Source organism: Lepidochelys olivacea (assembly GCF_965140295.1).
Source record: "Lepidochelys olivacea isolate rLepOli2 genome assembly, chromosome: 6".
NCBI lineage: Eukaryota > Metazoa > Chordata > Testudines > Cheloniidae > Lepidochelys > Lepidochelys olivacea.
In genome coordinates, this window is record NC_140416.1 from 44,950,577 (window position 1) to 45,022,665 (window position 72,089).

The following is a 72,089-nucleotide window of genomic DNA, read 5'->3' on the forward strand; positions in this document are numbered from 1 at the left end:
AGAGGCCCACAGTGGCTTTACTCTTAAAATATGCTGTTTCTAGGTGGTGTGTGGTTTAAAAAGAAATGGAATTTCTCACCCTTAGGAAATTCCACTGTTTTGGCATTTGTTTTCATCTTAAATTGGGAAAAAACTCAGGGGAAAATGATTTGGAAATTTAGAAATGTTTCATTTGGACATTTTTGGTTAAAATAAAACATTTGACTTTCCCATATCAAAACATACCCTTTTAGTTTGTTGACCCATGCTGGGGCTCCATGATGCACTGAGGCAGCTCAACCACTGGGATAATCCCTGGCGCATCAAAGTCAATATTGTGTACTTGAGGACTAAGGCCCATAGGGTACAATGGGGGAATCAGGGAGTCAGAGGCATCAGGGAGCCCATGAGGCCCTGCAGTGACTCAGGTGGACACAGATATTAACATTGACCTGAAACTAAATATTTAATTTCAGATAATCAGACCAAAACATTTAGTTTTGGGTTGACTGGAAATACAACTGAGTTTTCCTGGTGGAAATGCCACCAAAATTTGCCTTTTCTTCTGGAAAATTTTGATTTTGATGGAAACCTATTTTCTGATAGGAAAATGTTCCAATCAAAATTTTTGACCAGTCCTAGTTTTTTCCTTTTAGTTTGGTTCATTATAATATAAGAACCCTTGGAAACCTTAAACAAAACCAAATACTTTACTTCTTGACTCCTTTTCCCATTTACATGAGATGCCCACGATTCTTTGCCACTCCTTCATGTTCATGGCATGGGTTCGTAGGTCTTGGTGTTCCAGTCCTTTTCTCTTCAAACTTCTGTTGATGGAGTCTTTACATCTTATCCTTGGTCTTGTCCTTTCCATGTCCTTTCTTGCTGCCCTCTTCATCCCATGCTTTCTTTGCTGTTGTTCTTTTCCTATTCTTATCACATGTCCACCACACCCCAAAGTGCGCTCTCCGGCCTATCTGTCACCGAGAGTCCCAAGTTCATCTTGCCCCTTATTTCTTCCACTTGAACTCTGTCTGTCCTCTGCTTGCCTGTCATTTTTCGCAGTATATTATTTTCTACTACTTGTACCTTTTTTGTCTTTCATCTTTGTGAAACCCACTGTTTCCAAACCATAGAGCAGGAACACAACCATATGCTTATTCTTTCAGTTTGTTCCTTAGTCGATGGTCCCACAGTAGTCTTGCCACCTACTTCACGACTGCTCATGCACAGTAGGCTCTTCTTTCCAGTTCTCCAGGTCTCTCTCCAATGGCGCTAAGTGCTCCTCCCGAGTACACAAGTTCGTTCTTCTGATTCAGCTTCTCTCCTGGAACATCAATCAACAGCTCTTTTATCCACCGTCCCTACTTGCATAACTTCAGTTTTCTTTGTGTTTACCTTCAAACCATGGTCTTCCAACACAGATGCCCACTCTGATACCGTGTTTACCAATTCCTCTAGGCTGTCAACCAAAAGGGCCAAATTGTTTGCATACATTAGTCTTCTCTGAGTCTGCACAGAGGCTTGGTTCTCCTGCTAATTAACTCTATAACAAAGATGAAGAGAAGCTGATTTAGCATACTCCCTAGTCTCAATCAAACCATCACCACAAAACTCTCTGAAATTCTATGTATTGTTACCACTTTAGGTCTTGACCTTTCATACAGTTCCTCTATCATCTCCACTTCTTGAAATTCCCCTCTCATCCATCTCAGTATTCCAAATAGCAGTTCCTATGGAACCACATCACATGCTTTCTCAAAATCAATAACTGCTACACAGCAGTTACTTCCTCCATTTATCATTCTTTCAAACATCTGTCTCATTGTAAAAACTGCATCTATAGTACTCCTTCCCTTCCAAAAGCCATGTTATTCCTGTCCTATGTCCCCACCCCCACTTGCATCTCAACCTTGCCTCCAGAACTTTCTAAGGACTTTAAGAGGCTGACTTAACAAGGTGATGCCCTGGTAGGTGTTTTAATTATTTGCATCACCTTTATCCTTACAAAGAAGCACAATCAATCCCTAGGTTAAAAAATTTTGAGCGTGGACCCCACACTGGGGCTCCAACATCCTCATACAGTACACAGGCCCGAGTCCAACCAACCATATCCCAGACTTCTTAGCGCTGTCCTGAAATTAGTAGCGCATTCGTTTTGTTTGTGGTGCAGTTTGGGAAAACTTGACTGTCCACCCCTCACATCACAGGAAGGTGTCACAGCCTGCAAACACATCTTGCCAAGCCATCATTTTGGTGTGCATGCTGCCCACAACCAAAGCCAGCAACATGGAGGATTCACCATTTCAAGAACTTCTCTTACTTGGGCTTTCATTCCTGTTACAGGAAACAGACAGAGCTTCCATGAGGTTCTGGTGGACATTTCAGCAGCATTTTCTGACCCACCCCAGGCACCAGATGGAGCTAATGATGGCACAGGAGGAGGATGAGGAGGAGGATGATACAGACATGCAAGACACAAACTGGCTGATGCTGCACATCACTCTCAGTATGGCCAGTGTTGCCCCCTATTCAGACAGCTGCTTTTGGAGCAGGACCACAAGCACAGATTTGTGGATTCACATCATCATGGAGACCTGGCATGACCAGTTGTGGGTCCAGAACGTTCTTACGAAAAAAGCTACATTTCTGGATCTTTATGAGCAGCTTGCCGCAACCCACCAGAGTCATGAGACATATATGAGGGTGGTCATATCAGTCTGGAATTGGGTTGCTGTAAATGTCTGGAATCTGGTTACCCCACACTGCTACTGGTGTGTTGCTAACCAGATGGGTGTTGGGAAGTCAACTCTGGGTACAGTGGCCAGGTCCAGATTAATGCAGGAACTTTAGGGGCTGCAGCCCAGGGCTTCGGGATAAGGGGGACCCCGCATGTGAGATGCGGCCCACTGCTCCTTTTCATCTGACCCACGGCAAGTCTCCACGCCATGGGCTGGACACCGGTCCCTGAGCCTCAGTGCCTCCCCACAAGCACCTGCTCCCCAATGTGCCCCTGCAGCCCCTAGGTGAGAGGCGTTTAGGGAATCTCTGTGCGCTGCCCCTGCCTCCAGTGCCAGCTCGGCAGCGCCCATTGGCGGGGTAACATACAGAGCAGTCTGGCACCTCTGCCTAGGGGCCGGACATGCCACCTCGGGGAGGGGAGCAGCGCAGAGCCAGGGCAGGCAGAGATCCTACTTTAGCCCTGCTGTGCTACTGACCAGGAGCTGCCTGAGGTAAGCACCTCCCAGCCGGAGCCTGTACCCCGCACCTCCTCCTGCACCTCAACCCCCTGTCCCAGCCCTGAGCCCCCCTTCTGCACCTCAACCTCCTGTCCCAGCCCTGAGCCCCCTCCTGCACCCAAACTCCCTCCCAGAGCCCGCACCCCAAGCCCATCACCTCCCACCCAGAGCCCACACTCCTGCTGCAACCCAACCCCCATCCCTGTCCCATCCCTGGCCCCACCCCAGAGCCCACCCCCCGACCCCAGCTGGAGCTGTACCCACTCCCGCATCCCAATCCCCTGCCCCTGAGCCCACTCCCCCCACTCCAAACACCCAGAAGCCTCACAAAATCTAATAGCACCGGGCCCACAGGAGAGTTAATCCGGCCCTGACAGTGGCGGTGGAGGTTTCTGGTGAGATCAGGCATGTGATTTACCCAAAGGTGGTGGGCATAAACAATATTCCTGAAGTAATTACTGGTTTTGGGAGAATGGGGTTTCCAAACTGTGCTGGGACCATTGATGGGCCTTATGCCCATAGTTTGCCCTCCTCCCTTAGTAAATGAGCCCATAAACCCCAAAGGTTACTACTCCATTATTATACAGGCTGATGACAGAAGCTGACTTGTGGATGCCAATGTGGACTGCACTGGAAAGGTTCATGATGCCAGAGTTTTCTGCCTATTGGGAATCTGCCTTCATGGACAGGCTGACTCTAGTCCCACCAAATGACTTTGTCATAAATGGAATTATTGTCCCCACTGTTATACTGGGGGACCTTGTGTACCCCCTTTTGCCTTGGCTTATTGTCTCAGAGGTCCTGGAAAAAGGAGGTTTAATTACAGGTGTAGGATGGTAGTTAAATATGTGCTTGGCCGATTGAAATCCTGTGGGTGCTCTCTACAGACATGTTTGGATTCCCGTGTCATCAGTGCTGTCTGCTTTATTGTGGCTTGCTGTGCGCTTCACAGTCTTTGGGAAGGCAAAGGTGAGCCATTTGTCCTGGTTGGAGCTATGACAATAATGGACTGCTGAACTAGTAAACTCAGCCAGAAAGTGCAGCCATCCAGCTGGAGCAGAATGCAACAGGCAACAGAAATCAGGGATGCACTGTGCTCCCAAATTATGGACTGACATGAGCCGGTGGAACGGGAGAGTAGTACAGTTATGAATCTGTCTGTACAATAATGTTTATAGTAAATGAGGTATTGTCACATCATGTGATGAAATGGGGGGGGGCGCGGTGCTGCCAATGTGTGCAGTGAAGGGAGGTTGAACGATTATTCGGCATTTATATTATTGATGACATGACTTAATGTCCGGGGGAGAATTGTGCATTTGCATTATGGATTGGTGTACACAATTTTATTGAGAAATTGTGTTTGGATACTACTTGCCTGTTGTGCCTTACCATGTGTTTATTTGTAGTAGCTGAAATACATATTATAAGTAGTGATAGCAATAAACTTTCTTCATAAAATAAAAGCTTTTATTTCTATTACATAAATAACAATGCTAAAGCCTTGCCTGGCAGGCCAGCTGCCAATTGAACACTGCTAAAACGGTAAGAAAAGCACCACCACAACCGGTAGTAAGACAAAGTGCCTACACCAAACACTGAACAGTACAAACAGAGCTATCAAAAAAATCCCCAAGTGTTGCATGTCCCCTGCATGTTCTCCTTGCCCTTTTTGGTGCATTTAGTGCTCACGTGCCGCTGCCACTTGGGTAGGGAAGCCTGCAGGAATTGGTGGACTGCAAGGGGCAGGGGATCTGCACAGGGGTGGATGCTTTCAGTGGGGAGGGAGTCAGCATGGAGGTGGAAGTATTCTGGAAGGACACTTGCCCTGTTCAGATGCTAAGTCCCAGTTGTCTTGGCCACCCAACCATGGAATTGTCTAAGTTGTTCCTGATATGCATGGTATCCATGGTACCATGGAGGGGACTCAGGCCATGGTGTAGGTATAGAAGGAGCCTGGACACTTGTGACCATTAGTGAAAGCAGCCGCTCAAACAGGTCTTTCTGCTCTGCGAAGTCTTCCTCCCTTAAAAGACATTCCTATTCTGAGAACCGTGATGCAACCGTCTGCTCCTGTGCCTCAATTCTGTCTTAAAGCTTTGCAGCCTGCCTGTGCCTTTCGGCTTGCCTCTTGACTTGCCTTTCCACTTGCTGTGAATCCTTCTCTCTTTGGTATTGCATCTGATTGTTGGCCCTGTCCCCAAAGCCAACCATAAAGTTCACAAGGAAGTGCTTCCTCTTGGACCAGTTCGTGATGGTATGGAGATTCCGGCTTCTTCTGGAGTGTGCATTAGCTGTTGAGGTACAATGGCCAGTTGAGGTAGAGGTGTCTGCAAGCAGATATAAAATAGAAAATTATTGTCTCAGTGATTCGCAAACGGTTCAGTGCATGAGCTCAGGAAAAATCCTTGTGGAATGTCAAGGACAAAAAATGATACTTTTAAAAACAATGTATAGTGAGAGGAATGCTTCAGATTCCAGCGGCTCCATGGACACAACCAGATTAACCACAGTGAAAAGAGTTCACAGAGAATGGTAAGTTAAAAATCACAATTTTGTTGAAAAATTGCAGACTGTTTTGGGGGTGGGGAGGGTGACCGCAATGTATTACATAAGCCTTCTCTGGCATTTCAGGCATGCCACATTTTGGAGGAAAGAACAGTTCTTGTGGTTTCTGAATAGCAAAGAGATTTTATTCCAAGCTTCTGGTGTCGAGGCTGTCATGTCTGCCACCAAAGTACTGAAACTTATGGTGGCTGAACAGTACGTCTATGAGTAGAGCGGGCTAGTCAGCTACCATGGAGGGCGTGGAAAATACGCCATTCCCTGAAATGTGACAATCTATCTGGAGTTCTTGCTATGGGAAAAGTTTGCAGCTATTAGCACAGTGGTCTCCAACCTTTTGAGGCCCAAGTTCACTTTTTGAATTTAAGGGCAACCCAGGATCTACCCTGTCCCTTCCCCGAGGCCCTGCCCCGCTCACTCCATCCCCCCACCCTCATTCACTTTCACTGGGCTGGGGCAGGGGGTTGGGGTGCAGGAGAGGGCGAGGGGTGCAAGCTCTAGGAGGGAATATGCGTGCAGGAGGGGGCTCCGGGTTGGGGCAGAGTGTTGGGGTGCAGTAGGGCATATGGGGTGCTGGCTCTGGGAGTGGGCTCAGGGCTGGGGTAGGGGCTTGGGGTGTAGGAGGGGGTTCAGGGTGCAGGAGGGGGTATGAGGTGCTGGCTCCAGGAGAGGGCTCAGTGCTGGGATATAGGGCGCTGGCTCTGGGAGGGGGGCACTTACCTTGGGTGGCTCCCAGTCGGCAGTGCAGTGGGGCTTGGTTCTACTCAGGCAAATTAGCACCTCCTCCCCATCACAAGCCGGGCCACCCCCCACCCACCCTACCAGCCAGTAGCACACCACATGGCCATGCTGCTCCCGGAAGGGGTCAACGCGCCTCTGTGGCCCTGGGGGAGGCAAGTGGCTCCGCGTGCTGCCCCTCTCTGCAGGCACCGCCTCTGCAGCTCCCATTGGCCACAGCTTCCCATTCCTGGCCAATGGGAGCTGTGGGGGTGGTCCTTGCAGGCAGGAGCAGTGGGTGGAGACCCCTACTCCCCACCCACTGTGGGGCTGTGAGGGCATGCTGGCTGCTTCCAAGAGTGGCTTGGGGCTACTGCAGGCAGGGAGCTTGCCTTAGCAGCAGGCAGCCCCACTGCACCGCCGCAGCTGGAGATTGAGATCGACTGGGAGAGTCTCCAGGATCGACCAGACTATTGGAATTGACGGGTTAGTGACCACTATATTAGCACATGGGAGTGGGGCCAAATTCATGGGCGAATCTACAGGATGCTGCATTAGCATCTTCATGGATTACTGCCTCTGCACGGCTTCTGATACAGCCTTTTATGACTGCATGAAAACACATATGATAATATGGACTTGAAAGAGCTCCATAGCCACCCCTATTCTGGCACATTTCTGAACTACATACAACCCCCACCCCCAGCCTTAGTTTGGACAAATGATTCACCACCCATGTACATTTGTAAATGAACTATGTTTCAACATCCCCACCTCCTGTCTAGTTTACTGTTGACAGGCGACTTGTCACACAGTTGGGTGGGTATGCAGTGGAGTACTAACAGGGAAGGTTCTTATTTTTGACATCCCAGCACATCTTAGCAAGTTTCTGGTAAAATTTCTGAAGTAAAAGTTTCCAAAGTTTGTTTTACTGTTTGCACTTCCCAGTGTCCATTTTGAATTCCATGTGGTGCTGGTGAGAATGCCAAGGTGCTGGTGTGCAATCTGCCATTCTCGCAGCTTCTAATAACTTTTTCATTGGTCCATAAACCAGAAGTCCTTCCCAATCCTTTTAAAAAACAATCATGGAGTCAGAAACTTACCAGGCTCTGGGTTGAATTCTGTTTCTGCTGCTGGTTCTGCAGTGGGCTGCTAACTGGAGGAGCATCCAAACGCTCTTCTGAGTAAGGATCCAGGATGTGCTGTAGCTGCTCCAGCAGCAAAGCCACCTCAGGGACTGGTTTCAGCACCAGCATCACTTTGCTGGCCTGATCCAGCACCTGCTCACTCCTCTTTAAGTCATACACTGGACTTTGGGGGTAAGAAGGTCACCATCCCAGTTGACCAGGCATCATGAAGCACTGTTGTCTCCATGCTCAGTGCAGTACCCAACAGCCAGTCAACCTCCTTGTAAAAGGGGCATGACTGAGTTCTCAGAGGTGTGGTTCTCATCCCTGGATTTCTGGTAATTGATGTTGAGTTGCTTAATCTGCTGTCTGCACTTGTCACCAGTCCAATGATTCCCCAAAACTGCTTCTTTGCGATCTCCTGGTACATGTAGTCAGTCCTGGAGCTTTTATTAAAATGGAACTTTTTCTTGCCTTGCACTGGAGCATCAGCAAAATCTGGCTGTGCTCCTACAACCTTGGCAAAGGGCTACTTCCTGTTGGTGGCCATTGCAAATCCAGGAGAAGGTTCACTGTGTTTACAGCTCAGCAGTCAAAATAAAATGGAAGGGTTAAAGGCTGACTCCAAGCTGCTGTACTTGAACAAAAGAGTTTGCTTCAGTTTCTTGGAAGTTGATTGGTTAATCTTGGGATAGAGAGGATAAAGAACACTGGCCCACAGGATTGTGGGATAGTGTTGGTGGACTCTTAGGGCCCTAGTCGAAAAGGCCTGAACTCGAATTGCATTCATGCTATAAAATGATGGAGTTGGGCCCAAGTCCCAGCGGGACCCAGACTTGAAACCCCAGACCTAGGTCTGAGTCAGACAGAATTGCAGGTACACAGAGGGGTGTTGAGGTCAAGCCAGAGTCTGAGCCTAGGCTTGCATTGCAGAGCAGCAATACCCTTATCACTTAAAGTACTGCACGTACATTGCATGAGCCAGAATATCCAGATTGCTCTTCCACAGCAGTATTATCTAGCGTCGCTAAGCGGAGTAAGTCAGTAAAGTCAGCAGATATGACGCCAGTACACACACGGACTGAGTATGCTGAACAAGAAGGTGCAATTTTACTTGCTGATCTTGTTGACCATAGAAACTGAACAGCAGCAAATGCTGGACCTCCAGTACTTCACATTTTCATCATTGCCCAAATTACTAAGATATTTTAGAGCCAGCAGCAAAACAGAAACTGGATGGTCTAATTTTCTGCACCATCTGTGTTGTGAGACTAAATTTATATTTGTAAAGCTAGCAATTGCACATTAGGGTTGAAGCTACAAATATTGCATTCATAATAATAATTAATGTAATATTTATTATTATTTTATTACTGTGTCCATAGTAGTAATGGAAATATTTTCAATCATCTCAAACATTTTTAAATTTCCATTAATTTTTGTGTGAAATTGTTTCATGAATTTTTTTTGGTATTTTTCACCAAAAAATTGTACTCTTTTTTTTTCCCCGCCAAGTTATAGCGGTCCTGACATTTTTCAAAAATTCAAATGTTCATGAAAAATGTCTGCATTTTTCAACAAGTGCTCCTAATAAGAATGATCCTACCTCAGTTGCCCTTCTGTTGAGATGCTTCTGCCAATAAATCTGGAGCTGACTTACCACTGGCACAGCTTAAAATTCATTGACTTGGCAGTAAACATACTTCAAGCATTGCAGGTATTATATCTTCCAAAGATGTGTTGTTACTTTTAAATGATCCTTCTCACACAAGCTGCGGTTAAACTAGGTGCTTTTTTCAGATGATCTTTTTGGCAAAGCTCCAAACTATCCAGGAAATATTGTGGATCCTCATACAATCCATGCAGCCTCTCTGAGGCTCTGAGAAAGAAACAAAACAAACCAGATGATGTGTTTTTTGTTTTTTGTTTTTAAAAACCCTCCACCTGAAATCCCCTGGACTCTAGAAAAGTTTGATCTGGATCTAGATCATAGAACTGGTCTGTATATCTCCAGCATGCTATCCCAAAATCCCAGGTCCAAATATGTCCAAGACTTTGGAGAAGTTCAGTTGCATCCTAGCATCCAAGAGACAAAAATTGTGTAGCTGTAGAACAGGTGCAGTACAGACAGTAACACTGCAAGCTACAGTAACTAATGCACTGCAGGCCTTTGATGTCTCTCAACCCTCAGCAGGAGTGTGAAAGTAATCACCAAACCTATTTAATGTGTGTTCCCTCTGCTGAGATTACTAAAAATGGGATCAACTATGGAGGTGTTTTTGTGATGTGAATACTTGTGTATTAGGAGTTTGATTTCAAGTAGGCTACTCAACAGTTGTTAAATGACAATGACCTTCAGTCACTACTAGGTTGGGCTAGATTCTAATTGATTTAGTTGTTCAAACCCCATTACCAGTCTCCGGAACCATATCAATATTAACTTTAGATACTCTTTTTAGGGATAGCTGTCTGCATGCATTTCTCTGTATTTACTGGTTTTTGCATTAAAATTGAATGGAAATCAGCTGAAGAGCTTTATTTCCATTCTAACTTAGAAGAATGCATGAGGTCAAAGGGCTTTCTTACTTGGCACTTATATAAGCAAGGTGCCTAAACACGTGCCTCACTTTAAGCACAGGAGTAACCCCACTGACTTCAATAGGGCTACTCACATGCTTAAATTTAGGCATGTGCTCAAGTACCCTGCTGAATTGTGGCCTAGGGTCTGAGAGTCTAAAACCTTGGGATGTTAGATATTTAGAAGGATATTTTTCACTGGAATATATAAGGATCTGAATTAAAATTGCACCACTTTCTTCAAAAGTCTAAGCATGTGCTTATATTTTTGAGGTCCTGAGTTGGCTTTTTCTTTCTTTCTTTTTTTTTTTTTTTTTGGCTTGTTATATTTTGTTGACATGAAGTCCAAGGCTGAATTCCAAAGGAAATAAACTTCTGCTCCCACTGAATGTTGTTGTTAGTTTAGGCTCTCTTATCTGTGGGTGTGTTTTGGAATTAAAGCATAGCATCACTGTGGATCTACACTGGCTCTCCTGTGCTGGATTAAGTCACTTTTTTTTTCTTTTACAATGGGTGAGATGTGTTTAATTTATTGTAGGAAACTCTTAAAGATGCAGGATCCTTTTTAGAGTCTCCTACAATAGCCGTGAAGCATTTATTTAATCCCATTGAATGGAGGCTAGATTTACTAGCTGGGTTAGACGTGATTTTTGTTCAGAAGTCATCTCGGAGTACATCGAAGTTTGAAGATCTTTACAGAAAAAACAAGGAGAAACAAAAGGAGTAAATTTTAAAAGGAACTTTGTCAAGGAGTTTTAGATGTTAAATAGATAGAAAAAACACGGTGGCTTCACTGAAACGAGTGTTAAGATTGCAGAAACGTTATTGATCTGGTGAGAGATGCTAATGAAGCACTTTAAATGCAAGTTTTATGGACAAAAAAAGGGGCAATTTCATACCAAAGTGCAGCAAGGTTACTGAATCAAAAAAGGTGCTCTTCAATTCTGCAAATGAGGACAATGTCCCATTGTCAGATCTTTTCTCTTTTGGCTTTAAACATGTTTTAAATACACTATTTACTAAATTGTGCAACCTATCTTGCCCACTGATTGAGAATTTATGACCAGAAACAAACCTGTTAGGAAAAAAGAAAAACTGAGTTTGATCCTTACTGTAGCTGCATAAAATAGATTGAATAAATTTAACCTGAGCCCTGTGGGGGGTGCCCAATATGGTTTTCAAACCAGAGGCCTAGCATTTGAGTTCAAATGGAAACTTGTCTTTCAATGACAATTTAAAAAAAAGAGTGCATGAGTGTTTGGAGACCATCTGTGGCCTCTTGGCCTGTGTTAATGTGAACTGGCTCATTTTTACCTTAAAAAACCTAACTCTGAATCATGCCCCATTGATAGGGTTGCCAGTTTTGGTTGGACGTATTCCTGGAGGTTTCATCACATGACATAATTTTAAATTAAATATTAATCTTTAATTCCTGGAGACTCCAGGCCAATCCTGGAGGGTTGGCAACCACACCTATTGACACTTTCAGGTTGTGAATTCTTCGGGTTTTTAGATTGAAAGTTACAAAATTCTTGTTTTAATTGAAGCTGTCACTTCCAATTTTACAGATGTCCTGGTCCTCAGAATAGAGAGCTTAATATATTCATGCTTCATCTTGCTCCCATGGAAGTCAGCAGCAAAATGTCCCTTCACTTCTATGGGACAGGATCAAGCCCATTATGGGGATAACACAGTAACATTTGAACAAGATTACCACCTGGTAAATTTACCAAAATGCATTAATTGTCTCTTCCCTGTTCACTGAGACAATGATTAAAGATGAGGAGAAATGCAGCTCACTTTTCCCATCAGATTTCACAGGACCACCTTGTTTAGCCACTTGGGGGTAGGAACTATACCTTACTGTGTGTTTGTATGTGCATCACATAATGGGGCCCCAATCTCAGTCAGGGTCTCTAGGTACACTACTGTCATACAAATAATGAATAATACATTTGCAGGTGTGGACTATTTAGCCTTTGCCCTTGGACATACTTGTGATAATATTATAGGATGAAATATGGGACCTGCTTCTAAACTGCAACTCCCACTGCAGAACCAGGAACTGCAGAGATGGCACAAAAATGAAAATTACGCAGGAAAAGAAAAATCTTAACATACTTCTTCAAATTTTGTGTTTTTTAAATTGCTAATTTGTTTCCGTGTTTATATTCTTTTTTAATCCTAACTCTGCAGCTCCTGCTTCTGACTGAAAGACCAGAAGTAGAAATGGTGAACTATTGCAGTAAAGGTTCTCCTTACATTTCTCAAAATGAGGAGTACAGGAAACTTTATCGAGAAGCCTTTTCTTGCAGGATTTCTAGCCCAGTTTTGGACAAACATCAGAACATCTGGAACATTTTCCAGACCAAACCAAATGACTATTTGTCAATTTCAATGAAAAAGTACATATTACTATTTGAAATAAAATTTAATTTTGAAATATCTGGTAGAGATGGTGCCCTAGTTGTGAAGTTCTGACCTGGATCTAAATTTTCCCAAATATCTGAGGTGCCCAGATCTGGGATTTTGTTTGGCCCATTATAACAAAAGGGCTCAGCTGCACTTTCCCAGAGTGTTTAGATCTGGAACTGGTGATATCTCCAATATCTTTTAAATGTTATGCATCCAGATTTCAAGCATTATTCTTTTAAAAGGCTTTGTGATGGCACATGCTTGCATTGTTTATACATATTATGGAATGTATATGGTATGAAGATAAAATGAACTATGTATCTTCTTACTCTTTGGAAATATCAGAATCCAGCATATTTAAAAGAACAAAAACAAACAAACAAAATCCTCATGAAAACTAAATGGCAGTAATAAACAACCATTCAACTCTGCCTGTGATCAATGGTATAATGACTCATACTTTTCTGAGTAAAATTAGTTAGCCGTAGTAACCAGTCATTCAGCTCTGTATGATGTGATCACTCATACTTTTCTGAGGAATTTTGAGTGTGCAGTACCCCATAGTGACTGATTTACACTATTACCAATCACTTAAAAAAAGTACAGGATCATAAGAGCATGTAGATTGGCAAATGGTACTTGACATGGTACTTGGCAAATGGAAAACATTATATTGTCCTCTCCTTCAGTAGATGAAGAAGAATGGCAAAGATCAGAAATGCAAGTCCCAGAAGAACTAACAGATGCAACTGGGTTAGATAAAGTATTTGTATACAGTAGAAGCACTGACATTTCTATTTTCTTTGAGTGATAGATAGATATGGAGGAGCTGAAATTTTCGCTGAGGACCACAATACATTGTGGTTATGGCTGAGGTGAAGCAGGTATTTTACTATCCATAAACAACTTACCATCTACACCTGATGGTTCTATAGTTAGTCTATGGGACTGATATCCCACTGCTGCCACTGTAAACCAGAAGTAACATTACTAAAGTCAATGGAATTACATTGGTGTTAGACTGGTTTCAGTAGGGAGATATTAGCCCCTGAAGCTCTCAAGAGTTCATTATGAGCATTCTCATTATTCACAGGCTGAACTCAGAGTAGGTCATTATTATTGCTGGCAGTACTGTGATTAGAACGGGTTTGAATTTTTCAACATTCAACAAAAAATAGCAACAAAATTTTAACAGAAAATTAACATTTTTGATCAGAGCTAATTGGGATACAACAATAAGCCCAACATAGATAAAGATGCATCAAGAAATTTCTCCTGTTCTAATATCTCCACCTGTGATATACTTCTGATTATAAGTAGGGCTAGGTCAGTGTTCTGAACTGTCCCTTGAACCTCTGTTTAAGATTAATCCAGCATTAAATCATACTGAATTGATGCATTGGCTCTCTCTGTAATTGCTCAAAACAGGTGCCACTAAATCAGACAAATATTGGTGTTGTGATTCTAACTTAACCCAGATGTACTATGAATGCCCCTATATGGAGGCAGAACTTAATTGGAGAGTTAATTTTTTCCTGTCAAATAAAATTGTTACAAGCCAAATATGTAATTTCAAACCTAATTGATGTTTAAGCTGAATAAATCTGAAAACCTTTGGCTAAGCAGAATGTTAAATGTTGCTAAAAGACTCGTACTATTAATCCAAAAAGGAACCAATTACTGAAGACTGGAACATTCACGTCGTAAGCTTGGCCACCATGGAAAGAATAGTATACAGTAACAGAAATACCCCTGAAAAATTTTCAGCGATGAAGTAGCTGAGCTGTAGGATGTGGGATGCTTTTCCTGGAAGTATCTGAATGAGCCTACTAAAGGCCTGAGCCTTCCCCCTCTTCTCTATTCACTTCCTTCCATTCCCATCTTCAGCCCCCTCCTCAGAACTTTGCTTCTATTCTTTATCTTAACTTAATAACTTTTCTTTAACTAGCTAGATTTTTATAAACAAATTTTTGTTTGTAAATTGTGCAATACAGATAATTGATTTATAATGTATCCATTTATACATATATATAAATTGTTTCAAATATAGCTAAGGTTAGGTAGCAAATGGTTAATATATTATGAGACATTTATGTATAGTTTGTTTTTTCTGTGTAAATATATATTTTTAAAAATAACACAAAGTTAATAGAAAAAATAAGTAGGGCTAGGTAAAAACTTACCAAAAACTAATTTAAAATAAATTTCTCTTTTTCTGTTCAGGAGTTGCCCAGATTTTTTTGTGTGATTTTCTTGAATTCTTTGTAATTCAAAATTATTTGTAGAATAATTTTTGTATTTTTTTTTAATCTCTAGATTGTTTGTTCAGCAGTTCATTGGGAATATTTGATATTCACAATTTGAGCTGTATTGGGTAATTGTGATTGCATATATAGATTTCATAATCTATTTCTGTTGCCTGATCAAATGAGAGAAACTCTTGGAATCATATTTCTAGAATGAATACTCATTGTTACATATTCATAATTTGCTTTCTCCAAGTCTTTAAAAATAAGCTGTTTCTGCGAATGTTCTTGCTAGCACATTGATTTGCTAGAATATGGATGGAAAACAAACATACAAGGACCGTGAAAATAGTCATAGTGAATTTGCCTAAATGTCCAAAGATATCTGCAGTAGTTGCTCAGTGGTGGTGGCAACTAAGGCTTTGTCTACATTGGCACTTTTGTCAGTCAGGGGTATGAAAAAAACACACCCTTGACCGACGTAAGTTTCATTGACAAAAGTGCTGGTGTGGACAGCGCTATTTCAGTGGGAGAGCATCTCCCACCTACATAGCTACCACCACTCATTGAAGGTGGCTTAATTATGCCGGCAGGAGAGAGCTCTCCTGCTGACATAGAGCAGCTACATAGGAGACCTTACAGCTCTGCCACTGTAAGGTCCGTACTATAGACATAGCCTAAGAGACAATTGTTTGTTACCCCAGAAATCCAGCTTTGTGCTTGGTAACTTCATACATCGTAACAGTTTGTGACGTTTTAATTTAAAAGTAATTGCTCATTTTATTTCAAGTTATCCTTGCTAGCCAGTGCTTCCATTTTCACTGATTAAGTATGCAAATTATACCTGCATTCTTCATTTGCATAGCAGTGATATTCATGAACATAATCTTTCTAGGGCTTGGAAAAAAGCAAGAGATAAGATGTATTATTTTTTCACATGCTTGGCTGTTCCCCTATTCCTTATATTATGCAAAAATTAAAATTCTTTTGCATTGGGCCAGATTCACTCTGGCCTTTTGTTGTAAATTATATCTCCCTGCCCCAGCATAGCCTGAGGAAGGGCTGAAGGTGGTATAGCTACTATCAGGGCCGGCTCTAGGTTTTTTGCTGCCCCAAGCTCCTAGAGCGCAACTGCCCAAACAACAACAAAAAAAAGGGGTGGCCGGAATGCCACCCCTGGAATTTTGCTGCCCCAAGCACGTGCTTGCTTTGCTGATGCCTAGAGCTGGTCCTGACTACTATTCTGGGAGGGGCAGCCTTTGAGCCCTGGCAGTGGTCATTGTTGAGGCTTAGCACTGATTCAGCATATTCACTGAACGTTTGGGGCATGGCCCCTCTGCAGACAACAATGCCCACATCTGGTGCTGTACCAGTACCCCATCAGATGGGAGGTTGCAGATGCATTTCTTAACGTCACCTAAAATCTGCATAGCCGCTGGCTCAAGCTTATGCATACGTCAAGCTTTTATAGTTCAGTGATGTGGAACATAGACCAGATCCTGCTCCCACCGAAGTCTATAGTTAAACTCTCTACTGAGTTCAGTGGCACAAGATTTGTTTTCTTTTCATGAACAGAGCCTAAAACCCCTGGGAAGTGTTCCAGCTTTTCTATCTAACTTTGCATTTACTTTCACAGAGGTATCCTGTCATGAGTGTCAGTTGCTTTTAAGAATCTGATAAAAATAAAATCCTGATAGGTATAGTATATCAGAAACCCAGAAATCTCAGCAATTACTTTTATGCCATCAGCAATCTGCTAAGTAATTAACATATATTACTCTAAAATTGTAGGCACTTTACATATATCCTACACTGTTTATGATGTGATTATAATCTCTTTCATGTCCTGCCATTCTGGTTTCGCTTTTACTTAAAGTGTTAATCAGATCACACTTGCTGTTTCTGAATTCCTTCTGCGGACCCTCCTGAGTGCCACACTTTCTGTTGATGGAAGCTTTGCCTGAGTGAGGAGTGAGTTTCAAAGGAAAAACTTGAGCAAATATGATCTCAAAGTGAAAGTACTGGACTGGGAGATAGAAGTTTTGGGCCTGGTTCCCATCTCTGTGTAATTATTCCTTATTGGATTCTATGTTAGCTTTGCTTGAACATGGGGATGGGAGGATCTGACTCACACTGAATAACAAAAGAGAAATCTTTATACTTTCTGGGAAAAGCAACTGCACCTTTCATATTTATGGGAAACCAAAAGTAAATATTTAACTTTAAAGACTTGAAAAGGAAAATACTATTTAGATCCATACATACAGAGGGACAAAAGTCAATAGAAATGTATAGGAAGAAAAATTATATTTTTTCTTTCTATTTTCCCAGCTACACTGCATACATTCGCAAAGAACAAAAGGTCTCTGTTTCAGGTATTAATTTTTGTGTGGCTTTAAAAAGACTAATATTCTTCCATTAAAACAAAACAGAAATCTTTGTTTTATAAATCTTCTTGTGAGTTAAGGGATCTGATCTTGCACCACAGAAGTAAAAAAAATGTGTCACCATCAACTTCAGTCAGAGCAAGATTAAGCCCAAGAGCTACATTTCCACACAAGCCACTTTTGCATTACACCAAAGAGAAAAAAGTTTAAGGAGTGCTCATTTATTAACTAGTTCTTTATGGCCCCAATCCTGCAGACTTCTACACATGCTTAACTTTCAAATACACGTGTAAGGTGCTTTAGGAGTGGGAGTCCTTAGACTAATTGCCATGATTTAATACACTATAATGCTTATACAAGGGAGATGGTCATACCAAAATGATTACGTTATTGGTCACGGAAGCATTGGACCTTCTGGCAAGGAGGGAGGTAACTCAGTTTTCTGTTCTATTTAACTGATACAGTAAGTTCAATCGCTTCAATTCTTCAAACATTTTTGCATGTGCTTAACTTTAGACATGTAAGTAATCTGGTTAACATAAATGGAACTACTGGGATGTTTAAAGTAAAGCTGTTTGTGCTTTCGGGATTGGGGCCTTAGTTGAAATATTTGCGAGTTCTTTCAGTATCTTTGGAGGAGTGTTTATTAACAAAACCTTTCTGGGAGTAATTCCTATGGTAGTTGTGGTATTGCTAACAATGGCTTACATCTATATGGGGCCTTTCATCCCAAAGTATCTCAAAGCCCTTGCATATCTTTGAATCACTATATGAAGTTTTCTGCTGAACAGATTATCTCTGGCCATGCACAATGGGAGCAGTCCCTTTATTCACACATTTCAATTCATGGATTTCATGCAGAAAAAAACCCTACGACCACAGTCTCCATTGCATATCTATAGCCATGCAATCCAGGTCCTGTGTAGTCGAGAGTTTGCCTGGACAGCACAGTGAGCGGCCCAGAACTCTTGTTCTATGGTGGGGTCTACAGCTACCCACCAGAGCCCAACAGCAGAGCAGGTTGTTTGGGAGATACACTGACTCAATGGATCGACCACTCAGCTTCTGCCAGTGGGCCTTAAAGTGATTCTTCTCTGGTGGAATCCTGTATCCCACACTGTTACTCTTGGAGGTGCAGATGCAAGGGATAATTTTCACCTTATTCCACCAATGTGGATAAGTGTAACTCAATGAGCAAAGGTATAGTAGAGATCACTTTGTACAGACCATGTCACCTTAGAGCAGGGGTGGCCAACCTGAGCCTGAGAAGGAGCCAGAATTTACCAATATACATTGCCAAAGAGCCACAGTAATACGTCAGCAGCCCTCATCAGCTCCCCCACCCCGCTCCCAGCGCCTCCCACCCATCGGCAGCCCTGCCAATCAGCGCCTCCCCGCACCTCCCGATCAGCTGTTTTGTGGCATAGAGGAGGCTCTGGGGGGCAGGGGGAGGAGTGAGGGCATAGCAGACTCAGGGGAGGGGGTGGGAAGGGATGGAGTGGGGGCAGGGCCTGTGGCAGAGCCAGGGGTTGAGCAGCGAGCACCCCCCGGCACATTGGAAAGTTGGCGCCTGTAGCTCCAGCCCCGGAGTCGGTGCCTAGACAAGGAGCCACATACTAACTTCTGAAGAGCCGCATATGGCTCCGGAGCCACAGATTGGCCACCCCTGCCTTAGAGCATACTGCTTTGGCTAATTATCTCTAGAAAGTACTGTATGTGTCACCCACAGTAGAGATATCACAGCATTATGGAACTTTGCTCTTGAAATCTGTCATTAAATATATGCGCAGTTATAAAAATGATTTTCTATAAACTGCCCTCATTTAACAAACATTCTACTTCCTGTAATTGTGTGCGCTCTTGTTTGAACTCACCACATATGTGATTGTTCTCGTCTATCATAGAGATAAGAAATCCGCCCTAAGGAAATGCAGGATGGTATTGTTGTATAATGCTTCAAAGGGAGATCCACAATAAACAGTTTGTGTGAGCCTTTGCTTCAGATTTGTGAGGCAGCAGAACTCCAAGAGAAAGCTGGGAGCGGGGAAGAAGAGAAAGCTCTGTCTAAAACACAAAAGCAGCTAATTTTCCCTTTGTCAGGCCCATGAAAAACTGAATGTCATGTTTTTTTTACCAGAAAAAGTGGATTTTACCTCAGGTCAGGTCACACTTAATAGTTTTGCTAGTATAGCGATAACATGAAAACCCTTCTAGTGTACATGCAGCTGTGTAAAAGTGTTTTTGCCAGTATAGTTTATACCAGTTCGGTGTGCGACGTAAGACATACCAGCAAAAGCATTGTTATGCTGGTAGAACTGCATCAACTCAGTGCTTTTACCAGCAAAGCTACAACAGCAAAAAATCACACCCCTAACTGACATGCAGCTAGTAAAAGTTTTAAATGTAGAGCAGGTCTCAGAAACATTTTTCTCCCTTTTCCTATGAGTTTTACACTTCTGAAAAGGGCCAGCTTGACAGCCCTAAGGGAATAAAATCCTCTACCCACAGAACAAGTACAGCAAGGGCAAGGTGCGGCAAGCTTTCCCACACTGCCTAGCTACTGTGTCTTAACCTTGGCAGGGAGGGACCAACTTTCTGCATTAAAGAATAGTCCAGTCTCTATATCCTTTGTATCCTAAGTCTCTTATTTGAAACTGCCCACAAGGTTGCATGGCATTATTGCCAGTTCTGGCAACGTTTTTGTGCTATAGACACTGTCAACTTGTCTGGGAACACCAAACTCATTCCACTGAAGGCACGAATTCACTAGAGGACACATGCAGAGTGTTAGGTGTATAAGCACAAGGACAAATGTGATAGGTAGGACAGGAAATGCATGTCAACCCAATTTTGACTTCCTGAGAGAGCTGCTGCCCAGCTGCCAATAGGTAGTAGCAGGAATAAGGTATAAGAGGAAAATGCACCGTTAAGCATCTCATGAGCACAATAAAAATCACACTTAAGCTCAATGTCTCTTCAGGCATTCTCATTCTCCCTCCATGACTTGTTCCTTCTCACCTTGCTCCATTGAGGATATGGGCGAAGATGTGCAATGGGCTTGAGCTTTCTTACCACTCAATGTGGAGTGCCAAGTGTTAAATCTTGTTCCTTCATTTTACCTCCACTCGTACCTGAGCTGTAATGCAACGGACTTTGGCTCACTGCTGCATGTCACTCAAGGTCTTGAGGGACCAAGGCCCAGGCAAGTATTGTATGATAGAGACATACAGCTACTCATAATATTGTCTCATGCTAGAATAGATCAAAAGGTGATGTTTTTTTCCTTTTTCACCTGCCACTTCACCACTATCACCTGAGTCATCTTTTTAGACCTTATGAAGTGGGGTAAAAAAAATTAATGAGATATTTGGCATTATTTGTTATGAAGAAGTTTGGGTCAGCATCCAAATTTTGAGTGCTTAGCCAAGCCAGCCCCTGAATTCTGAATGTTTGAGATTTGCTTATCACTAATATAGTGTTATGAGCTGGGTGAAAGCTTGTTCAAACTGATGCTTGAAAATGCCATTCATTCAAGAAAGCTCTAAGAGACAGTTAAGGAGCCACACCTAAAACAAGGCCTAATAAAGTCTGCCCAGAAACTAGCATCATGGTAGGGTGGTTCCACTGGGTATGTGGTGACCAGGGTATGTATGTTTATGTGTAACAACACACACAAACTGCGACCAGAACTGCGTTGCAGCAGAGGCAAAATGCAAGAAAGCCAAGCAGTATATAAGCACAGAGCGACCCTGGAAAAATCAAGAGAAAGCTTTTGGGAGTAGTATTGGCAAAAGAGACTTGAGGCTGTAAACTAAGATACCGCTTCTTTTGTTCTTTTTTGGAGAAGCAGGACTTTGTACATTCCTTGTAAATAAACAAGACTGCATCAAAGAAAATACCAGATTCCATCCATTTTTACTTCCAGCTGGAACATCCCCAGGGCTCCAAAATTTGACTAGCCACTAGACTTGAAAAGGGGCAACAATAGAATTTACATTCCTGTTGAAATCATAAAGTCAAACACCTATCACTTTACTATTAACAACAATCCTGGGGAACGCCTATATGAGTCATGCCTTGCAGTGATTAGAAACCATTTTCTACAAGCATGTGTGAAAAAGTAATCTTGTTTTTTCTAATCTTTCCTCAAAGTAAAAATAACAAAAAGAAAAGATGGTACAATAAACCCAGAGATCTGAGAACATTTAAGTCAGTTGTACCCACTTACCAGATATAGGCCTCTACTCAGGAAAGAACTTAAACACGTGCTTGAATCCATTTCTGTTTAAGAAAGCACTTAAGGATGTGCTTGACATGCTTAAAGTTAAGCACATGCTTAAATGCTTTCCTGAATCTGCGTCTGGGACCTCAACTGTATTACCCGTGCAGGCTGCCTTCCGTTCAGCTGTATGCCCTGTAGCATGCACTGGAGTTACAGAACTGAACTAGACCAATCCTTTTTTGAGGGCTATTGTGCTGTAGTGAGTGGCAGACAGGCAGGAGTGGTGCATGAAGACACTCATCTTTACAACAGGAAGGACAGCTTAGAGCAGCAATCACAAACATTCGAATGACTAGTGCTGGTTCATGTACCAGTGGCCGAGAACTACTGTGGTAGAATAAAAGCCTCATGCAGATTCTTGAATGCTCTATTGTAAAGGATTGACTGTAAAATTATATTGTCTTTGAGAAATCTTTTGCATCTCCTCTTTTTCAAAGCCTGAGGCCAGAAGAAGTTACAGACATTAAAGGCCCATACTGTGTACACTAGGCCCTAATTTATGAAAAAATTGAAGAACAATCTTTACTTTGGAAATATGAGTAGTCTCCGTGATTTCTTGTCTGTGCTAAGCAAGGTAGTTTAATTTCTCATCACTCTTTTTCTAAAGAATAAAATGCCGATCTTTCATAAAGCTTTCACCAAATGATTATCTTTAACATGTTAACTATAAATTCAATGGGAGTCAGGGCCGGCTCTAGGGTTTTTGCCGCCCCAAGCAAAAAATTTGCTGCCCCATGCTCAGGTGGGGCTGGGGCTCGCAGGCGGTGCTGGAAGCCAAGGGAGTGATGTCACCTTCTCCCAGCGCCTGCAGGGGCTTTACTCCCTCCCCCGCCTGGCCGCGCAGAGACGCTCTGAGATAAGGGGTGGCACAAGGCAGCGCAGCAGCCAATGCGCAGATGAGGCGGTGCAACCCTGGCCCCCCGGCAGGATTCGCCCTCTCCTCCCCAGGTAGCGGCTGGGCCCTGGCAGCTCAGCATCCCGGGGCTGGGGCTTCCCCTTCCCACTGAGGCTGGGGATGTGGCACCCTTGCCCTGTCTAAGTGGCGCAGCTCCGAGAGCCCAATTGCCCCCCCCCCCCAAAAGGGGTGGCTGGAACCCTGCCCCTGGAAATGTGCTGCCCCAAGCACGTGCTTGCATTGCTGGTGCCTAGAGCCAGCCCTGAGGGGAGTGATGCACTTGATGACTGGGATAGTGAAATATGAGCCTTACCTCTATGGAATCTTGACTTTATATGTTTGTACGTTGGTGCTAATAACACAAATTCAACGGAAAAATAATTTTGTCAACATTTTCAAACCTGTCTGCTTGAAGTTGGGCTCCTAAATCCATATGTGAGTACCTAAATATAATCGATTTTAAGACGTGCACTGCTGAGCACACACAAATCAATAGTAGCTGCAGTCAGTGGGGGCTGTGCATGCTCAGCACCTTTGGAGATTAAGCTACTGTTATTTAGGATCTTAAAGATGGAGTTAGGAGACTAATGGTTTGTCCACACTTGCTAGTTGTTTCTGATTAAGGAGAGAGTGAATTTAAAGTGCAATAGCTATTTCTGATTTATTTCAGAATAAGAATGTCTTCACATGCAGTTGATTAGGAACAACTGCATATGTAGCCAAGCCCTGAGTTTAGACACCAAGGATTGAACATGTTTATTTCTTTGAGCAAATTCTGATTGTATTGGTTCTGATAAAATAAAGTCAGTGGGACTACTCATGGAGTAAGGTATTATTCCTCATGAGTAAGGATATCAAAGTCTGGCCCTTTATGTACATTAAAACTCTGGAAGCTTTGAAAGCCTGTAAACCCTTGTGTGGCAGATAGTTGGATATGCTGCCACTGATAATCACTGCATTGCATTCTAGAATACTGCTCCATCACCTCCTCACAATGCTGATTTCATCTATCTTCCAGTGATCATAATATATGATATTTCTCCTATACTTCCAAAAAGTCCTTCTTGCTCTTTATTTCCAGACTCTTTTCCACTGAACCTCCCACTTACCCTTTGATGATCTTTCATTAAGGCCCACTAACTAGTGGTTTCTGTTCTCTAACCTTTTTGTGTCCTCCTCATCTCTGATACTTTCATCCTTTACTCTGTATGTTCACTTGACCTTTATGATCCTCCTTAAGCATTTGTACCAAAACCTATCCCTAATCTCTTTGGGTTTAAACATGAAAAATTTATGACAACTCTTCATTCCTGGCAAGTCTGCTGAAATCAGTCACTCCCAGAAGAATATGATGGTGCTTCCTCAGTGGTAAGAGGAGGGCAGAACTCCAACAAAAACGATGTTAGTGCTAAATTTCTTCTTGATCCCATATGTGATGATTAGTTTATATTTGCATATGTGCAAGAAACTGCATAATAAATTGCCTAAATCCCATTTGTACCTGTAGATACATTATAGGGTTTAAGTAATTGTCTGTTTTCTTCTTGAGTCCAAGTGGATTTGCTAGTGTTCCTAAAGGCAGAGACATATATTACACCAGAAATCCCATTGCATGTATTTTTCCCTTACTGGTATATTTAAAATTTTCCTAGTGTCACTTAGTTCTAATAGATACTTACATATGCCTTTGCAAATTTATCTTCTGTATTGATTTAATTCAATACAGTGGTCCTACATGCCCAAGCTTTATCTGAGACCAGATGGGTAGAGTATTTTAACACTAGGCCTCTGAGAGCTGACAAGACCAGACAAGAGCATTTACTCCATTGTGACAAGATGTGAATTTGTTTAAAACTCTTTTGTTTCACATGTTTATAGCTTTGTGGTCTCATTTTTGTCTGATCATTGGCTGACATTGCTAGATATGAAGCAGCAAACAAGTGTTCAGCTATCATTTTGAGTAAAACTCAAAAGAACCAGGAATAAATAACGACAGTAAAAATGAATTGGACAATCATTCTTCTGAAACAATCAGTGAAAGGGACACAAGAAAACCACGGAATGTTTGAATAAGAACTCAGCTGTATTATGCAAATACAGTTGTTTCTGGTATGTGAAATGCAAATATGTATAACTCTCTTTCCTGGGTATTTCCATATCCATGTTTAGTTTTCTGAGATTACTGAGCCCTAAACAACATTACCTGACCAGAGGAGTTTCTGGAAGTTTCATTACAGAAGAACTGAAGAAAGTTGCAGATGTGGGTATTGTGCACAAGCATTTCCAGAAATAATTGTGCCTGACAACTCCAAAATTATGGTCCATTTATAACATTGAGGCTAAATATTCTGGACACAGTACACCATGTTTTGGTTAAATGAAATCGTCTATGAATCCCACCTTCTTGATAGCCTTCCAAATTAACTACCGTATTTATATACACCTTTGAGAAATAGAACTGAGTACATATAAGACTCAGCTAACATAAAGTAAATACTAGTGAGGGACAGACTGCATATTGTTAAGTGTGTAAACCACAGTCACCAGAAGGACTTACTGTTTTATTGACTGATCCGGACCACAGAAATTAATTCATTACTTTCTTTCTGTTCATGCAGGTACCACATCAGGGTGGATGCGGTGTCTCCAGCTAAGCAAATTAGTCTGTGAAGAAACAAAGCAAAATGCAAGTGAACAGGTTTCTTATTTTGCCTGTGAAAATGAGCTTATAAGCCTAAGGCTGTGACCTATGTAAAATACGCGTAACCCATTATTATCAAAAGATAACTGCATCTGGCCTATTTAATGGGACAAAAACCTAGATAAAATTGTGCTACACTGTGAACACCAGAATAAGGTACCCATTGTGCAATAAAGAAATAATAAAAAGGAAAGGGTATGTGATCTTGAAATCAAAGGTGTGTTGCAATCATTTTTCTCATCACTTTCACAATGTTAGCTTAAAGTTATTTGCCACTCAAGTTTTTTGCCTACTTGGCCATTAAATTAGATTCTTCTGTTGATACAAGGATTGTACTGGTCTGGATGTCACTTAAATGATATATTTCTGTATCAGCCTTCCCGCCCCAGGTCTTTCAGGCTTTTGCGACAAGATCATGCCTATGCAAAGAACTAGGAGTGTGGGCTATTCCAACGTTTTAACAGAAACAAGTTTTAATATGCTTGTTCCTAAGCTTAAAAGACATAATAATAATACTTAATACAGTAATAATTAATAAAGTAGAGGCACTCAGTCAATGAAATATTCTTTCATGTGATTGGAAGTGTAACTAACTAGGTAACTAAAACAACTGGTGAATCATAACTAGAGATGGATGAATCATTTGTAATGAATTCATTCCATTAATGATTGCCATCTAATTTTTCTGTTAGGGTATTGCTTTTGAACAGCTCACAGTTTTCTTGGTTTATCTATTTTATAGATCTTGGTCTGGCTAAAATAACCTCAATAGATCATTCTTGGCATGTAGATTGTTCAGGAATGGTATATTACAACAATTCAGTATATAACACCTGTTGTGATTTGATACATGGCTCTCATGTTTCTGAGGTTTCTGAGCCCTCAATGAAGAAGCATAACTATTATAGTCCAGTATCCAGTGAGAATGTTCACAAATACTAATTTGAAGTAGATTACATAAATATTCCACAATATTCACTTAGACCTAATTCTCATTTTCAATAAGGACCATTTACTGTTTAAATGTGAATTACATCTACTTTATGGCTCCTTTACACAGCCAGAGTGGTGCAAAGTGGCCTCAGTATAAATAAGAGTCAGGTCAGTTAAAGTTCATGGCTTCAGTGCAAATTCCTGCCATTTTCTTGTTTATGACGATATGCATGATAAGTGAGGACAAGAGGTGCTAATATAATGAAAGCAATTAAAATAATTATACTCAGACTTTTTTCCCAGCATTCGTCCAGTTCTAATGACATAATTCCATGTGTTCTGAGGTTGTTCAAAGTAGCCAAGTACTTCTGGATATGTTCATAAGGAGCATTAGCAACATGCAGTGTCATACTCTTCCAGTGTGATGATATTCTGTCTGGATTCTGGAAAGCGTTGGACAATTACTCTTGTGAAAAGAATGGATATGGCTTGTCAATGGGATGAAGAATCCACTCAACTCAATCTCAGATGATTCTGTATGTTTCTTGAGACTCGCATGAGCAGACTCTGTGCTCAGTAACACTGGTAGATTTGCGATAACTCGGTATTATAGGAAAGAGCATTTAGGGCTGTGACTGAAAAATTAGGGCAACTGGGAGCCAAAAATGACTGTAGACATAACTGTTTAACACAGAGGGTATCCAACATGTGGCATAAGTAACCAGAAGAAACTACTGCAATAAAGAGCATCAGTGAGTTGATGGGCAATAACGTGAATAGAGATGGGAAGGCACAGGTAAAAATCAGGAAAATGCCAACCAAATACAAACAAGTGGGACATCAAGAAGCAAAGGCCAGCATTTTAAAAGTGGCTAGTGATTTTGAGATTCTTCATTTCTGGATGTCCATCTTGGGACATGTTAGAGAGGCTCAATTTTTCAAAAGGCAGCTGCTCAGCACTTTCTGAAAATCAGGTCCTTGAAAGGTATCTCCAGGCGGGCATCCAAAAATTGAGATACCTTAAATCATTAGTCACGTTTGAAAATCCTGGCCAAAGAGGCCAATGGTGATAGCAGTGGGGAAGCTGTAGTTCAGACACCTCAAGGTAGGTTAGTCGGTACAATGATAAAAAATGTCTGAGCCCTGGTTAAACTACAGCTTCCACTGTTGCTCCTGCTAATGAAACTGTACTAAATAGGAGGTTTTGGTGGCAATGAATTGAGTCCCCTGCCACGATTCTTGTGAGGAGAAAGTACATTTCAGAGGTGTAAACTGATCAGATAGACCAAAGAAAGAGAAAGTTTGTTTGTCTCAGAAGGTTTCTATATTTTATTCTAAAGTTTTTAAATATGGTTTGCAGAAGGAAAAGACAAATCATATGGCTTTCATTTTACTTCAAATTCAAGTAAGATTAGGTTCTACTAATATAGTTCTTAAAAATATGTTCTATAAAGCTGCTGAAACAATAAGACCATACTTCCTGATCATTCAACCTCCAATGAGTTAATTTCAGGTTTGTAGGAATGCAATAGCAAGAAATGTTTTCTTATTTCACAGCTTGTCCTTCCATGCCCCTTCCAGGATCCAGAGGATTTAGGTCATACATCTCACAACATCCCCGTGAAGTAAACAAATAGGTAAATTAAATAATAATAGAAGAGGGGGAGAGAAATGGAGAAATATATATATAGACAAAGACAAAAGCAGCTATTTTTAGATATACTTTATGAATTTTCAAATATGGACCTTTTGTTTCTCTGCAAAGAATATAGGATCTTGAAGAGCAGGAAAGAAAAGCCACACTGAAGCCTTTGCTTCTTAATGTGTCACTTATTTGTATTTGGTTTGCATTTGTCTCTGTATTAACTGTGCCTCCCCATCCTCTCAGATAATATAAACTCCCTTTAATTCCCTCTTGAACTCACAGATGCTCTTTATTGCAATTGTTCCTTTTAGTAACTTATTGCACATGCTGAATACCCTCTGTGTTAAACAGTTATGTCTAAACTCCCTTTTTGTTCCCAATTCCTGCAACTGAAGAATTACATCTTTAAATGCTTCTTCCTATGTACTTATGGTTTTCTGTTTTTCATGGATTAATAGCAATTAGAAATGGAGAAATCCCTTTAGGTTATATTTAGTCCATCCCCACTTCAGCTAATGCCTCCTACTCTATTTGTTTATCACTCTTGCATTCTCTAACCCCATAAATGCATGTATAAAGTTTGTATAATATATTTCTCTGTCCTTCCACTTCCAACATCTATCCTCTTTTCCTTCATAAACGAGGCATTAACCTTAAAGGTTCATTTCAAAGATTTCCACTATACCACACTTCTGCTTCCTGTCAAAGTAACATTGTTTGATAAGAGAATTTTGATTCATGATTATGAAATCCAAATCCCCATGATGAAACTCTATGATTTTTAAATAAATGATTCATGCCCATCATTTTTGATCTGATGATGGTGAAATAAATTTGAAAATCAAGGAGTATGAAATAACATAAAATGAAATGGTGAGAACTTTCCTGTAACACTTTGCAGAATTTTCATGGTCACACTTTATAGTTATAGTTCCATTTATAAACTGTTTTAAGGGGTTAATGAATGATTAGTAGATGTTTTAAGAAATGGCTAATCAACTGTTATATAGTTCAATAGTTTATTTATAATCCAAGTTTATAATAATCTCCACCAATTTCTAGAGCGGGGTGGGCAAACTATGGTCCGTGGGCCTGATCCAGCCTGCCGGCCATTTTAATCCAGCCCTCAAGCACCTGCTGGGGAACAGGGTCTGGGGCTTGCCCCACTCCGGCGCTGCAGCCAGGGAGCAGGGTCAGGGGCCGCTCCACACGGCTCTCTGAAGCAGTGGCATGACCTGCCCCTGGCTCCTACATGTAGGGGCAGTGAGGGGGCTCCGTTCTGCATGCTGTCCCCACCCCAAGTGCTGCCCCTGCAGCTCCCATTGGCCAGGAACCACAGCCAATGGGAGCTGGAGGGGTGGTTCCTGCAGATGGGGCAGCGCACAGAGCCGCCTGGCCGCGCCTCTGAGTAGGAACCGGAGAAGGGACATGCTGCTGCTTCCAGGAGCTGCTTGAGGTAAGCACCGCCCAGAGCCTGCACCCCTGAGACACTTCCCATGCCCCAACCCCTTGCCCCAGCCCGCATCCCCCTCCCACCCTCCAAACCCCTCAATCCCCACCCAGAGCACCCTCTTACATGCCAAACTCCTCATCCCCAGCCCTGCCCCAGAGCCCTCACCCGCAACTGGAGCCCTCACCCCACCCCGCACCCCACCCCCCTGCCCCAGCCCGGAGCCCCCTCCTGACCCTGAACTCCTCATTTCTGGCCCCACCCCAGAACTTTCAACCCCAACCAGAGCCCTCACCCCCTTCCGTACCTCAACCCTAATTTTGTGAGCATTCATAGAATCATAGAATATCAGGGTTGGAAGGGACCTCAGGAGGTCATCTAGTCCAACCCCCTGCTCAAAGCAGGATTCATGGCCCGCCATAAAATTTTTATTCCCAGATGTGGCCCTCGGGCCATAACCATCTATCACACACACTACTCATGTCTCTAACATCCTTATAGCATCTATTATTCATTTGTTATTAAACTTTTACAAACAGAACCATAATATAAAAGCAATATTACAAGGATTCAGTATTTTGCATAGAACTATGTGAAATGATTTGTATAAACTTGCTGTGTACCTCAAAATATATTCTGTGCTGTGCATGGAAATTATGAATTATTGCAAGTACATTTAGTACACAGTTCTAATTCTGGATACATAAAGAGAATTGGCCCGATCTTTAGCTTTCCGTACATTTGATTGGTATCGCAGGATAGGGAGAGTAGAAACATGGTATAAAGCACCCTCTCCTCAGATCCTGCGCCTAGAAGAGTTTGGCTGGACCCAAACATCTAACCCAATATATGTATGTGTTATAGTTTTGTTATTTGCAATAAATCCAAAGCATCAGCTAAAGCAGGGATCGGCAACCTTTGCCACGTGGCCTGCCCTGGTAAGCCCCCGTGATTGGCTGGGACGGTTTGTTTACGTGCTGGGTCCACAGGTTCACCCGATCACAGCTCCCATTGGCAGCGGTTCACCGTTCCAGGCCAATGGGGGCTGCGGGAAGCAGCGGCCAGCACATCCCTTGACCCACACCACTGCTTCCCGCAGCCCCCATTGGCCTAGAGCAGCGAACCGCGGCCAGACGGAGCTGCGATCGGCCGAACCTGCAGACGCAGCAGGTAAACAAACCAGCTCGGCCCGCCGGGGGCTTACTCTGGCGGGCCGCAGGCCAAAGGTTTCCGATCCCTGAGCTAAAGGGTCCTCCTGTATCTTATCAAACTTCTAAGCACAGAATTCAGGGAAATATGATGTTGCAATGCACATTACACCAGCACTGATTGCGGATACGGTCCAGTTAGTATTGTTGCTGCCTGAGAATTGCTGACTTGCAATTTTTCTATTGGCTCAACGGAGTCAGCAAGAAGAATATTTTATTTCCACAACAGTTCTGCTTTCAAGTGGCTGCAGTGAAAAATACCTCACAACATTTCCTGTATTCCACAGCAATGGCCATGGTTTTTTTTTACTACATATATAACCGACATCCTGAAATCAGGAGGAATCTTTTTCTTCTTCTTGCTTTTTTTTTGTTTTGTTTTAATAAGCAGTGGAGTCTGAACATTAACAAATACCAGGGTAGAATTCAGCTGCAGTAAATAAGGGGAAAAAGAGCTCATTTCAGGACATTTCCAATCTGTACTTATTGAGGCTCAGGTTTCTCAATGGAACCAAGTCTTTGTAGTGGAGATGGGCTAGGCCCAAAACACCAAACACCGTGTAGCCACTGTATAAATTTGGATCTGGATGAGGAACCAAACCTGCTGTCTCTGGTCCATTTCTACTTCTCAGATCTGTTATAAAACCACATTCTTTTAAGACTTGAGGCTGCTGGAGATAGTTTGAGTTACTTGCCCACCCAGCTAGTAGTCAGGCAAAGAAGGAAGTTGGTGGGGAAACTAAGGTGATGGAATGGAATAAGGATACAATTTTTTGATTATCTCTAATATAAACCCTCAGGCTTTGGGGCTTAAGCCAACCTCTAACTCTTGAGGGTTAGAAAGATAACTTTCCCTGGAGGCAGGTTATCCCATAGCTGCCTTCTACAAGGTTCCTTGCACCTTCCTCTCAAGAAGCTGGTTCTGGCCACTGTCCATGGCAGGATACTGAATTAGTTGGACAGTGAATCTGAGCCAGTCTGGCAATTCTTATATTCCTATGTGGTATCAGAGAGCAGAATAAGGAGGGGATCGAAATTTGAGGGATAGCATGAAAATAGGCACCAAGAAACTCGTGGGAGCATGAGGCATGGTTATCTGTAGCATTTCTTGCTCATGTGTGAAGCTGATTGCCAGTTCTGGGGTAGGGAAAGAATTTCCCCTCAGGCATATTGGCAGGAGCCTTGAGTGTTTTTCCCTTTTCCTCTGGAGCACTGAGCAGGATCTATGCATTAAGAGTAGCCTGGGGTAATTTCAATGATCCGTTTTTCTGGGGACAGAGATGAACATGTTGGTGATTCTCATTCATTTCCATCATTGTCCTTTTCTGTGTTTTCTAAGCAAACAGTTAGGTACCATTTGTAATGTAATGTTATAATAGTGTGTTTAATAATTTCACAACATATGCCTTTCATGGGAGCTAGATGGCGTTGTGGGTTAATGCTCTATTCTTTTTTGTCAGAAGTGCAAACCTGGCTTGATTGGGTGACAACTTGATATGTTGATGGGAATATAGTCTCTAGTGGGCCTTAGTGCTCCCTGCAAAGGCGCCACTCATTGTGGCATGATTATCAGACTAGAAAGACTGAGTACTGGAATAGCATAGGTCGCGCCTTTGCATGGTTCAGCTATGTGGGGAAGCCTGCACAACTGCACCTGTTGACTTTACACCTGGGTTCACCCACTGCTTATCAGTCATACACTTTTCATGAGTACTCAAGTTCCCTGGTTAAAAAAAGAAAAGAACAAAACCTGACATTTCCCCTGCCTGCATGTAGAAGTATTTCCAGTTTTTCAGGCTCTTTCTGATATAGAGTTGTTCAAGGCTGTTCAGATGGAATAATCCAAACTTTCTCCTGCAGTATAAAAACTAATATATAAAACTTGAAAGCAGATCTCTATGCAAATACCAGCAAGCTGCTGGAAACAGTATTTGCATTCAAGCAAAGTCTTGGTCTCTCTTTTTATCCATGAGAAAAAGAGCTCTGGCTAAAAACAGATGGCTTATAAAACAATACAAAGAAATTGGGGAAAGTCACTTAAGAAACCTTTGTCTGTTATGAGAAATGCTGTTATGCATTGTTTGAAAATTCATAGAGCACTGCCACTGGGCAAGAGCCTGAGTCAGTCAGCAGCTAGGAGAGACTGGGTGATTTGGGGATTAGTAATGGGGAAAGTAGCCTAGGCTCTCTAAGGGGGTCAGTTTACATCCAGCCCAGGCTGATACCATTCAATGGTTGTTCAGTGGCCTGTGTGAAGTGATTTTGGTGATGGCAGAATAGTTTCCAGTGGGTAGGGATATTTATATAAAGCACCTCCAGACTCTCTACCATTGGCACTTGCCCCTTTGCAGGCATCCTTAGCAGACAGGCTGCAGATTAAATGGGCATGGAAAATGAACAACATTTTTCCAGGGCCCTGGAAGGGAGGACTGAAGCTCGGTGGTAATGAATATGTGGTACCTGTTCTGTGGATAAATAAAGAACTTCAATATGCAGTTGAGATGAGCCTGAGAGCTCAGAGCTAATCCTCCCTGAAGTGTAGGGAACTTTCAGATCTGAATATTGTTTAGCCCACTCCCTTGGTTATCAGTCTAGTATCTTTCGCAATCAGAGCCACATAATGTAATGGAAGGAACAAGGGACTATAAGTTAGGAGACATGGGCCCTTCCACTGACCTGATGTGTAACCCTAGGCAAGTCACTTCATTTCTTTGTCCCCAGTTTACCCTCCCCTCCTTTCTCTGTTTTGTCTGTTTAAATTGCAAGTTTGCATGGGCATGGAATGACTTTTATGATGTGTTTGTTCAGTGCCTAGTACATGGGGCCCTGATCCCAGTTACAGCCTCTAGGTGCTGCTGTACTACAAATAACAACACCCACTTTTCAAAAAACAAACAAACAAACAACAAACCCAACAAAGGACCCAAACAGAAATATGCCATTCACGCTAGAAAGATAGATCTGAAAATAGGTGAGTGCTGTTCCATTCTGTACATTTGTGTCCAACCACCAACAAATGAATATATATGAAAGAGAAGCATTCACATGGGTACAAATATTCACTATGGGGACAAATTTTCAAGTGTTGTTTCTTCCTCCTCCTATCTTTCTGACATTTGCTTTGGTTTATACTCTCTGGCAGACAAAGCGGAGTTCCAGTGAAGCTGACGTGCAGCGCTCACAGAGATGCTAAGGAAATATTTTTCTTAGCAACAAGTGGCATATGAAAACATGAAGAAATGCTTCCCCGCCTCATAGTTCCCTTCCACTTTTTTAGTCAACTGTGGCTGAGATAAGAATTGCGGAATTAAACATTCTGGTGGTTCATGTTTTTCAGGCAATCTGAAAAACCAAGGAAAAGTAGAATCTTTTTCTTCATTACTCATTATTATTTGTAGTACAGGAGCACCTTGAGGTGAGGTCCAGGCCACATTGTACTGGCCACTGTACAAACACACAGTAATATATGGTCTACCCCCAAAAATGACCAGCTCTTGTCTATGCATTAAATTGCACTGATTTAACTGAATTGGTTTCAATGGCTCAACTCTATTTTGAGATCACTCTTACACAGGTTTACAGCTGCCTTATATAGATTTATCCTAAATCAGTTCCTTACTGACTTAAGCTGAATTGCTATAAGGTGCTTTCTTAAGCTGATGTAAGAGTGTCCACACAAGTATCTTGCATCAATTTAACTAATTAGCCAGGCTGGTTTTGTGTAGACAAGTTCTTAAATGATAAGTTCTTTGGAGCATAGACTGTCTGTTATTCTGTGTGTATACAGTGCCTAGCATTATGTGGGCCTGATCTCAGTTAGGATTGCAAGGTGTTACAGAAATAAAAATAATTATACTTTTTCTTTATATTCTACTTTGGAGTCAGTGGGGTTTTGCATAGGGGTAGCAGTTTGTCCGTGTACTGTCATTTGCAGGACCAGAACCTAAATAGAAAAGGCAGAGGGGAAAAAGGAAGTATTATCATCCATGTTTTACAGAGGAGGAACTAAGGCAAAGAGAGATTAAATGACTTGTCCAGGGTCCTCCAGAACATCTATTGCAGAGTTAGGAACTGAACTCAGCTAGTCTGATTACTCAGCTAGTGCTTTAACCACAAGACCATGCTTCCTCTCAAGAGGGTGCCTGCTCAGAGGGTAGGAGAAGCTCAAGGTTCAGATTCTTATCCAAAACGTAGACTCATAGACTTTAAGGCCAGAAGGGACCATCCTGATCATCTAGTCTGATTTCCTGCATATTGCAGGACACGGAACCTCACCCACCCACTCTGGTAATAGACCCCTAACCTCTGGCTGAGATACTGAAGTCCTCAAATCATGATTTAAAGACTTCAAGTTACAGAGAATCCATCATTTATTCTTATTAAAACCAGCAAGTGACTCAGGGCCAATGCTGCCAAGGAAGGTGAACTCCCTTCTCCCCCGGTCTCTACCAATATGACCTGAGGGAAAATTCCTTCCCGACCCTAAATACGGCAATCAGTTAGACTCTGAACTTGTCTGCAAGACCCACCAACTGACATTTGGGAAAGAATTCACTGTAGTAACTCAGAGCCCTTCCCATCTAGTGTCCTATCTCTGGCCGCTGGAGATATTTGCTGCTAGCAGTCATAGATGGGCCACATGCCATTGTAGGCAGTCTCATCATACCATCCCGTCCGTAAACTTATCAAGCTCAGTCTTGAAACTAATTAGGATAAGCCAAATTCCCAAAGGACTAAGTGGAATTTTAGACTAAGTATGGACTGCAGGGTTTCTTAAATTCTTTGAAGATAAGACCCACTAACACCTACTGTGATAAAGTGGTGAAACATATAGGATTGAAGCAATATCTTCCTTTGTAAGTACCTGAGCTCTACCAACTCTCCGTACTTTACAGTTAACCTTTTATAGTAACTTTTTCCCAGAATCTACTGGGGGGGGGGTGTCTGGCCTTTTAATTTTGGCAGAGACAAGAAGCTGCCATTCTGAAGTGGCCATTTTGTAACTTGCTACTGCTTGCTATGTTGTTCTTTTCTTCAGCCACTCAGTATTTTAGCTGCTCTTGTGTTTTCTCTCCCAGTTCACTCTTTCTAGTGTCCTTTTAAGTCTGTGTTCATTAAAAAGAATGAATAGGTTTTAGGAGTGCTTGCCTTAGTTCCAGCTATGGTCCCTTATCTGGTGCTGTTGTAGGCCTGAATCTTTATTGCTAGGATGCCTTTTAACAGTATGATTTAGCTGCTTATAAAATAATAAAATACTAGCCAGTGAGTTACTCTGAACCTGAGGATACATGTAGATATATTTCATACTGTAGTTTCTGGGTATTTCTGGGATCCACATAAAAGGGATCATAACGATTCCAGCTCCTGGAGGTAAGAGAGTCTGGGAGTGATGTGGAGCCAGCCCTGAGATAGGGGAGTGCCTCATGTTACAACTTGAGTGGTCTCTGATCAATTACATAGTGATGTGGAAGGGAACGGTCTCTACAAAGAGGCATCCAGGTCTTCACAGCCAGAAGATGACTGTGACCTGGAACGTTAAAGACAGGGATATAAATGGGATGCCCTCTGGGTTGTGGTGCTACCTTAAAAATAGTGCCATGATAGTGAAAAGTGCAGTAAAAAAGCATGCATTTGAATGTGTGTTGCATTACCTGGTACCTAAGTCCTTGGCAGTCATGCTCCCAAAGGCCCTTAATAGTTTTCCAGGTTGTAAATGAAATATTGTCTAGGTAGGTAGGTAGGTAGATAATGATGACTCCTCTAAAACAGTTAATGGTCAGGAGTTGTGAGTGCTCAAAGTTCAAACAGTTCAGATAAGAAGCCTCCAACTTGTGGTCGCTTATCTGATTGAACCTAAACTCTCATCTATTTCAGATTTACTGATCATTAGTAAGGATTTATCTGCTTTGATACTGTGGTGGTGGGCAGCATAGAAAGTTCTAAGATACAACTCTCTTATTTTATCCCTCCCTCATTCTATCCATGTTTAGTGTACTGGACACCATAGTATCTAGGGACCAAATATAAGAGCTAAAAGACTCCATTGTATGAGAGAGGCCATATTCTCTGCTTCATCTTTCAGATAATCTCTTTGGGGAAAATATAACTATATGAGAACAGGCCTCTTGTTGCTGGCTCTGTTGTAGGTGAGCCTTGCATGATGTTCTAAAGAAGGCAATTGTCTTGCCTCTCTTGTTTTATCAGAGAATTCACATCAGTGTATCAGCCATATTTGTGCCGTACTTTATATAGAGTATAGTGCATTCTTTATTTTTTAGGTATTAAGTAACCTTAATATCAGTCATCGAAGCATGAATTCATTTCAGGATGGAAATGGAAACACCACCTCTTTGCAGCTAATAATAGGAGTGAGATTGTTAAACAATTAAAATGAAAAATATTATTAATAGGTTCTTCATGCACGTTAAACAAAACCTCAATAAGCACTCTGTTTTATTGTTTAGCTGTCTGCATGAGTCATAGGGAAAGTGTTAATGTTCAGGAGCTGATATGAATCATGTCTTTGTGAACAATCTTCCAAGGCCAGCTCTGAGGCCCTAAACATATTTATACTTTGTAGTCAGCTTAGTGCAAAGAAACTGAAAGTATACGCAGAGTGAGTTTGTTTAATAAAGAGATTGATTTTATGTAGACAGAATGCTAATGTGGGGTGAAAATAAGCTTCTAAATGGAGGGCTGTGCACATTAGGGTACTAGTCACAAATGGAATGTGACCAGCAGCACCAGCCAGTAAATGCTGAAAGTGCTCTGTGACTTTAAAAGAAAATCCTATATTCATGCATGGAATCCATATGACCCCCTATTCACAAAGAAAGATGTCCCATTCTCTTACAAGCTGATCCAAAGTGCTTAAAGTTTCTCTGGGTTCTGACTACATTACCAGCAGTAAGGTAACTTCAAGGGGAATAAAGATTAACCATACACAAAATGACATGCATGTGTTTTAAGTAATTTGGGTGCTACAATATATTGTACATGTTTGCATTCCAGATATAAATGTAGAATTACTGAAGCTACTGTACCAGTTTGTATGCAGTCAGACCAAATAAATTAGCTCTTCTAATGAGAACATGACCTGCTAATTAGTAGCAGTAATTTGCAATAGTTGTGTTGATTACTTACAATGGTTTGCAATGGATGTTGATAACTACCTTAATGTCCTGGAAGTCTCAGTGCACAGAGGATTGAATTTGCTTGTTCTGGAGGAGGGAGAGAATTAACTGATATTAACACCCTTTCTAACACTGCAAACTACTCAAAGTTTCTGGTGACAAAGTACAGTCTGGAGGAATGAATCGGGTGGTCCTAAAATCTAATCCTATATTTAGGAATTATCATGATATTCTAATGGTATTGTTTGTGTATTTCTTTTTTGCCACAATAGTGTAGATTAGGAAGTTGCTTTGGGATATGAACACAAATAAAGCTCTCCATTTGGCTGTTAGTGTCAGACATTTGTTTATTCAACCCAGGAAATTCAAGGGTGTTCCTGGTTTTGGATTATTTTTAAGTACAGTTTTATTTCATTTTTATCTATGCACCCTTTAATAATAGCAATAGTTTGCACATTTGTAACAGTACTCATCTGAGGATGACAAGATGCTTTTCAAATATTACTGAATTAATCCTCATAACAACCCTGTAAGTATTATTAATACCAGCTTCTTACATATGGGTAAAAGGAGGCACAAATAAGTTGAAATGACTTGCCAAGGGTTTGACAGAGCCAGGAATGAAGAATTCCTGGTCCTGTGCTCTAATCATACTACGTTTAAGATATGACATCTACTCATAAAACACATTCCTGCACAGCCCCTCTCTTCTCCCCCCACCCAAAAGTACACATTTTGTTTGGGAACTTTAATGACTGTCATTGTTCTAAATCGAAATATGTCTTGTGCTCTCAGCTGATACAGCTATGCTGTGTTCACAGGTGCCACCTATCAGCCCTGCAGTGCTGGAGCATTTCTTTGGAGGAGCTGTAGCCATTGTCATGTCTTTGACTGGTACAGAACAATGAAGGTATGTATCTCCTTTGGGAGGGCACAGTTTGATTTCCTTGAAAGAACAGGCACATAACCCTCCCAGATATAATACCCAATGTCCTGTTCAATGATGGAGATTAGTCAAAAGTACTATTTACTGGCAATCTACAGAACAGAAAGACAATAGAAAGTAAAAGAATTGCTAGTTCACGCAACCCTTATGTCGATATTACAAAAGGCCCCTGTAAACTTTAAGTTTCAGAATAATTCTCTGTTATACCTAGTTCCTCACGTGTCAGTGTTTCTTGTTCTTCTAATAGTCTTGTCAAGGTTGATAACTCATGTGCTTAAGGCCAAGCAGCTGCACAAGTGTTTGCAGGATCAAGGCCTAATACTATTAAAAAAAAAAAAAAGGTTAAAGCCAGGTGTCACTTCATTTAGCAGTGGGTTAAAGTGTGTATTAATAGACTAATTAAACATCCTTTTCTTTTGCAACTAGGACAGAGCATAACGATAACTGCTTCCTTTTCTGTTGCAAAACATATATTGACATTTGATTAGCAAAGCTTCCTTCTCTAATCTGTTGATATATCTGCGTTTATAAGAGGCATGTCCAATCTGCTCTGTTTACAGAGAACTTGGGGAAACCTCCACCCTTGAAATGAAACAAAACAATATCATTTGCATATTATGCAATTAATCTTCCATTTGGTTTGTGGCACAGGTATAGGTCATGGCTTTCTTGAAGCAGTTTCAGTTAATATGTAAATTACAAATATTCAAGCTAATAACCTCTTGTTGCTTTTGAAGAATACAGTTTATGGAGGCTGAAGTGGACAAATTTAGAAATTCAAGTAGGCATCATATAGAAATTAGAATTCAAACACATGGATACAGTTACATGTTACAGTCTTTCGGATCATACTGGCAAATTCATAGTTTTGCTTGGTGTCATCATTCAGATTTGATCAAATAAAATGTGTCCGAATGATGACATCTCTGCACATGAAGCTCTTTGTGACTGTCTGAAGTGAGTATGATGGAAATGTTGGTAGGGGAGATTTTCAAAGGCAAAGTCAATGTGAGTTGGGCACGTAGTTTCATTTGTGCATTTGAGAATGTCCAGTAAGCACAGAGCTGTGTTAAGGTATTGCTATACTCCATACTGTGTAAAGGAATGGCTAGTAGACATATTGAAGCTACCTTTAATCTAGCTACCTTGTGTACTGAAGCAGTGAAACTGCGGCACTGTGTGCTTTAGAGAGAGCCTTCTCTGAACTTCCTCTCTAACCCCAGGTAATTATCCACAGGGCTAGCCCATGCTGAAGCGCATGATGCTGTGGCTTCACTGCTCTGGTACCCGAGCTAGCTTGGAGTGTAGAAAGGCATAGCTGGAGCTCTATTGCCCTGTCAGTCTCCTGTTTTATCTCAACTGGTCTCCAGCCTGGCACACAGGTGACCACTACTGGGGGCGTTTAAAGGTATTTTAAAGCCTTCTTTGCAACCTCCCTCCTGATTTACACTACGCAGTCCTTGTCCATAACTTAAGATGCAGCCTGGATTTTTTCCTTACTTGTGGCTTCAACAATAAGGTCAGATTTATTGATTTGTTTCCTGTTAAAAGATTAACTTTGTTGTTTCCAGTCTTCAAAGAGCCTCTTGGATTGGACAGACAATCCAAGAAGTTTTTGGAAAGTGTAGTGGACAATTTCCTGGTGCAAGTGCTGGAGGAACCAACTAGTGGCAGAGCTCTTTGTGATCTGCTGCTCACAAACTGGGAAGAATTAGTAGGGGAAGCAAAAGTGGAGAGGAACCTCGGAGGCAATGACCATGAGATGGTCAGTTCAGGATCATGACACAAGAAAGAAAGGAGAGCAGCAGAATATGGACCCTGGACTTCAGAAAAGCAGACTTTGACTCCCTCAGGAAACTGATGGGCAGGATCCCCTGGGAGAATAACATGAGGGGGGAAAAGAAAAGGAGTACTTGTGGCACCTTAGAGACTAACAAATTTATTAGCGCATAAGCTCTCGTGAGCTACAGCTTGGAAAAGAGTTCAGGAGAGCTGGCTGTATTTTAAAGAATCCTTATTGAGGTTACAGGAACAAACCATCCCGATGTGTAGAAAGAATAGTAAATATGGCAGGTGACCAGCTTGGCTTAACAGTGAAATCCTTGCTGATCTTAAACACAAAAAAGAAGCTTACAAGAAGTGGAAGATTGGACAAATGACCAGGAAGGAGTATAAAAATATTGCTCAGGCATGCAGGAGTGAAATCAGGAAGGTCAAATCACACTTGGAGTTGCAGCTAGCAAGAGATGTTAAGAGTAACAAGGGTTTCTTCAGGTATGTGAGCAACAAGAAGAAAATCAAGGAAAGTGTGGGCCCCTTACTGAACGAGGGAGGCAACCTAGTGACAGAGGATGTAGAAAAAGCTAATGTACTCAATGATTTTTTTGCCTCTGTCTTCATGAACAAGGTCAGCTCCCAGATTATTGCACTGGGCAGCACAGCATGGGGAGGAGGTGACCAGCCCTCTGTGGAGAAAGAAGTGGTTCAGGACTATTTAGAAAAGCTGGAAGAGCACAAGTCCATGGGGCCGGATGCACTGCATCCGAGAGTGCTAAAGGAGTTGGTGGATGTGATTGCAGAGCCATTGGCCATTATCTTTGAAAACTCATAGCAATTGGGGGAGATCCCAGACGACTGGAAAAAGGCTAACATAGTGCCCATCTTTAAAAAAGGGAAGAAGGAGGATCCAGGGAACTACAGGCCAGTCAGCCTCTCCTCAGTCCCTGGAAAAATCATGGATCAGGTCCTCAAGGAATCAATTCTGAAACACTTAGAGTAGAGGAGAGGAAAGTGATCAGGAACAGTCAGCATGGATTCACCAAGGGCAAGTCATGCCTGACTAATCTAATTGCCTTCTATGATGAGATAACTGGCTCTGTGGATGAGGGGAAAGCAGTGGACATGTTATTCCTTGACTTTAGCAAAGCTTTTGATACAGTCTCCCAAAGTATTCTTGCCAGCAAGTTAAAGTAGTATGGGCTGGATGAATGGACTATAAGGTGGATAAGAAAGCTGGCTAGATTGTCAGTCTCAATGGGTAGTGATCAATGGCTCCATGTTTAGTTGGCAGCCAGTATCAAGGGGAGTGCCCCAAGGGTTGGGCCTGGGGCCGGTTTTGTGCAATATCTTCAATAATGATCTGGAGGATGGCATGGACTGCACCCTCAGCAAGTCTGCCAATGACACTAAACTGGGAGGAGTGGTAGATACGCTGGAGGGTAGGGATAGGATACAGAGGGCCCTAGACAAATTAGAGGATTGGGCCAAAAGAAATCTGATGAGGTTCAACAAGGACAAGTGCAGAGTTCTGCACTTAGGACGGAAGAATCCCATGCACCGCTACAGACTAGGGACCGAATGGCTCGGCAGCAGTTCTGTGGAAAAGGACCTAGGGGTTACAGTGGACGAGAAGCTGGATATGAGTCAACAGTGTGCCCTTGTTGCCAAGAAGGCTAAGGGCATTTTGGGCTGTATAAGTAGAAGCATTGCCACCAGATCAAGGGACTTGATCGTTCCCTTCTATTTGACACTGGTGAGACCTAATCTGGAGTACTGTGTCCAGTTTTGGGCCCCACACTACAAGAAGGATGTGGAAAAATTGGAAAGCGTCCAGCAGAGGGCAACAAAAATGATTAGGGGCCTGGAATACATGATTTATGAGGAGAGGCTGAGGGAACTGGGATTGTTTAGTCTGCAGAAGAGAAGAATGAGGGGGGATTTGATAGCTGCTTTCAACTACCTGAAAGGGGGTTCCAAAGAGGATGGATCTAGACTATTTTCAGTGGTAGCAGATGACAGATCAAGGAGTAATGGTCACAAATTGCAGTGGGGGGAGGTTTAGGTTGGATATTAGGAAAAACTTTTTCACTAGGAGGGTGGTGAAGCACTGGAATGCATTACCTAGGGAGGTGGTGGAATCTCCTTCCTTAGAGGTTTTTAAGGTCAGGCTTGACAAAGCCCTGGCTGGGATGATTTAGTTGGGAATTGGTCCTGCTTTGAGCAGGGGGTTGGACTAGATGACCTCCTGATGTCTCTTCCAACCCTGATATTCTGTGATTCTATGATCTCTGCCTGCTTTCGGTGGGGTTGGTTAGCAAAGCTAGTTGTCTTTTCAAGGTTGAAAATTTAAACTTTGCTGCCACACATTGTCTGCAGGTTAAATAATGACCATGCTGAGCTGATTAACACAGAATGTTCAGTTTTGTTATTGCTGATCAAAGAGCTGTAATATGTGTCCAAATTACTATTAGTAGAAATTTACTCACTGCTGAGTTATGCACGGTTTTCAGAAGTCATGCAATAAAAATGTTCAAATGTAAGTTATCAAACAGGTAAAGAAGAGCTTACTTTAGAAGCTGAAAGGAGAACATACAAGGCAGAGGGAGCATGGAAACAGTGGTGTTAAGAAGTTATTCTGGCTTTGGCTTAAAACAATCTATGAGACTAGAAGAAAGAGAGACAAAATGGGGGACTGGTACTATGACTGTTTACAACTAAACACCAAAATCAGATGTCGTTTATTATTTCATCTCAGACATGTTCCAAAATAAAAATTTAAATGCTTTTATATGCCACTGAGTGTTTGGCTCATCATTTTATTCCAGAAAAGCCCAATGAATGGTCACCTTTCTATAGCATTTTTTAACCAACATATAGAGTTCTACAGCAGAGCTATAGCTCTGTATTACATTCTACAGGAGGTTTAAAACATTCTAGAAATAAAATCGATCATTCAGTTCCAGAGATTTGTGCAGTTATTTCTATGGTATTGTATTGATGCTCATCCCTATTATTGCTCTAGGACTTTTCCATGCTTGTATATTTTAAAGCACTCATCACCATAACGTCATCAGAATATGATGAATTCCCATAAAGAAAGCCACACCCTGCCTTTTCTTTTTTGAGTCCAAGACAGCAAAAGATGGAAAATATCCAAGTGGTACTGGCTAAGTGATTTCATATCTCCACCATAAGAAGCATTATAAATGGCAACTTTGTGGAAAATGGAGACTGAATTACTCTCTCACTCCCGAAAGCAGTCAAGGTTCAGGTGCAAGAAGAGATACAAGGGTGGAGAGGGAGTTCTGACGGGGAAGCTTGCACTGCTGCTGGCTATCCTGTACCTACACTGAGGACTTCAATCTTCAGTTTCCAGGGCTGTCACCTTTCAAAAGCACTAGATATGCACACAGACAAAATTAACTTTAATTAAATTAAACATGCTAAAAGAAAACTCTGATATCCTATTATATACTCCATAAATGTTAACAGTAATTGCTTCTTGTAACTATATTTGCATTAACATTGTAAATACGGAAGGGTGTAACCCTTGAATAGGGTCTTATCAGTTAACCGTATAGAAATAAGAAACATTTGGTGAGTTTTTAAATGTACTGATTCAGCAGCTTTATTACTGGAGAAGCCTTAGCTACATTACCTGAAATAACTGCAAAAAATTCTGTGCAGGCAGCTGGCTCACTTATTCGCTTTTATACCAAATTTAAACATGTTTGGGGGAAAGATTTAAATAAGTCTGCTCCCCCTCACAATTCTGAAATAGCAAGTGATGATACATATAGAAGCAGCTTTCCAGATTTCTAAATAATACAGAATTTTTGCCTAAAGAATCTCAAAAACTCACTGTTTTATTATTAGCCAAAACATAGGACATCCTGTAATTAATAACAGCTAATCTGTACTCCTAATCTTGCAGACACACTGAGTTCAATGACACTACTCATTTGAGTAGTTGATTATGTATGTTTGCAGGAGTGGGCCTTAAGTTTTTCCATACAAAGCTCAGCTAAGTACCTGAAAATGTAAAGCAAATGGCGATTAATTGGTCTAGCAAATGTGCAATATTTGGTCCTACCCATCCTTCAGGAAAAAAATAATGAGGACAAGTAGCCCATCCTTTTACACTTGGGAGACAGATGCCTCATTGCCTGTTTTGGAAATCAGCAAACACTCAGAGATATTGAAACTTTTAGAAAAATTATGGCTCCATTTACTTACAGCAACTGGGAGTTCCACAATGGTGATGTCCTTTCCAGGGTTTCTAGGCTGCTGACCATGGAAAACATAAGATTTCATCTATTATCAGCTAAGGTTCCTGTTGGCCTCCAGAATATATGGGCTGACTCTTATTTCCTGGAAATCCCTTCATTGGCACGTAGGCATTCTGTGTTCTAACACTCTGGCACCACATGAATAGCTGGATGGTCATAGTGCCATCCTTTACCTCATTCTCTAGAATTTCCCATTGAGTGGTGCAAGATCATTTCTAGCATGTGAGTTTGCACTACACATAGCTGCAAGAAATTTGTCCATTTAATTTTTTTTTCAAAAATGCCCTAAGAGGATGCAATTCCTCTGAAGCCAGTGGGGTTGCACTAAGTCACTATTTTGCACATAGACTTTTCCACTATATTTCATGCCTTCAACCTCCATCACCTTCTGGCTTTCCTATCTTGTCCTATATCTTGACCCTTTTCACTGATGTAGCCCATAATCTGTTTTAAGCCTCACTTGAAAGGTCCTCATCTATACCCTCTCACATCTTTCTATTCTCTACTCCTGCATTCACTGCTAGCTATCATGAAAGTAAAAGGTCAAAGAGGGAGATGGGGAAGAAGACAAGGAGGACAGAAAAAAGAGAAATAAAAGTTGCACTAAGTACAAAGTATGAATATTTATGTCTTGAATGGTACCATCTAGACACATGGGAAAGGATCCACTGGGAAACTTTGGACACTTGGATTTACAGTAGCACAATTACCAGCTATGAGGGTAGAAATATCTTAAAAGGAGTTTCATAATTTTGAACTCAATTTTTTTTTACATCAGACAGATTTCAAACTCTACATTAACCAATAGATAAAGTCAGCCCACTACGTCATCCCAATGTAACTAGAGCCTTTGAAGCTGCATGCCTTTGATCTGAGCAAAGTGATAAATGCATTATGGTTTAAATGGATTATTATATGTCCTTTTAAACTTAGTGGCCGGTTTGAGCCAGTGTGGTCCTGGTGTGACAAGGAAATAACAACCAGACTAGACATTTCAGATTTATTCCATCTCATACAGACAAGGGTCTAAAAGTCACTAAATTAAGACAGTGATTGTGTCTATAAAAATGGGTGTTTGTCAAACGAACCTTTTCAGTAACAGTTGTTATAACAATTTAAGAAAAATTTTGATTTAAAAAAAGTCAACGTTTTAATTTTTAGAAAAATACCATTTTTCAATTTAAACAATCCACTTTTCATTGAAAAATGTTGAGCAGCTGTAACATTTACAACTCCAGGTGCCAGGGTAATTAAAATGTGCCTGACAAACTACTTCCGATAGTAGTAAAAATCCTATGATAGTGGCTCTTGCTACAGACTATTCTTAATGGAGACGGAACAAACCCTGACCCTCTATTATGAACTCTTTTGAATCTTGGGAAGGGGATTTAATTCAAAACTTGGAAACAGAACCCACCACTACGGTATTGGCTCTAGCTTCAGTCTAAACCAAGTAGGGGCTTTCACATTTTGGCTTGAATTTGGATACACAGGATTTCTCTGATCTCATGAGGTTTCCACCACTCTTGTAGGATTGACTCAGAAGATGGCAGCAGTACCACCTAATTCTCAATCTGAACCCAAAGGTTCACCCTCAGCCAGCATTGAATCCAAACTCCACTCTAAGTCTGATCTAGAGCTGTATCTGGATCCAAACATTGCTTTACCAGCCCTTCTTTCATTGTTAATACTGAAAAGTTTTACAGATACCCTCCAAACTTTTGTAGCCCTTTTTACCCAGGTAAACAGTATTTTGCTTTTGCTTTTATTTGCAAAGGAAAGAATTTTATGACCATATCAAGGAGAACTTAAAGCATTCAGTTCTGCGCTGCCCTTTTACTTCAAACTATTGAAATGCTTTCCATACCAAGTTAAAAAAAAGGTCATCATAAAATAATAATTTACTTTCTGTTCTCCTGCACTGGTTCAGATTTTATGGCATATCCTAGTATCTCGTATCCTAGTAAATATGACACTCCTCTTTTATCTCCTACACCTGCCACTATAAACTATTCTGAGCCATTGAGCCTCTCAGAGCTATTTCACAATATCAGAGCCTTGCTATGCCAAGTTCAATCATAGTAAGTTTCCCCACCTAAAAACTGACAAGCAGGCTGTAAAACTGTGATAATAAAAGTGCAGGAATATGAAATAATTGTCCACAATGACAACCTAGTGGCATGTGTGTGTGTTGTTAAGTTACTAATGCTGTACAAACAGCCACTCAACCCGCAAAGTTACCAAAGGGAAATAAGCAAACAAAACACACTGATTATTGATAAGCCAATGAAAGGTATCAACTGCAGTGAACTATGGGAATGTGAACCTTGATCATTCAAGTATTTAGAATACTTGGGCCACATGGCAATTAGTTTTGTTCAGTTAGTAAAATGGGCATGGACAGGAAACCCCCCAAACTTTTCATCCAAATTTACAGGGATTCATAAAAGCATGCTTCTCGTTGTTATTAGTGTTTCGTTCACTGCAGAAAGGTTGGGCTGGAACAGCCACTACAAAAGAAAACTCCAGAAGGTCCCTGTGGGGATGTGCTTCCAAATGTTCCCATTGGTAGGGAAGAGTAAAGTTTACCCCTTTGAAATTAGCAAAATCCTGCATATCTCCATGGGCCAATGGATCCCAGGGCAGTTTCCCTAGGAATGCCAACCCTCCATCTGGTCCTCATTGGTCAAACACTTCCTCAGAGGGCTGGGTTTATACATATTTATTTTGTTCATGCTTCTAGAATAGACTCAATATCAACCAAAATGTGATAGTCGAATGCAAGTATGGAAAGAATGAGCTAGCTGGGTCGGGGTCCAGAATACTGACATTCTGGGTGCACTGTAGCCAAAACAATCACATATTGAGCTGCAAACTGAATCTGCAGAATCTGAGTGGGACTCTCTTTGAGGGAGAAGGCAAAAATGTGAGTAATGGCTCAAGACTGGAGTTTATGAATGAGGATCATTCCATTCATTTAACAATTGCAAGGATTTCCCTGAATCTCTGGCTCCTACTTACAAATGCAAACTGAAGCACCAACGAACCTAGCTATTTGTATCATTTCTAAACTGAATCATCAGCATTACAAACCACATTCAGTATCAGCTGTTTTACTTTGTGCGTGGTATTTCTGTAAGGGAAGTTGCAGCCACACTGGGAGGAGGAACCTCCCTGTCTAGCTATGGGGATACTGAACACGATGAAATGCTTATGGTTCTGGACATGATGGCATCTTCTGGCATTTTTCTGCTGTTTTTTGCATTGATGCGTTTCAATTGGCTGTCAAAAATTTCATAGCAAATGCTGTGTAAGATCAAACACTTTCAATTTTTTACGCTTTGGAGCACGGGTGCTTTTAATATCCACTGAAAGTTTTTCTGGTGGAGGTAAAGCAGTATGTGAATTGCATACCGAAAGACCTGCTTTCCCCACCAATGCCTGCATCTGTCTGCTCTTAGTATTGAAGGCATCATGAGTGGACATCCACTGAAGATTGCCACACCTCCCCCAGATATATTGTGCAAGTACATATATGCCCCCAAAGTGCTTCTAAAAGGTCAGACTGGAAAACATCATTATACCGGGCAGTAGCTGTGCAGCATTGCAGTGTGGACTGTGCTCTGCTCTACATTGTGGTGCAACTGCTGTTTCTTTGGTTTCCAAGTCCCAGCCATCTTTGCTGGGGGTAAGAAATTCTTGGTACCCACAAAGCCTGCAATTCATATTGCTTCTTTAATGACACATTTGGGATCTGTAAGGAATGTTGTGTGGAGATGCAATAAATGTAACTTCCCATGAATTGCGATGAGAACATATTACTTGAATTTTTGTGGTCATCATTGTATTGGCCTAAACCTTGACCCTGTACCATCGTGACTTGACAGTCTGTTAACTTCTGATCAAGTTACTTTCATCCTGCCTGTGTGATAGACCCATAGCAAAAGCATGGAGTACACTTGGTTTCTTATTCATTAATTAAGACTTAAGTGATCTGAGCAGCACTGATGTATTGTAAAAGGTAAATAAAGACCAGTGCTGAAGATGTTTGGATTGAGGCAGATTAATTCTAGGGAGATTATATCCAGGCAGGTCAGTTTATTATTGCTTCAGATTTAAGGCCTTTTATCAATTCTTAATTACATCTTGTCTCCTAGCTTTATTCAGCCAATTCTGAAGAAAAATAAAAATGATCTGTAGTGAATTTCCCTTACTGTGGTCCTTGTTCATGAACTCATTGTTTATGTGCAAAGTAAATCATAAGGTCTAGCGATGTGTGGTATGTATATTCTCCCTGTTTTATATGTGTGCATTAATGAAAGCTGAACTTGATTGGATATATCTTTCATTTCCTCTTTAATATTTTATTAATGCAGGACCACAGTTTGTTGTTGAATTTTACAAAGAACAAAACCCAGCTTTGGATTTAAAATTGCAGGCCCTTAATTAGCTAAGTAAGGACGTTAAAAGTAGAGGAGATTATGTCACTGTTAGAATCTGGGAGCCAAAAGAGGATTTCCCCCTAACTTCTAAAATATTTCTGTGAAGAACAATAAGGCTCTGATTTTTTTAGAAGTAATGAGCAGGTCCCATTGACTTCAGCTGGGTGTTCACTGCCTATGAGAATCAGGCCTTATCCGTGTGCAGGAAAAGTGACCCATAGATCCACGGTGAATCAATATGTTCAAATGATTGGTTGAGCCTCTAGTGAAAGAGATGCATGTGCAGCTAAGAGGCAAATAGAGGAGCAAGAGCAAAAATAAGCAGCCGTTAACTGCTTAGGTGTGTGTTGGTTTTAGAGATGGATGCTAGCCACAAAGTTCTGTTCCAGATCTGAACTTCTCCAGAGGACATTGTGCCCAACCCAAATGTGTAATTACATGTGAAAACAGCTATCTGTACATTTCCATTCAACTACCCATTCATGGTGGCCAAATGCATACATGGGTTGGCCATTACATGTGTATCTGTATATTTTGTAAAAAGAAAAGGAGGATTTGTGGAACCTTAGAGACGAACCAATTTATCTGAGCATAAGGTTTCGTGGGCGACAGCTCACTTCATCGGATGCATTCAGTCACTTCACTGAATGTATCCAATGAAGTGAGCTGTCGCTCACGAAAGCTTATGCTCAAATAAATTGGTTAGTCTCTAAGGTGCCACAAGGCCTCCTTTTCTTTTTGCGAATACAGACTAACACTGCTGCTACTCTGAAACCTGTATATTTTGTGGATTCAGTTTACATGCAAATAAAAAATAATAGCCAGAAGTGTTAGGGATAGTCAGAGGATTGTGTTCCCACTACTCTGGGGAAGGAAGCATTTGAACTACTTATTATATTTCTTCTATAGGAAAGCCCTTTGCAACAGTAAGCCTGATTTCTTGACTAGCTGACCATTCTGAAACCTATGAACACAGGCATCATGCGCCATTAAACTCCTTGGAATGGCCAGTTTTACTGCTTAGCTGATGAGAGAGGTCTTCTTTTTTTAAAAAAAAGTGTTTTATAATGAGTAGTTACCATCATGAGAGAGTGCTTTTGTTCATTTAGTGTGTCTCAGCTGAGATGCTGATGCAATACCCTAGGGAACTGTGTAAATTTTAAATATGCCTCTGTTGTCACTACAGCTCTGTATTCAATATATTTTCACACTATTTCCAATCTATGCCTTTCCAGCCATCAATGACACACAGAGTTTTCCCTTGGGAAACAGACTAGGACCAGCCTGCAGTTGACATCAAGGACCTTTGGGGGAAAATCTGAGAAATGGAAATGGAGAGTGGCATCAGCAGTTTCTTGGAGAAACAAATAACAGAAAGTATGGAGTGTTTTCCCCCCTCCAAGCAGAGGTTTCCTAGTAAATATCATTCCTTTCTAGAACTCAAATGCCTTTATTATAGATGACCTAGAACGAAATGTTCAATTTCATTTATATGGGCTAAACATTCAGGTCTTTTCAGAGAGATTACTCAGTCCTTACTCAAGCAAAATCCAGTGTATATGGACTGAGTAAACACTGGGTAAGGCCCTAAAGGTTTGGCCCTCTTAAAATATACAGGATAGCAATATTAAATCAAGCACCTACACTAAGTTGAGTACAATGATATTTTTCAATGGACAATGAAGAGACTTAGATTTTAATAAAACCAAGGAGGCAAAAGTCATATCAAATGAAAACATGAGGTAAAATTCTGCCCTTCCATCCATATGTATAACACCCATTTAACTCAGTGGAAATAACATGTGCGTATCTGAGGGCAGAATTTTTCCTGTGTAGTACAGTTTATTAAATGCTGCATATCAGAACTGATGGTGTATTTGCATGCATTCCATTAGCAATTTAACTTTCAGCAGTTCGTTTAAAGAAAAATAAAAGATGAAATAGTGGAAATATCTAACTTCCATGTATCAGGAAATCATATGTAAAAATGTTGTTATTACTGGCTTCTTCCAATCTGCTGTTAGCACTGAATCCTCATTAGTGACCTGATCAGGCCGGATTTCAGCCCCTCTACCTGCTGGGTGGAAATGCATGTCACAGCAGTAAAGGCATCTGCTTCCTCTAGTTCAAAGCTTCTGCAGTGTTTTGTTTGACTTTAAAACCAGTTTTAAAAGTTGTTTGGCAAGTGATTTGAGTCATCCATATTTTTATTTTTGGTTCAGGTCACCCAGCAGTAGCTCTTGGTTACATTCCTCCACTAAAACTGCACATGTTTGCTTTCTTTTATAGCTTTGGAATGACTACAATAAGTTTGTTGTGGTTAACACCCTGAACACCTGGGCAGCAATATCAAACGACATGGCATTTAATTCATAAAACTAGAATTAACATTCTATTTCTTGGAATTATCTACCAATCACACTCCTGCCTTTTCAAATAATAAAATCTTATGAATGGATGATTAATGTTCATGTAGCTTGAGATATCAGTTTAAAACCCAGTCATGCACAAATATTTAATGTGAACTTTACCAGTGCACAGATACACCTAGTGCCTTTAAGCAAACAGAGTATTGTGCCAGCCACAAAGATGTACAACCCACAGGATATTTGATTGGGAGTTTTACCTGGTTCATAAAGGAACTTCTTGGACATATCAGGATTAAGATCTAACTAAGTGAAGACGAAGTTTTTTGTCTTTGTCAAGATAATTGTTCCGCTTGTGTTTCCTACGGATCTTCTGACTTTATGATGTTTATATTATGCACCTTAGTTAATAGTAAATGTTTAGTTCCTAAAGCAAGTCCATGCCTATGTAACACGGGTGGCCAAATTTACTGACCTGCCAAGCTGTATATGACAATCTTCAGAAGTTTGAGAGCCTGGGCACACCTGCTAGGGCTCAGGGTTTCAGCCTTGCTCCTGTTGAAGCCTGCCGGCTGGCACACCCCATGGGGCTGAAACCCCGATACCTTCCTTCCTGCTGGGCAGAAGCCCTTACCGCACCACCCTGCTGCAAAGCAGAGGTCCTGAGATCCCTTTCCCCAATCTGAGAGGTGTAGAATGGGGGAGGGGAGTGTGGGGACTGCACGAGCCACACTTTAACTGTAAAAGAGCCACACGTGGCTTGCAAGCCACAGTTTGGCCACCACCACTATATAAACGTCTATTTTTGTTGCAACTTTAACTGAACTAAGCACTGTGGCACACAACTTCCTTTTGCAAGAACAGGATTTTTCAGAAGGAAAGCTTTGCCTGTCCGGTTAGACTGTAACTCTAAGAATGATTCGGCAGTAAAATAGATGAGCCAAATCATGAAACCCTTGCTCAGGAAAAAAATCTAATTGACTTGAGCAGAGACAGCACAAGACCCAAGTAAGAAATTCAGAATTTCTCCCATACTGCTTGGCCAACATTCCCTAATTGTTTCCTAGAGTGCACCACATCCAGAGGGTGAGATTGGGGTTTAGACTCAATACTAAGTCTATCATTGGTTTTTACTGCTAAAACTGACAACTAGGATCCTAATTAATACCTCCTATGGATTTTTAAAAAATATTACCTCTTGTCCATTAGTAACTGGAATGAAACCATTGATTTGTTTGACAGGCCACTAAAGAGCCATTAATGACTTCCCATTGGCCTGGGAACTGGCAAACTAGGCAATGTTCAGTGGAGGTTGTCGGTAGATGAGTTTCCCAGGCGATATGCCCATTATAAAAGGCTCTAATTCCATGGCACTAAGCTATTAGTAGAAGAGGGTTGATTTTTAAAATATTACGCAGTATAATTTTCCCTTTGTATTAATTTTAAGCAAGGCATGATTAAATATGAAATAATATATGTTGATCGGAAAAATGAGCTCAAGATTTGCAAGCTTTTGTCTTAGATTGTAAGACCTTAGGGATACAATACCTTGTCTGTGCAGTGCTGAACAGAATGGGGTGCTTTAGTCTGGGGTGCTTTAGTCTGATTGAAGAATTTGGGTGCTTCTGCAACAAAAGTAAAGAAATAATAAAGCTCTTACTCTCTCTAGGTACTTCAATGTCCCTATCACAAGTATTGCACACTTTTTATACTTATTTATATTTACATTTACACTATTTACCTTTCAAACAGTAACTACTCAGTCTCTCAACAATATTATTCTGCCCATTGTACAGATTGGGAAATTAAGGCAGAAAGCTTAAATGACACAGACTAAGTGTCTGTGGATCAATGCCATACAGTGATAAGATACTTGCTTTTTTCCTGGCTTCCAGGCCTGTGATAATTACTTTTGCCCCCAGTGCCTGCCTGGACTATACTAATAAGGTTTTATGTGTCTCTTCTTTGTTCTGTAAAATAAATTTGCAGCCATTTAATAATAATCCAAAGAGAATTCTCAAAAATATTGGGTAAATATTTTTGTTGCTGATGGTTACACAAGAAGATTCATGGAAATTAGAGATGGAAAAGACCTAAAGGGTCATCTGGTCCAAACCCACTGTCAGTGCAATATTATCCATTATAAGCTATTTTCCTGTGTGTCCAGGATAAAATCAAAATACAGTGAAATAGCCACTGCTGGCCAGTGGGAAACCTGATGAAAAGTGTTTATAATACTAACGTAAGGTCCAATACCCTTTCTTATGCTTTAAAAAAAACTATTGGAATTAAAGCAAAGTGGAAGTGTTTATTGATTACAGGTAACAGTGACCTACTTGTGATATTACTGTCATATCAGATACATTGTTAGGCATGAAGAATTTGATGTCTGCTATGACATATAATTAGGATCCTGGGATTTCTCTAAAACTATTCGGTCTCAGAAAAGAATTTATTTGTACCATTTCCTGTTAGCCTTGGCGTTATAAAGGCTTCTGTATGGGTTTTACATTTTACTTCCATTCATAATGCACTGCTGTCAAGGTTCCTCCCCCACTCTGAGCTCTAGGGTACAGATGTGGGGACCTGCCTGAAAAACCTCCTAAGCTTATCTTTACCAGCTTAGGTCAAAACTTCCCCAAGGTACAAAATATTCCACCCGTTGTCCTTGGACTGGCCGCTACCACCACCAAACTAATACTGGTTACTGGGGAAGAGCTGTTTGGACGCGTCCTTCCCCCCAAAATACTTCCCAAAACCTTGCACCCCACTTCCTGGACAAGGTTTGGTAAAAAGCCTCACCAATTTGCCTAGGTGACTACAGACCCAGACCCTTGGATCTTAAGAACAATGAACAATCCTCCCAACACTTGCACCCCCCCTTTCCTGGGAAATGTTGGATAAAAAGCCTCACCAATTTGCATAGGTGACCACAGACCCAAACCCTTGGATCTGAGAACAATGAAAAAGCATTCAGTTTTTTACAAGAAGACTTTTAATAAAAAATAGAAGTAAATAGAAATAAAGAAATCCCCCCTGTAAAATCAGGATGGTAGATATCTTACAGGGTAATTAGATTCAAAAACATAGAGAACCCCTCTAGGCAAAACCTTAAGTTACAAAAAAGATACACAGACAGAAATAGTGATTCTATTCAGCACAATTCTTTTCTCAGCCATTTAAAGAAATCATAATCTAACACATACCTAGCTAGATTACTTACTAAAAGTTCTAAGACTCCATTCCTGGTCTATCCCCGGTAAAGACCAGCATATAGACCAACACAGACCCTTTGTTTCTCCCCCTCCTCCCAGCTTTTGAAAGTATCTTGTCTCCTCATTGGTCATTTTGGTCAGGTGCCAGCGAGGTTACCTTTAGCTTCTTAACCCTTTACAGGTGAGAGGAGCTTTCCCCTGGCCAGGAGGGATTTCAAAGGGGTTTACCCTTCCCTTTATATTTATGACAACTGCTCATTAGAGAAAGTCATATCACAACAGTATATTGAAATAACTATATACATTTTTAGCAAAATGCATGGAATGCTTTATGTGTAAAGATAGCAACAGCATTATTCATCCAGGCCCTCTCTCTCTCAGCAAAGAGAGTGCCGTTTATTTAGTCATCTCTGAAACTAGAGGAATCTAAAGGCACAAGGGCAGAACTGCTGGAATCACAGAAGAAATGAGCATTCTTTACAAATAACCTTGAAAAAACATGAAAAACTGGAACATAAATTACAGGGGCCCCAGGACAAGGGTACTATTTATGAATCAATAATTGGCATGTAACATCTTGGAAATATTTTATACCTGCAACCATACCCCTAGTGTTTTGATCTGGTTTAGTAGGGCAGGTGATCTCCATCGAACGTGTGGGTACTGCAGGAAGTAATGGTGATGACTCAGCAGTTGCCACTTTTGCCTCCAAGTTAGTACTGATGTTCCATTCTGGAATTAGGGTTTGCTCTGCCACTAGAGTGCCTGTCTTTTGGGTGATATGTAAAACCAAGGTGCTGAGCAGCTGTGATCATTAAAGAACCTGTGGCACATATTATAAGGGTGAGTTCTCAAACCTGTCCCAATTATCTCTGTAATTTCCCTCTGCAGTTCTAAGTAGGCCAGTCTGCTACATGCAGGCATAAGAGTCCAGGACCTAGATCTGTATCTCACAAAGATGGGCAGAATATGGTTTGAACTAGGCATAAAAACGGAGTTTCCTAAGAATGTTTGTGTGAGTGCACAAGGACAATTCTGGTCGGGTAGCACTTGATGAATGAAATGTAGTATAATGAAAAATTAAATTTGAAGAAAAATGAAATAAGTACGTTATTCATACATAGTCAACGTTAAGATGTTTCTTAAGGTTTGCATTAGTGGAAGGCTATGTTATGATGCCTGCTGTATATGCCGAGTGAAATGTTTGGACACTTTTTCAGCAAAAGATAATGTATTCCTATATACAGTGAAGGACACAATTACCTCACATCTGAGCAAAGACTTAGGACTTGTACATTAGGTCTGGGGTATTGGAGGTGCCTAAGGAAGTTAGTTATCCAACTTTAGGCTCCTTTGAAAATCTCAGCCTAGATCTAAAATCTGCTGCCACGCCCCTGCCAATATTGCAAATAGGAAATTTCACCAAGCATCCCGGTACCCAGGAAAGTGGAGTGAATATGCAAATAAATAAATATCGCTATCATAGCCTCATGGTGCTATTTATGTTGATTTTAAATTAACTTTAATTTTACACCACACCCACATTTCCCCAGCATGTGTCAGAATTTTGAACTGCAAATGCGTAACTGAATTGAAGAGCATGCAGTATGTATTGAACGCTTCATAAATTACATTAAAAACCCTATGTTAAAGAAATATTAAGGCTGAAAAATCAAGCACTCAGAAGTTAGGAAATTCCGCATTTAAGATTACCTCTGCACCATTTTAGCTGAAAATTTCCACAAAAATTCCATTTGAGGCAGAACTCTGGCATAGGAAATTTCAGCCCAAGTGCTTAAAAACTGGCAAAATTATAAGCAACTGACAGCAGGGTCTCATGATAGAAAGTTTTTGGCAAATTTAAGCCATTGCTAATAGCTTTGCCTACAATAAACTTCTGGGTTGGGCGGGGGGAAGAGAGACAATCAGAATTTCCTCAATCCCACTTCATTGCAGCATCTTCCTGAAGTGAACCCCTGGATACTCTTCAAAGGCTTTTCAACAGAAGAATTACTCTTTTCCTGTGGAATGGTTATGGCTAGGCTAAAAATATTGAAATTTGTCAGAGCTGGGCTGGCTGTCACCTAAGGACAATCAACTGTCAAGTGGCAGCTGCCATGTTAAGTCTACATCAAGTTGAAGAAAGCAATTGATACATTCCTTCTATTAAGTCAGATTCTCCACTTCCATGAGTTGAAAAAGGGGCTATAATCTCGTCTAGGTTCTTCTTCCCTTTCCAGCTTCAGCAGAATTAATGCTAAGGAATCACTGGTGCTGAAATAACTTGTCAGTAAGAAAAGAAGTACTAAAAAGGTTGCTATTTACTTTGGCCCATTACTACATAACATACATGTTAGTCAATGTTCCTCTTTTCAAAAGAGAGGAAGGACAACATAGATTTTGATATTGCCTGTGTCTCTCAGGTCACTATATTTAGGGGTTTGAGTGGGAAATTGAATCAGCCACTTTTAATCATATAGTCTCTCCCTTAAGATCAGTTAAGGGAAGAAGATAATTCAAAAATGGTATTGGGTTATGGCAAAGAATACAAGGCTGGTTACTTAGTGAGAAGAAGATATATAAAATGCATCATTTCAGACATTATATTCTTGTAATTCTCCTCTGTTCCCATCTTCATTTTTTCCAGCTCCCATATCCTTGTGAGGATATATTTCCCAAAGTGAAGACATGCATGAAGACTATTATCACAGTGTAATACAATATCAATAGACGAAGCAAGCCTTTTAAGTAGGGCTGTCAAGCAATTAAAAAAATCAATTGCGTTGTTAAATAATAATGGAATACAATTTATTTAAATATTTTTGGATGTTTTCTACATTTTCAAATATATTGATTTCAATTACAATACAGAATACAAAGTGTATAGTGCTCACTTTATATTTATTTTTATTACAAATATTTGCACTGCAAAAACCAAAAGAAATAGTATTTTTCAATTCACCTCATATAAGTATGTAGTGCAGTCATGAAAGTTGAACTTACAAATGTAGAATTATGTACAAAATATAACTGCATTAAAAAATAAAATAATTTAAAACTTTAGAGCCTACCAGTCCACTCGGTCCTACTTCAGCCAGTTGCTCAGACAACCAAATTTAGTTACAGTTTATGGGAGATAATGCTGCCCACTTCTTGTTTACAATGTCACCTGAAAGTGAGAACAGGTGTTCGCATGGCACTGTTGTAGCCGGTGTTGCAAGATATTTACGTGCCATTTATGTACATATGTCCCTTCATCTTCAACCACCATTCCATAGGACCCATGCTGATGATGGTTTCTGCTCGATAACGATCCAAAGCAGAGTGGACTGATGCATGTTCATTTTTATCAACTGAGTCAGATGCCACCAGCAGAAGGTTGATTTCCTTTTTTGGTGGTTCGGGTTCTATAGTTTCTGCATCTGAGTGTTGCTCTTTTAGGACTTCTGAAAGCATGCTCCCCACCTCGCCCCTCTCAGATTTTGGAAGGAACTTCAGATTCTTAAACCTTGGGTCGTGTGCTGTAGTTATTTTTAGAAATCTCACATTGGTACCTTCTTTGCATTTTGTCAAATCTGCAGAGAAAGTGTTCTTAAAATGAACATGTGCTGGGTCATCATCCGAGACTGCTATAGCATGAAATATATGGCAGCATGCGGGTAAAACAGAGCCAAAGACATACAGTTCTCCCCAAAGGAGTTCAGTCACAAATTTAATTAACACATTATTTTTTAATGAGCATCATCAGTATGGAAGCATGTTCTCTGGAATGGTGGCCAAAGCATGAAGGGGCATACAAATGATTAGCATATCTGGCATGTAAATACTTTGCAACGCTGGCTACAAAAGTGCCATGCTAATGTCTATTCTCACTTTTAGGTGACATAAATAAGAAGCAGGCAGCATCATCTCCTGTAACTGTAAACAAACTTGTTTGTTTTAGCGATTGGCTGAAAAAGAAGTAGGACGGAGTGGACGTGTAGGTGCTAAAGTTTCATGTTTCTTTGTTTTTGAGAGCAGTTATGTAACAAAAAAAATCTGCATTTGTAAGTTACACTTTCAGGATAAAGAGATTGCACTACAGTACTTATATGAGGTTAACTGAAAAATACTGTTTCTTTTGTTTATCATTTTTACAGTGCAAATATTTGTAATAAAAATAATACTATAAAGTGAGCACTGTATACTTTGTATTCTGTGTTGTAATAGAAATCTCTATATTGGAAAATGTAGAAAAACATCCACAAATATTTAATAAATTTCAATTGGTATTCTATTGTTTAACCGTGCGATTAATTGCATTTAATTTTTTTGAGTTAATCATGTGAGTTAACTGCGATTAATTGACAGCCCTACTTTTAAGCTAAATATTCTGAACTCTTCCTCCCACTTAAAAATAAATGGCTAGTTGACTTAAATGAGTGTCATACTAGGAACTAAAGTAATATGATGAAATCCTGGCCCCATTGACGTCAATGGGAGTCTTTCCAGAATTTCACCCATGGTCTTCTCCGCTTGCTGGTCAGTCAACCTTTTTAGACTTGGTTAGACCTTAGTGTGCGTTATTCACAAGAGAAAAACTATCTCTGCTAAGCAGGCAGGGAGTTTCTACGTGAGCACTGGAAGAGTATGCATTACTGGGAGCAACCTTTGAATTCTTTCCATTCCAAGCCATAAACACAGCAGAAAACTGATCACTGTAAATGTACATAGCAAGCTTCAAGAAGAACCTTTTGGAGGTACCACAAGCATCCCAAGATCTTTAAAAAGTCTAATCTTTTGCAATTTTTGATACAGAAATTGTCCTGGCAAAAATGTATTTCCCAAATGGGTATTTTTATTAGCAGGAGATATTAGTGCCAATACCAAAATCAAAATAATGTCAGAAAATGTGGACTGTGTGTCAATTAACCTAGAGTTCAGAGATTTACATATATAGCAGATATAATAAAAACTTTGTCACAGCTGACTTGGAGGACAATTCTAAGAGATTTATATTTGGAAAATCATATGTTGTCCTCATATAAAAGCACAGGGGAAAATCAAGTTCATTAAGAATACTGACTTTGGCACATAATGTTGGAGGGCACTAGAAAATTTCTCTTCATAATTATAGTGTACATCTCCAGGTTTTCCTTCTTTAGTTTTCACAAACCTGCCATGTAAGTTTTCTGGCAAAACGACATGATCAGATATTTGTTGAGACAGAGGGAAACTGATCTGGTGGAGGCATGATTTATACATTATTTTACATTAATTACGCATTAAAACAATGTGATCATTTTTTCTAAAGACAAAAAGTCACATTGATACCTGGATAAGGATTTATTTAATTTAGGACTTGATTCTACCCTTTGAATCTCTATTGCTTATCTCTAAAGTACAGCAAAATCTAGAGCTGGTCAAACATGGGATAAATTTTTCAATAATTTTAATGGAAATGCCCGCTTTTTTCATTAAAATTTAAACAAAAGAAATTTTTTGATCAGAGAATCATAGCTGGCCAGATTTGCATGAAATATTCACAATATTTTTACTCTTTTTATTGAAATGTTATTTGTTTAAGTTGCTATTTTCAATTTGCAATCAGGCCTACATATATCTTTTGTGTTACAAGGGTTGCTGTAGCAGCCTCTACACTTAAGTGTTTGGTGGTCTACTTGTCACCTTTCAAAAGTGCAACATCTCCAGAGGATGTGGTTTGACTTAAAGTAGGTGGGTTTAGCTAAATGTTAGTCTACTTCAAACCTATGGTGTGTAAGCAGATGGTTTCTTGGATCAAATTACTGGGCATAATTTCCTCCAGAATTTTTCTTGAATAACTTGATACGTAAGTCAGAAAGACCTATTATGATCATCTAGTCTGGCCTCCTGTATAACACACAGCAAAGAATTTCACCTAATAATTTCTGTATCAAGCTCATAACTTCTGTTTCAGCAAAAGCATATCTTGTAGAAGGACATCCAGTCTTGATTTAAAGACTTCAGTGGATGGAGAATTCATCACATAGGTAAGTTGCTTACACAACTTCATTTCACAGCTACATTTTTAATGAATTTACCACAATTATGAATGCAATTTGCACAAATTTGCACAAAGATGAGTATTGAGGCTTATAAACATCCATCTAAATATATTTTTTTTCACAAATTTAAACAAATTTTGCAAGTTTTTGTGAAAAGAAAAGGAGTACTTGTGGCACCTTAGAGACTAACCAATTTATTTGAGCATGAGCTCACGAAAGTCTCTAAGGTGCCACAAGTACTCCTTTTCTTTTTGCGAATACAGACTAACACGGCTGTTACTCTGAAACAAGTTTTTGTGGTACACCTACATGCAAATGTAGGTTGGTAAATTAATTCAGATGTCTGTACTCAAACGTTTTCCTTCCTTTCTGAGCCCAGTATGGCTACCTGGATAGATATCAATATGTGGTTTTTAAAGTCTAACCCCACTCTCATCATAAGTGGTCTTTAAAAATCAGTTCAAAAGTTACTCTACATCTTTTGAACAAATTTCCAGTAGTAATTTGCACTTAGGCCTCAAGGCTGGTGTAAATGTACAGCTAGTTGATACCTCAATACATGTCATTTCCCTGTAAAATACAAGATTTTTTCCTGATTCAAATGTCTGGATCTTTAATGCTTCCCAGGTAATAAGGAGATTTTTGCCATTAATTTCAAGGGAGAATTTAAATTCCACAAAAGCTTCTACCCTCTCCTCTCCCAAGCTATTTCACTGTTTGATGTTGAGAAGTACATCTAGGGCATGTTGTAATCACATTCCATGATTAGCACATCACATGATTAGCACACACACACACCCCACATCGCTTTTGGTGTAGAGGCTGTGACTTATCAAGATCCCTCTGTCAAAGCTGCAATAAATTCTCAGGTAGGATACACAGATTTCCCTGTATGTTGCATATAGCTGTCCAGAACAATGACATGTCCCCAAATTTCATAGTGCAATCTCTCTCTTTCACACACACACACACACACACTCTCTCTCACGTTTAACTGCTTATCAGTCACCATCTCATTTTCAGCCTTCTCTTAGGAATTCCTTTCCAATGTATTTTGGTTAGTGATGTAATTAGCTGCTTGTGCAGTTAAAAGCAAACTCTCAGGTCATACACTGTGTGTTTACTCTTTGGCTTTGAGGAAAGTTTCATTCAGAAGAAATTGCTATTGTTTCTTTGCTTCCCATGGGAAAGCTTCAATTTTGGAAACCATTCAACAAATGCAAGGTATGCAAAGACACTACTTGAGTTTGCCAAACTTTTTGTTTATAGACAGTAGTTACCAATTACTTTATCTCTTTAGTACAAAAGCTCCAGAGATTTTTATGCACCCTATGCTGGACTGAGCTTTGATTTCTTGATGACCCACAAAATTGTTAAACTCCTTTATTTGCTATATTGATGCCCTTTCTTTCCCTAAAAACTCTGATATGCAATTAAAAAGGATAGAAGGAGCCATGAGCTACCTTAATACATTTTTTAAATCCACCCTTATTATTCATGGAGGAAAACTTGCTACTTAATTAGAGACATAAATTATCACAAATTACTGTACTTTAATAGATTAAGAATCAATCTATGATGTTGTCCCTTTCAGTTTTTGAAGAGCATGTACATTTCAAAGGCAGGTCTTAAAGGTTGAAAATTCATTAGAAGACTGAATTTGTTTATGTTCATAAAATTGATTAAAAATAGTTATTTTGGAAGGTCATTAGTATAGTCTTCACACATCTTGGCCACAGTGATCTTTACACTACAATGTTTCAAGAGTTATTTCCCTGAAATATCTGCTAATATCTATTTGCACAGTAAGGTCTCATTTCCATTGAGGCCTTTCGGGCTTAATATGCAGCTGCACTGCATTTATTCCTGATGCAGATGAGAAGATTTATTCCTGATGGGGATGGGAAAAGCTCTAAATGGCCCCGGCATAATTTAGAGCAGGGGTTCTCAAACTGGGAGACAGGACCCCTCAGGGGGTCGTAAGTTATTACATAGGGGGTCGTGAGCTGTCAGCCTCCACTCCAAACCCTGCTTTGCATCCAGCATTTATAATGGTGTTAAATATATAAAAAACATTTTTTTAATTTATAAGGGGGGTCACACTCAGAGGCTTGCTGTGTGAAAGGAGTCACCAGTACAAAAGTTTGAGAACCATTGATTTAGAGTAACTTCATATTTGTTCTAAGTTACATTGGCTTTAGTGATCACATGTGTTGTGGGTGAAGATCTGGTGCTATGTCATGCACTCAGTCCCACCCACAACAGGCCCATTATGGGAAATGAGCAGGGGGATAGAACCTGGCCTTGCAGCACATAAAGATTCCTTTGCACGGGAGGAATCCTTCACTACCCCTTCAGGGCAGAAAAAAGGGCCAAGTATTTGTCCTACATTTTCAAGTGCTTTAAAACATCTTTGAAGGATGATAGAGGGATCTGCTCTACATGGACTTTAAAACTAAAGACACAATTTTCAGCAAAGGTAGCAATGGATGCACATATCGGTTGTGGCTGTGAAAATGATGCACTTGCGCACATAAAATGGTATGTGGGTGACCAAATACCTAATGTGCACATTCCACTTCAAATGCAAAGTCCAGGTTTTGCAGGAGCAATTTCTTCATGAATATTTTTTGAAGATGCACCTGTTGCATCAACAATTGACAACTGAGTGAAGAAGCCTGTCTAGTCAATAGTCCATATTGGAACAAGTCTTTAAATAAATAGTGGTGCTTACAAAGTTAGTATATTTTATAAGCATACATTAAGCGTGTGTAAAATATATGTAACTCCCATTTTATTTAAAAAGGAAAAAAAAATCATCCCTTCTGGGTTTATTGGCTTGTCATCCTTCAGTTTGGTTCAGGTGTACACTTCTTGTTTTTCTACTTTCATGCTATTATTATAGTATTAAGTTAGTTCCTAGTAATAGTTCTGATCACACCTTCTGTTGTTGATGCACTAGAAAATATAATGCACTGATGTTATTTTCTGCGGGTAAAATCAAATTACTAGCCAAAAGAATGCTCATCTGTAAATATATATGTCCACAGCTTTCAAAGTCTTAAGGAAATAGCTCCTTGTTTTCTTTTGTAAATGTTGATACTGTCATACTCAGGGCGATGAGACCCTGGTTGGAAATGAAGGATAGGAGAGCTAGGAAAGCAGCCAGCTGATGAATTGCTCTGGAGGAGGAGCTGAGCAGGAACTTCACCGTCAGTGGCAATGCCAGGGCGAATATAAACCACAGAGGAAACAAAAACCAATTTGGCAGATACACCTCCTGTCTTTAAAAAACGCCCAACAGGGGCTATGGCTCACACATCGCCTAACAAAATAATATCAATGTAAATGAGGAAAAAACCCCTCAAGCATATCAGTTCTCATGTTAACAGTTCCAAAACTAGACCAAGTTGTCGGCTTTACAGAAACCTTCATTTCTAGTTACAGAAATAGAGTACTGCATTGCTGTCACAGATTTGATTATATGTCCTGGCATTGTTGCACCACAGCAGTTGAATGATGAATGAATTTGTCTTAGGTGATGGATTGCTCGAGTTACTTCCACTGGGCTGTTGATTCAAATACCCCCAATTATGAGGAATTTTCTTATTTTATGTTATAAATCACTCTCTTTTGCTGGAACTGTCTGACTTCATGGGAGCAGAGCTTGTTCCTGAGAGAACAAATGTTGTGTCTTCTCTGCCAGTGTGTTTCTCTGAAATACTGGGGGTGTAAAAATGCTTTGGCCATCAACTTGTGCTGAGACCCACCTCGCCCAGTGAAGGCCTGCAGGAAAAGTATTTGATCCTTTGTTGGTAGAGGTCAGTGCCTCCATGAGGGAGTGCAGGCTGCCTGCTCCCCTGAAAGAAGCTTTTTTACAACCTGTACAATCATCAACTGATGCTGATTATCTTGCCTCGCAGCAAATCTTACATTTTTAAATGATTATTGAGAAGGTTATGATGAAACACACAGTCTTTGAAACATCCTTTGACCTCTTTGCTAACCATAGTAAGGCTGGACAAAGCTATTTTTTCTGTGGCTCTGTTCCCAGCTTGTTTAGGTCTCAGAGAGACATGTTAGGTAGTGGCTCTCCCACTCTGATGGTGCTCTCATGTGGGGTTCTTCTGAGCTCTATATTGTAACCCCACTTATTTAATATAAGTATAGGAGGCCATGGGGAAGGTTTGTGGGTAGGCATGAGTTGCAGTGTCTACAGTAGGCAGATGACATACTACTTTATATCTCTATCTCCATTGACCCAGTGGGAATGGTTGATGACATTACTCAATGTCTCAGGGAGATCTGGGCATAGATGAGGGTTAGGTGGCTGAGACTCAATCCAGATAAGACACAAGTGACGTTGGTTGCTTGGGAAAAGCTCCTAGATGAGATGGTGATGGTAATCTCTGTTGCTTTGACTGTGGGTGTGCCTCTGCCATCTGCTGATTGGGTTTTGTAATCTGAGGTTAGACTCCCAGTTTCTGCTGGGAAATCAGATAACAGCTATAGCCAGGTTGACCATTTGTCATCTACATAGGGCCAGGATTTCAGATGGGCATCTGTTTCTTTATCTCCTCAAGATTAGGCTAGTGCAATGAGTTCTACATGGGGCTATATATTTATCCAAAACACTGCAGCTGGTGCAGATTTTGGTTGCCCCGTTATCAGTGTTTCTGTCTGTAGGGATATTAAACTTGTGCTCTACAATCTGCATTGTCTGTCTGTATGATTGCCAGGTTGATTTTAAGAAGCTGGTTTTTGACCTGTAAAGCCCCAAATGGCCTAAGAACTAAACTATCTGTCTAAGAAATCGCCTTTCCCCTTGACTGACTGCTGTAGTTGCAGTTATTGCATCTGAGCTGGATCTGCATTGTGATCAACGAGGAGGAACTGCTGGCAGTATGTTTTCGGTTAAAGCGCTATATCTTTGGAAATAGTCTCTCCAGTTTAGAACATAATAGTGTGATTTGTTAACTTTCAGAGCACCCTGAAAGGCTCTTCTTTTCTCTTAGCCCGCAAGCAGATGGGGGGAAAGGGTGAGTCAGGGAGGGGTATAGGGAGTGTGGTGGTGGGGTTTATGAAAGGTTTGATTCATTTAATGTGATCCAAGGATAACCAATGGGGTCTGTCTATTTTAAGATGTGCATTTTAATTGATGATGAAGGTGTTGGACTCCCATACAAAATGAAATCAGAAAAAGAAAGTGTTGTATGATTCCTTTGAACCAGCATCAAAGGAGTTTTGCACATCTCTGGTATTGACCCTCCTGGATATGGTCTCTTCACCACTGATTGTGGGCTACATGCAGAGCAACACAAACACACATTCATCCCTTGCCTTTATCACTGGGATGGAGTGGACTGCCAGCATGGGAGAAAATAAGCAGCAGCAAAATATAATAAAGGTGTGGTGTTTGTATATATAAGTCAGGGGCCCCATATCAAATGACTTGTGGGGAGAGCAAACCATTCCCAGGCAGAGGTGTGGTGGGAACTCAGATAAATGTTTCCATTTAGCCTGGAGGAAGGGAAGCTCAGTTTAAAAACTGATCTATTTAAATGCATCACTATCCTGCGATCTCTAATATCATGACCAGCAGGTCTCCATAAGCCAGGACCAAACTCTGGCTCCTTGCAAAGCCTAGTTAAATAATCTATGTGAATAGGTGCTCCCTACAGCACGGTCCTGGACAGAGATTCAGGGAGGATGGAGTCCTCCCGTTCTCCCTTCCCCCACAGACCACAGGGTATGAGTAGAGATGCTCCACAGGCCTATATTATCATCTGCACAGTTGTGCTCCAGCTTTCCAGGGAACTGTACCCTCTAGCTATGCCCAAGACCCTCCAGTCTGCCCCAGGTCTTTACTGCAGGGTTGTATGTGGGGAACCTCTACAGGTCACTGATCCATTGCACGAGGAGATGCAGATTCTTCCTTGTACAGCTTCTCCATGATGGGGGGCCCTTTGGTAGGGGAATCAGACCAGTTCTACAGTCTTTAAAGTTATCAGTAGCCCTGCTGCAGGATTTGCTTCTGAAGCACTGACCAAGCTTTTCTCCGAGGACTAAGGCCAATGGAGAAGTGACCCATAATAGAGAAAGCCAGATCAACCTGTTGAAGGTCCAGGGCTGAACAGTAGCCTCACTCTCTCCTTACGCACTCCTGTTGTAATTTAAAAAAAATTCTTTATTTCTTTGAAACAAGACTACAGACCCGCTCCCCCACCCAAATCACTTAGACCCATTTTGCATTATAGGAGTTGGGAGCTGGAGCAATGGCAATTTTTATTCCTATTCCCTAGTAAACTAATGCTATCTCCTTTAACAGGAACATACTAGCTAAGATTGGGAAAGGGGGAAAAGTCTCATGCTCATGGACTTCTTAGGCTATGGTATATGCCTTGTTGCTGAACATAGGCATTGCTAAACTAGATCAGACCTGTGGTCCATCTAGTCTGGTTCCCTATTTCCCATAGTGACCACTGCTTTGAGTATTGACGACAACAGCAGTCCTGTGAGTGAAGGAATTTCAGGATCAGGCCCTTTAAGAGCTCAAGAAATTACATGAAACTGCTGAACTGGAATAGAAATAATCCAGAACATGCATTAAGCTTTCTGCTATGATAAAAGCTGAGAGATTTGATGCATCAAGATATAGTTTAATACAAAGTTTAGACCAGCATGATTTACCTCCAGCAAAGTAGAAGAGATTGAAGGACCTGTTTACCCAACAAAAAGTTCATTTATAAATGAAACTGTATACTTGTGACATCATAACACTGAAAAAAACCTTCTTCATTCTTAACTTTTTTTAACTGTGAGAATGGGACTTTGTATAGCTTTGAAGTAGTGATTGGAGGTTGCAGGGATTAAAGAAGCCCAAGAACTCTGATAGCAGGAAATTAATAATACATACAAACATTTTAAAGAAACCTTGATATCTCCTTTCCATTAAAGAAATGATGCAACATAGATTTCACAGCATGCAATAGAAATCAGTGGTTTGGCTGGATCCATATATTTTACTATAATTGTAAATTGTCTATGAAATTGTAATGAATCCTTGTAAGGATCATTGGTGGGGTAGGAATCCAGAATATTCAAACCCATAACATAGATCACTACCACTTGAACTAAAGGACCATCTTCATTAAATGGTAGCTATTGTAGGCTGCTATCCTCCATTTGGACTAGTTAATAGAAGGGCACATAAACACACTGCGTAAGCTTATGTTCCAGGATCATAAAGCTTCCAAATCCATCATGGAATTCCTTTAGTAACCCTGTTATAAAGCCTTTATTAACAACTAATTACAAACATCATACACCATTAGAACAAACACAAGCAAGCCTGTTTTATAGATGATGTGATACAATTATGTTATTAACATTCTGGTTATTCAGGCTGCCAGAGTTCTGTCCTTATTTTTTAACTTCAAGCCACATACCTAAATAACCTCCTTCATCTCCATTTCCTATTCTTATCTCCACACCATCTCATAAGCTGACCCCTATACCTTTACTTCCATTCTGATCTCAAAACATCCTCGTAACTTTGCTTGACACTAACAATCATGGTCTTAATAAGACACTTGATTTGTAGCTTATTACAACAACCTGTAACCCACTAGCTTCTCCCCCCTTTTTGCCCTATTACTACAGGGGTGTTAACAGGCCACTTCACCTTGAATGGTCCCTTAGAATATGTTTTGACTACTTGTGCTAAACTACCTGTTCAATCTTGTATTTAATTGTGACACTCTTAGTACCTTTTCCAGACCTGAAGAAGAGCTCTGTGTAACTCAAAAGCTTGTCTCTCTCACCAACAGAAGTTGATCCAATAAAAGATATTTCCTCATCCATCTTGTCTCTCTAATATCCTGGGACTGACACTGCTACAACAATGCTGCATATACACTCACACACACTTCTATAAAACCAGATTGTTCTCTGAAATGTAGTTATGTGATTTTGCTTCAGGCAGCTGATTGAGTTACAAGTAAATTACTGCTTTCTTCCATACCTGTCTTTCAAATGAGTTCACATATTACAGCAGATTAAGACAAACAATGGGGGCTATTAATGGGAGATGGGAAGGAGGGGGGTGAGGGGAAAGTACATAGGACTATTTTGGTTCCCCTCCTCCCCCCCGGTTATATTTTGGTATGATAAGAAGACATGCAAAGGAGATTAGCTACTAGGTAAGTGCTGAGAACCTGGAGTTCCAAGTGCCCAGTAGTTAGCTTTTAACCTCAATAGTCCTGAGATAGAGTTCAGTTAGCAATCTTACCAATAGTGGTCTGTATTGCATAAATGTGTCTACTACTAAATCTCCTGTCATTCCACTGGGAAGGGATCTTTATAGAATAATATTCACCTTATATGTGTAGAGATAGTGTTTCAGACAGTGAGTTTGTGATTAGCCTAGAAAGAAAGGCCTTCAAGTATCCATACCTTTTCTTTGAATAAACACTACCCATATGTCTGAAAGTGAATTATTTATTGTCCCCAAACTTTAACTTGGGACCCCACATTAGTCTTGGTTTTATTTAGAATCCCCCCAGCTGTAGCTGACAGTTAACCAGTAAGCTTTTACCTGGCCAGGACTTACTAATGTGGATAACAATTTGAATTTATACCAGGGATCACCGACAAAAGGGAACATTTATCAGTGACTGAAGCTAAGACATCCTAGTTCTTTCTTCTTCCAAATGGAGGGAAATACTGCATTATTTCAGGTACCACTACACAGTAATCATTGTTTTGAATGGCAACCATTGTACATCAGCTTCCAACTGAGGCTCAAGGACTTTTCAAACATTCATTAATTCTCATAACACCTTTTGTAGAAGGAAAGTTACAGGACTTGCTGAAGGTTACACAGAAAGCTGTGGTGCAAACTGAGAAAAGAACTGATTGTCTGACTCACAGTTCTGTGTGCTAGCCACAAAATCATCTCTCCCTTCCTAGCAGTTGCTTTTTCAATTTACACAAGTTCTTTTTTGTTGAGAGATTGAAGGAGAATTTTCATTTTCAAATGTAATTGAATGTAAGGAATGATAAAGAAATGATGTAAATATAGAATAAGAGAAAGCAATTCTCTTGTAAACTAAAGACACAATTATATTCCATTTCAGAGTGTTGCCTCTTATTAAAACCAGTATTACAGTCTTCTGTAGTAAGGTCCCAGAACACTGCACTAATGCTCTTATGAACCTCAGCAGTCTCAAATGAACTTGAGTGTAGCACTGAGCATACTTGGGCCAAGTTTTGAAGTAACCTGGGCCAGTTCATGGTTTTGCTTTGAAATTAGAGAAGGGTTCGAACCAAAATCAAATCACAGATTCGGGCAGCCTTGAATGTTTGGAAATCTTTGGGTCCGGATGCAAACTTTGTGGTTTGAACCCTTTCTCACTAGTTATACTCAAGCAGAAAAGGGTGTCGTGATTTTATTGCAAAATTAGGTTTATGTTGTTTTTTTGGGGAGGACTTTCACTTTGAGTTTGGGGGTTCAGTCAGATTTGAAATGTTGTTGGCTGGGAGGAAGGAGAGTAGAAGAACCTATGCAGATTTGGAACCAAATCCAGAATTTGCTCCCAAAACCCAGTGAACTGACATTGCTAAGCTTCACCCAAATTAGATCTTCATAAGAGAAGCCCTGAAAACAATGCCTTTGTTCACAGTCACAAACTAAAACCTATCTGCTGCTAAAGTCATAGAGCTTCCCAAGATTAGTAAAGCTGATAAGATCTGTCATTTCCCTGCAGTCACTAGCAGAGCCACCATTTGTTTTGTATGGGTGCAATAGCAGGGGGCATGAATACATGCACACGCTCCTTATGATGGACCTCACAGCCCTGTTTGTTTTCTTTCCAAAGCAGCATGAAAACCTTGATAATATGTCTGCTTGCAAATGCCTGTTGGAGTGGTGGCGGTGTCAGAGAAAATCAATGGCAATCTTGTAAGGTCGATACGGGCCAGTGGCAAACTGGCAAACATCCCTTCTCCCCAGTATCCAGGAGGAAGTACTCTGTCATAAATGGCAGGCAGCATTAAATGGTCAGTACAGCTAGCCTTTGTCCAATGGAGCTCATACAGATGGAAACTGCTTCTTACCTGTCTTCAGGGACCTGTTTAAAGGAAACCGAAGGGGTAATAGTTTCCAGTCATAAAGAAACCTTACATTCAAATTCATTTGTCTACTCTGTGTTACAGTAGCTGAGGTTTATTCATGCTGTTCTTTGGACAACCTAAGGAATTAGAAATGCATAAGCAAATATTTTGCCACAGTTCTGTATCTGTTCATGTTTTTGTTTTGTTTTGGTATAACATTTCCAATGAGTACATTTATTCCTATTATCATCTATTACTTCAATCCTCCAAGAATTTAGCCCATTGCAGAATTCTATCAAAGATGAGCATCCTACATGCATCCTCCTTTTTTCCCCAGTTTAGATTTGTATGTTTTATGTAGAGATAAAAGACAATGTGCCAGATCCAGATCCAGGCTCCCCTGTGGCCTCTCTGTGCTGATCAACTAGTGCAAAACCACCTCAAAGTCATCTTAATTTGCTACATGAGGTTCCCCTCTCTAAAGGAATCCCAAGGTGGCCTAATGCTGGCATAGTAGCCTCCACACCAACCTTTTCAAGCCCTTGGCCCTGATGAGGACAACTTTGCATGACAATCCCCCACTTCCTTAACACAGGCACAAACCTAAACACTCAATCCCCCACTTTCTTAACACACACACAAACATAAACACTCAATCCAGTGCTTGGTTTTTTGGGTTTTGTACTCGTCTTATAGACAACAGGTGAATATCACACTGAAGTCTGAAATGCCTGTCTCATTATGCATTTTCCTCTTTGTAAAACATGGACACAGCTTTTGTTGTTGTTGTTGTTATTCCAAAGGCCTGGTCAGAAATTTGGAGAGGATGCACCCAGGATGTTAAGAGCCAGCTTTTCTAAACAGCTCAGCTCCCATTTAGGCATCTAAATGGAGTATCCAGATTTTTCAAAAGTACTCACACAATGGGAGCTGCTGGGCGCTAAGGACTTTTGAAAATCTGGCTATACATATAGAGATGAAGAGGAAAGGGGAGAGGGAGTTCAAGAAGTAGATGTTTTTTAATAGTTTATGTATACAGCAGAACCCATATTGCATGAATGCTGATTAACTGAAACTCTCATTTATCTAGAGGTTAGGAATGTCCCCCTGTACAAATGGATGCCTCAGGTTTGGCTGGCTGGCTTTGCAGATTGGATGGAAACTGCTTCACTGCATTCCAGGTCTGGGAAATCTGGAGTGCAGATTTGGGTATGCATGCTGACTAGCTCCCCTAATATATATATATTTTTGGATCCACAATTATCTGAAAATATTGCATGTCCTTGGAGAAGCTTCAGTTAACTGAGAAACAAGGAGTTCATGCACTCTGAGGAAATTAGACTTTAAAAAGCTTATTGTCCAGTCATTACAAGATATTCCTTCCATTACATCAAGTCCACTCGATCCCACTCTG

The 72,089-nt window shown here is 40.7% G+C and overlaps 1 long non-coding RNA gene across 1 annotated transcript; it reads left to right on the forward strand.

Annotated features, from left to right (window-relative positions):
- Positions 1-5,687: 5,687 nt before the first annotated feature.
- On the forward strand, positions 5,688-38,409 carry LOC311521849. The gene is made up of 3 exons (XR_014711982.1): positions 5,688-5,753; positions 25,048-25,115; positions 38,321-38,409. It is a non-coding gene; the product is annotated as an uncharacterized lncRNA (long non-coding RNA).
- The last annotated feature ends 33,680 nt before the right edge of the window (positions 38,410-72,089 follow it).